The 72,089-nt window shown below is 35.7% G+C and overlaps 2 protein-coding genes and 1 long non-coding RNA gene across 3 annotated transcripts; all 3 read left to right on the top strand.

The window, feature by feature from the left end:
- The first annotated feature begins 40,604 nt into the window (after window positions 1–40,604).
- Window positions 40,605–50,978, top strand: LOC140168075 (uncharacterized). The gene is made up of 5 exons (XM_072191378.1): window positions 40,605–40,739; window positions 41,728–41,772; window positions 42,611–42,726; window positions 46,868–47,128; window positions 48,845–50,978. The coding sequence occupies exons 2-5, from the start codon at window positions 41,755–41,757 to the stop codon at window positions 49,011–49,013; spliced, it is 564 nt and encodes a 187-aa protein (XP_072047479.1). The 5' UTR covers window positions 40,605–40,739; window positions 41,728–41,754; the 3' UTR covers window positions 49,014–50,978.
- Window positions 50,979–52,860: 1,882 nt separating this feature from the next.
- Window positions 52,861–57,840, top strand: LOC140167211 (uncharacterized). The gene is made up of 5 exons (XR_011861003.1): window positions 52,861–52,958; window positions 53,482–53,526; window positions 54,733–54,814; window positions 55,214–55,462; window positions 56,425–57,840. It is a non-coding gene; the product is annotated as an uncharacterized lncRNA (long non-coding RNA).
- An 8,402-nt stretch (window positions 57,841–66,242) lies between these two features.
- On the top strand, window positions 66,243–71,190 carry LOC140168693 (uncharacterized). Its single transcript, XM_072192103.1, has 4 exons — window positions 66,243–66,263; window positions 68,499–68,599; window positions 70,263–70,508; window positions 71,022–71,190. The coding sequence occupies exons 1-4, from the start codon at window positions 66,243–66,245 to the stop codon at window positions 71,188–71,190; spliced, it is 537 nt and encodes a 178-aa protein (XP_072048204.1).
- The last annotated feature ends 899 nt before the right edge of the window (window positions 71,191–72,089 follow it).

The following is a 72,089-nucleotide window of genomic DNA, read 5'->3' as shown; positions in this document are numbered from 1 at the left end:
AAAAATAGATCTTCGCTATATATGGGCAAGTTGTTGTTTTTGTGACATTTGACCCCTTGCAAAATTAATCAAGCAAACATCCTTGCTCACAAATATCGATTTTATTTTTCTGAAAAAATGTAAAAAATGCTCATTTTTGGTCAAAAATCCTGATTTTTTCATAAATTTCGAGGAAATTGGACATGAGTGAGTATTATTTCTTCCAAATATATTTCTTAACAGATTGACACCAAATATGACTAAAAACAATATTGCTGTACGAAAATATGACCATTTAAAATAATATATTCGACTGACCAAAGTTACCCCTGCTGACCGAAGTTACCCCATTTTACGGTAGCTATCTACTGCTGATATTGGTATTAATGAAGTAGATATCTACTGCTGATATTGGTATTGATGAACTAGCTATCTACTGCTGATATTGGTATTGATGAACTAGCTATCTACTGCTGATATTAGTATTGATGAACTAGCTATCTACTGCTGATATACAGTAGCTATCTCCTGCTGATATTGGTATTGATGAACTAGCTATCTACTGCTGATATTGGTATTGATGAACTAGCTCTCTACTCCTGATATTGGTATTGATGAAGTAGCTATCTACTGCTGAATTGGTATTGATGAGCTAGCTTTCTACTGCTGACACTGGTGTTGATGAACTAGCTCTCTACTGCTGATATTGGCATTTATGAAGTAGCTATCTACTGCTGATATTGGTGTTGATGAAGTAGCTATCTACTGCTGATATTGGTGTTGATGAAGTAGTCATCTACTGCTGATATTGGTGTTGATGAAGTAGCTATCTACTACTGATATTGGTGTTGATGAAGTAGCTATCTACTGCTGATATTGGTGTTGATGAAGTAGCTATCTACTGCTGATATTGGTGTTGATGAAGTAGCTATCTACTACTGATATTGGTGTTGATGAAGTAGCTATCTACTGCTGATATTGGTGTTGATGAAGTAGCTATCTACTGCTGATATCAGTATTGATGAACTGGCTATCTACTGCTGATATTGGTATTGATGAATTAGCTATTTACTGCTGATAATGGTATTGATGAAGTAGCTATCTACTGCTGATATTGGTGTTGATGAAGTAGCTATCTACTGCTGATACTGGTGTTGATGAAGTAGCTATCTACTGCTGATATTAGTATTGATGAACTGGCTATCTACTGCTGATATTGGTATTGATGAATTAGCTATTTACTGCTGATAATGGTATTGATGAAGTAGCTATCTACTGCTGATATTGGTGTTGATGAAGTAGCTATCTACTGCTGATACTGGTGTTGATGAAGTAGTCATCTACTGCTGATATTGGTGTTGATGAACTAGCTATCTACTGCTGATATTGGTGTTGATGAAGTAGTCATCTACTGCTGATATTGGCATTGATGAAGTAGCTATCTACTGCTGATATTGGTATTGATGAAGTAGCTATCTACTGCTGATATTGGTATTAATGAAGTAGATATCTACTGCTGATATTGGTATTGATGAACTAGCTATCTACTGCTGATATTGGTATTGATGAACTAGCTATCTACTGCTGATATTAGTATTGATGAACTAGCTATCTACTGCTGATATACAGTAGCTATCTCCTGCTGATATTGGTATTGATGAACTAGCTATCTACTGCTGATATTGGTATTGATGAACTAGCTCTCTACTCCTGATATTGGTATTGATGAAGTAGCTATCTACTGCTGAATTGGTATTGATGAGCTAGCTTTCTACTGCTGACACTGGTGTTGATGAACTAGCTCTCTACTGCTGATATTGGCATTTATGAAGTAGCTATCTACTGCTGATATTGGTGTTGATGAAGTAGCTATCTACTGCTGATATTGGTGTTGATGAAGTAGTCATCTACTGCTGATATTGGTGTTGATGAAGTAGCTATCTACTACTGATATTGGTGTTGATGAAGTAACTATCTACTGCTGATATTGGTGTTGATGAAGTAGCTATCTACTGCTGATATTGGTGTTGATGAAGTAGCTATCTACTACTGATATTGGTGTTGATAAAGTAGCTATCTACTGCTGATATTGGTGTTGATGAAGTAGCTATCTACTGCTGATATCAGTATTGATGAACTGGCTATCTACTGCTGATATTGGTATTGATGAATTAGCTATTTACTGCTGATAATGGTATTGATGAAGTAGCTATCTACTGCTGATATTGGTGTTGATGAACTGGCTATCTACTGCTGATATTGGTATTGATGAATTAGCTATTTACTGCTGATAATGGTATTGATGAAGTAGCTATCTACTGCTGATATTGGTGTTGATGAAGTAGCTATCTACTGCTGATACTGGTGTTGATGAAGTAGTCATCTACTGCTGATATTGGTGTTGATGAACTAGCTATCTACTGCTGATATTGGTGTTGATGAAGTAGTCATCTACTGCTGATATTGGCATTGATGAAGTAGCTATCTACTGCTGATATTGGTATTGATGAAGTAGCTATCTACTGCTGATATTGGTATTAATGAAGACGGACGTTTTCGGTTTTCTTTTAAATATAATTTGTCGATATTTGGGAAAAGAAAATGTTGAAGGATAATATCCTTATTATGTTTTCGATAGTCAATCCTTTGTAAGCGACTTCACAACACGTTACGGCCCTCAGCGGATATCTTAAAGTCCCTTTGAATATACCAGAAAAGATTCTTCTCAACGTTCCTGAATATATATGGAATGGTTGTTTACTGCCAATACCAGCATTGATAAACTAGCGATATGAAGTATCTGTCTACTGTTGATGTGAATGTGGATGAAATACGAACTCGTATCTCTGCACGCCGGAAATTTGCTCCACAAATTGTTAGCTTTGAACACAAAGGCAACTTAAAAATGCTACTGTAGCTTTACCGTTATTGCTTTTTCTCATGTTCGTGTCTACAATCAAAGATTTCAGAAAAGCGCACTTACGTACCAATCAATATATAAATGAAAATTGAATAAAGCGATGCTTGAGTATTCAACTCATTGAATTACTACCACAATTAAAGATAATCGAAATTTTCATTAAGCTTTTTTATGATCATTTTATGCGATTCAATCTACAAGTTAATAACCTTTGAATCATTTATAAACCCTGAGATAACTTGTTTCTCAATATATGCTCTGCGTGCTAGCCGGTTTAGCCATAGGCTTGAACATAAAAAGTCCAAGTTTTGAGATATTTTCTCAAAATATCAAAAGCTATCTTAAGAACCACTGAACCAATACTAGGCTTGTTTGTACTCATTTTAATGCATTTTCATGCTGATTCTAAATATAATCATTAAAATTTACAATCCTGAAATTTTTGAATTAAAAAAAATGGCTGCAGTTGATACCCGCGTGAAGAGAGTTAAGTTAGAATTAAGACCAGTGACTTAAGACCAAGACTAATCTATTTAATGTATCCACGCGTTTACCGACTCTCCTCCCTAAGGACTGACCTCACAGCTGGATCAATTAAATCTCAATTAAATACAACGCGCTCGGCCATTTATTTAATCTTTCAAAAATGATGCATTTTCCCCGTGAAATATCAAATTGTATTTCAACAACCACTGAACCAATACTAAGCATGTTTGTACTCATTTGAATATATTTTTCATGCTGAAATCAAATATGGTCATGCAATTTTAAAATTATGCATTTTTTTCAATTTTTAATAATAAATATTATTACACAATATAGGCGCACAATATCCGCGTGTTATGGACTAAAACGACTTATAGTGGTCAATGAACCGAAAATGTGGCCGGAGTTTACGGACGTATAAAAGCCACTCCTGGCGTATTGCCCCCTAGTGATCCAAAAATCGTGATAGCAATAAAGCAGATTATTAAAAGGTGTTCGTGAAGAGTTATATTGTCATATTTTTGCTGGTCATTTTGAACAAGAATTACCTTTCAAAAACCTATTATAATTGTAGCTAGAGGGGTGTGTGTGGGTAGTGCGTATGTGTATAGAGAAGGGTGAAATATGGGTTTTCTGCCAATTACGAGATTTCAACATCGTATCACTGGGGAAAGTTAGTCAGTTTTTGGTTCTTGTATAATTTTTAAAAAATGGGTTTTTTTCATATTATTATGTTACTTTCATTAAAAAAAAGACGCTGCTCGTTTGCAAACGTTAGTTTATTTATATAAACATTAAATATTGTATATTGTAATTGGTTCATATCTTATATTAAAGAAACACATTGACTGACATAAATAGGGATGCGGGAAAGATACAAAGCATTTTTTCTGCATTACGATTTTACCACAATTACAAGAATGCATACCCACAACAGTCCCACACACATCCCACACCAGCCCCACACACACCCCACACTAGCGCCCTACACTTCCCACATTCACCCAGCTCCCCTCCCCCCCCCCCACTAATTTCCCAGCGAACACCAACGTTTTTGACATTATTCGCAACAAAAGGTTAGAAAAGGTTGCCGAAAACATGTTTTTATATCGGGTTTTATATAAAGGGCATATAAAGGATATAGAACGTTTTCATAACATTTAAAAACATGTTTGTAAAACTTACTGTATAATATTCTAACATAACGTTATTTTATTTAATTGTTGACGAAATATTTGGCAATAAAATGTTTGTCAAAAATATTTTACAACAATATTTTTAACATTTTGTTGTAGTGTGTTTCATACAAAACGTTTTAAAAACGTTTTCATGACATTTATATAACCCGGCATTTTAATGTTATTATAACTTTTTTACCAAAACCAAAACCCAAAAAAAATATCCTGTTTAAAACTTGTAAAAAGTGTTTTTGTTTGCTGGGTTAGACTTTCCTTGTCCCGGACTTCCTTGCAAAAAATATCTTGAGTAAATTGCTATATTCTATTAAACTATTCAAGCGCAACATACTCGCATACACATACTCCCCTACTGTATAAAGAGACCATAACATCGAGACAATATCCGACATCAACGTAGATTTTCCTTGTCACGGATTTCCGTGCAAAAATATTTTTCGCGTGTTTATACGTCTGCATGCAATACCCATGCATCATGCACAATGCTATACAAAACAAAAACAGCCCTAACATGCGCATCCCTATCATGTAATTCAAAAATTTCGATATATTACTGAAAATTTCCATTTGGTGAACCTTAAATGACAATGAACCTTAAATTTATATTATATTATATTATATTATATTATATTATATTATACTATAATATATTATATTATATTATATTATATTATATAATTATGTCATATTTATATTATATTATATTATATTATATTATATTATATTATATTATATTAGGCTATATTATATTAGGCCAAGTAAAATAAAAAACATGTTTCACGTCCGAGTTTTTGAAAAAAAGGAGGAAGAGGGGACTTTTTATTTTTTATTTTTTATCGCAAAATCAGTGTAAATACCTGTAATTAGAGCTGTTTTAGCGTATATAATAATGCCTGGGAAAAGGAGGAGGCCTCTTTTTATTTCTTGTTTTGAGATATAGGCCCCCTCTAACTGTCACAAAACCTTATAAAAGTGTGTCTTGTATATTAGCAAGGCTATATAAAGCATGCCTACTTCCTAGACATATTTTTTGAAAAGTTATAACTGAATTTCAAAAAATAAAAAATAAAATTGAAGAAACCTCAAAAAGGAAGCAGGAGGGACGTGAAACATGTTTATTTTTTATTTGGCCTTATATTATTTTATATTATATTATATTATATTATATTTATATTATATATTATATTGTTATTTATTTATTTCTTTATTCATTATTTTTTTATTTTTTCATTTATTTTTTATTTTTTAATATTTTGCTCGTTAACCTCCTCTGAAATTCATTGTATTCTGTTAAAATAGCTTTATCTCCGAAGTGGCGCCGCTGATAATATATAAAAAAAAACATCATCAGATATAACGTGTAATTTGAGTCTAGTCATCTTTTAAAACACAAAAAAAAAATATCGCGATTTCATTGTGAGTTTAAAGATCACAAAAAACAGATTCTGGAATTTAATTACACAAAGCTTCGCATACTATCACAAAATAGATGTGAAATACAGATATTAATCTCTGTTGCTAGTACCATCATAATTTAATTTTACATTCATCTCATAATCTTTCAAATCTGGTATAAATTCAGTAGTTACTAGTTTAATAGGTGAAGAAGTCACACGCGAAACAGAAATGAAATTATTCTACGTAGTTTATAAATTAGATTAAGACCCATGCGTTATTAATCACATTGAGTAAAGGAGGTGACACAACGTTTAAGCTTTTAACATTTTAAAACCTGCTTAATTTGACTTCAAGAGCACATGTAATTTAGTAGATTTGCACATTTAAATTCTCTCGGCGCCTGTATTTGATTTCTACCGATAAGACGAGGTTTTAAACTAAATGTTCAAAGACATTTGACGGTATCTAAATTATGATCATTTTTGAATGGTACATTAGGTACACTCTTAACCTTATAGGTACAAAGAATCCTATTGTTGGGTCTGCGGCTCTTAAGAAAGTCCTTAAATATATAAAATTCAGTGGTTTCATTCTTAAGAGATTTTGAGTCAGAATAGCCTCATCTCTCATTGCTCAGTTCGATAGCTTTAATAACACACTGTTGTGTTACAATTGGACCTAACATTGTGATGTACGAGTTTCGATACCATATTCCTACAGGTTATTCTCTGAGCGTATATCCTAATGGGGGTTAAAGAACTGCGCATGGTGAGATACGAGTGTAATGAAAATTGCCTGCTGTATGTAAGCGAAGTATTGCAGTCTACTGAATAGAGAGCACAAGTAATTTACGCATGTTAACAGGTTCGTGTAACGAGTTAGCTGTTTAGCTACAAGCAAAACGCAATTACATGGTCCCAAAATGTTTGGGGCGCATCTATTTTTAACCTTCTGTAGGACGATTGGGAAGTCATGACAACATTACAAAAATATCTTATTTTGTCGGTCACCAGAATGGTTTAAATCGTAAATTAAAAATGCGTGTATCGAGTCCCTTTAAATATCATTTCAAAACATGCTGTAATAATATTGTTTGTTGGTTTATTTTGTTTCATCACCGACTTTTCGGCCTCTGCAATAGCTTTTCTCTTGCTGTTTCTAGCTCTACCTTTTTGTTTGTTTTGTTTGTTTGTTTGTGGTTGATGTTTTTTGTTATCTCTTTCACTATGTCACTGTGCAAATGTAAAATTTATTATAATTTTAAAATAATGTTTACAATATATTTACATTATATTATATTATATTATATTATATTATTTTATTTTATATTATATTATATTATATTATATTATATTATATTATATTATATTATATTATATTATATTATAGACCCTATTATTAAATTTTCTCAATCAAAAAAGTAATCCTTGCATTCAATTCGTGTCATTACGTACAGTCCATTGCCTCCACAGTCGAGCCATGTGACAGGACATGCCATTGTTGTCAGGCTTTGGTCATCTCCATTTATACGGTTTTATAGTTCCCATATTTAGGTTGTTACAGTATAAAGTAATTAAAGGAAGCAAAAAGCCACATTTCCAAGCTTTTAGACTTTTGAACTCGCAGAGCGTGGGTAAAAGAGTTAGGAATCCATTAATTTATAGCCCATGGACCACGTGTGTCTAAATCTTTAACATCTTACCTACATTCATGCTATTCTCCAAATAGTGCATCCGTATTTGCTGCAAAATCCTATGAATAAACATCCACATTATAAAAATGAGCAGCGAGCAAAATTAAAGAAAACATTTGTTTTAACATGGTCTACCGCATAAGGACAACGATGCTAGTTAATTGAAGATGATAAAGCCATGAATATTTAATATTGTACTCAGCGTTTACTGTTTACAACTTAAGCAATGCAAAAGACTCAAAAGCTGTTCTTATCATGGTGATGAAATATTCATTAAGTTAATGAATATTTAAAACAATAATATGTATTCTAGAAATTAATTGAACTTGACGATACAGCAACCGTCGTTTTAATCCAATGAGAAATTAAAAATTTAGAAACTGTTCTTTTGTTTCTGTGTGTTTAATGTACCTTGATTCGAGCATAATATTTGTGTTGCTCTACCGTTGAGCAAATAATGGGTGAATATACAAGTGAAAGTCTATTTGCTCGGCTGATTTATATGATAATCGCTATAGATTGGAGGAAAATTCACAGATTGATTTCAGACCTTCCCGTCATGCAGTGCGAAAATAGCCTGCGATACATTAAAGCAGCAATATTTTTAAATATTCGATTTATGGATGGTGGAATAATAATGTCCCACCCCTCCCATCCACTCACCTACACGTGCGCGGTCACATAATGAGACAATGCCGTTGTGACAATAGCTGATATCAGCGTAGTTTTTCCTTGTCACGGATTTCCGTGCAAAAATATCTTACGATATATTTACACAAGCAATACAATAGCAAAACACACTATACACACACATGCGGGATAAGCTTATGGGACTTGTGAAACAAAGGCTGCGAAGCGAAATATATTGCTAAATATTTCTATTTGGGTACAAAAATGACACATTTAAAGAAAATTAGGAACTAAAATTGTATGGCATGCTAAAAGTAACGGGGAAGGCAATTATTTTTTGGCATATATCAGAGAATAAATAACCTACACTACAAAAACTATAACTGTAGAAATACGTCCAAGACTAAAGATGTTTCAAGTTTTGATGGTCTTAAATTTGTGTTCTTTAGACACTTTTTGCAGTATATTTTGGCTACCTCTATAATAATTCGCTTCAATGAAGGATTTTTTACGGGTCAAAAATGACGAGGCAAACAAAAAAAGAGTAAGACGTTTTAAGCAAGCGAAAGTAACTGCATGCGCGGGAGGTATATACGTAATATTTGGTACGTCCTTCGGGAACATTTGGCAATTACAGTTGACATCATACACCCCCTATGGAAGACTTGACCTTAATCTTCCACTTCAGTCTGCAGCATACAAATTCATTCCTTATTATGTAACTATTTTCTTATTAGAAAAATTCTTTCTTACTATACTTGTAGAATCTTTGCCATTTTCGTTTATAAAATACGGGATAAGACGGCGTAGGTAAACACACATAAGTCAATGTGCTCCACAACAGCAACTTGGAAGCTTATCGTCACCATGAGTCATTTTTTAAACATCCTTCCCCTACATAGCCACTGCGTACACACTTGACACATCTTCAAATACTTTTATGTCGGTATATGAGATTGCAAATAATTAATTCAGTTTTGTTCTGAAAATTCTTCTTCTAAAGAATGATACGTTCTATTAATTTTGAAATTAATTTGACTTTTTCCCTTGGACTAATGTAAATTCACTGCTTTCAATATTTTATGAGAATGATTCTATCTCAAAGTACATGTGCAACCCGCCCATACGTTCTTCATCTGATCATTCTTGTCTGATATGCAGCAGACCTAACACAAAATTAGGAGACAATCATTTTCCAACATTACACCTCTTCTGTGGAACGCTCTATTATCTAAACATCTAAAAAGATTTTCCAGACATCAAAATGTTTAAGACAAATTTAAAACACACATCTCTTTAATTTTCAAAATGCTGATTTACTGTATTCAAATGTTGATATTATAATTATGATTATGTTCTTAATGTTTCTTTTAATTGCTCATATCCTGGTTATCTGTAAAGGCTCTGTTGTATTGCATTATGTTACATTACGTTATGTTACGTCAAGTTTTGTTCATTATTAAGTTACGTTACGTTACGTTATGTTTATTTCGTTCTCAGTTTTCGCCATAGAAGTGACGTAATAATCGGATTAACTGTCATAGCAATAGATGAATACAATTTTTTAATATATCTCCCTGCACTACAAGCAGGTTGCACAATCACCTGTGTCTGTCTGCACTCATAGATTGAATACAATACCACTCTTTTCAAAGACACTAATCTTACAGGTGCGTGTGATCTTTGATATCTATGGTTCAATGCATAGGTACCGCGTGAACGTTGTAGTGCAGGGCGATATATTCAAAATTGTATTCATCTATTGCTATGGTAGTTATTCCGATTAATTACGTCACTTCTACGGCGAATAGCATGCATTAAAATAAACTAAACCATAAAAATGCACGCCTTAATGCAAATCTTACTGCCGAAATGCATTGTGGTCTAGCATTAATAGTTCCTCGGGTAAAGATTGTAGCTAAAGCTAAGCATACCACCCCTCTGTTCATTCGGTTACAATGCTTGGCTGCAACTGGAAAGCGCACTTTAGGGAAATCAATTTCTGCGGAATTAAGTGCACGTTTTTGCTTATCAGTCCCTCGCAGGCTTGTAGCTTGTAGCCAAAAGGTGATCGCATGCAACAGTCTTTGAATAAGCCATTTTATTCATCCCAGTGTTCAACCTTGCAGTGATTTCAATTTTCTGCTGACCATTTTAAGATGATTAGATTAAGGGGTTAGTAATGCATAGTAAATGTGGTGGATTCTGGGAGAAAACCTGGCATAAAAGGTGGCATTATCTTCTTGATGGTGTTAAGAGACGCATCTGAATTCTCTAATGTGCTGCAGGTGGATGGATGCGATTGAAGTGGTATCGAATGTTGAGGAGTCTGATGGTTACATTTACTTTGATGATTTACATCGAGTTTGAAGACTGAGCACTAGTGATTTTGATATATACTCTCATCACATCATCACATTGGATGTTGCTTTATAATCTTTCAATGGACTACTTTATTCTGATCATCATACATTTGCTATTGTTTTATCTGGATGTGTGTAGAATTTGAACAGGTGTTATTACTCCCGCCGGATTTTGAAGACTGAACACAACTCGTGCTTTTGATATACTCGAAGTACTCTCTTCACATTGGATGTTGGGACACTGCTTTATACTTTAATGTGATCATCACACCTTTGCTATTGCTTAATCTGGCTTTTGTGTGTATAATTTGAAAACTTGTTATTACTAGCGCCGGAATTTGAAGACTGAATATATCTACTGCTGATATCGGTATTGATGAAGTATTATCTACTGTTGATATCGGTATTGATGAAGTATTATCTACTGCTGACATCGGTATTGATGGAGTAGCTATCTACTGCTGATATCGGTATTGATGAAGTAGTTATCTACTGCTGATATCGGTATTGATGAAGTAGCTATCTACTGCTGATAAGACTGAATACTACTCATGAATTTGATATACTCTCGTCACATCTGAAGTTTGATTACTATTCGGAGGCTGAACAGTATTTTGTATTTATTTTATGGACTATGTGCACATTCGTTCATCACACATGCCATTCTGAACATTCTAAACACTGTACTCGTGTGTGTAGAATTTGAAGACTAAACACTACTTAAAGGTACTCGCCATCTGAGATCTGAAGTTTGAACACTCGCATTTTAATGCTTTGACACTGTTATCTCTTTGATGGACTACTCTCGTTGATCATCACACATTGGCCATTTGTTCAGTTGTTGGAGTTTATGGCGTTTATCGGTTGCCAAGGCGATTCACGCCAATACATCGGTCATTGTTAAATCAGGGCACTACTCATCTATAATCTGAAGACGGGTGGACACTGCTCATACACAATCATGAATTGAAGATTTGAAGATTATACGGTACTTGTGTTTAAAGATACGCTTCTTCACATCTCAAGTTTGAAAACTACTCGTATTTTGATATTTGAACGATACGTCCTATACTATCGGTGACCAACTTACTTGATACAACAACATTGCTATTGTTTGGTATCTGAACACTTCTCTATATACGATCTGAAGATTCTGTATACTACTATTGTCTTATAAACAATAATACTTTCGTCGCGTTTGAGGTTTAAACACGAGTCACATGTGATGTTTAAAAGGTGCTTGATTGGTTCCTAAATATGACTACTGCAATATCTGTTGACTTTGTGGCGTAGCTTATAAAGTGTAAACTTCAATTGTTCATCATAATTCATCTCGTCGTTGTGGTTTTATGCTCTGCTCATAATTGAAATTGTTTCCAACCAAAGATTATTCAAGTACGCTATTCGTGTCTATGAATACTGATTGAATTCAAATTTAAACATTCTATGTATATTGATGAATGCCTACCACATTTGAAGGGGAATTATGCGATAAACTCTCTTCGTATTCACAACGTCTCCAATAACTGATTTTACTTTGTTTTCGTATTTTGATATCAATTCAATACCAATGCTTGTAAGCTACTGTTTTCAATTTGCAACCCAAAAGATGTCTTTTACAGTCGCTCTCACACTATGGACCTTCTTCATTTGGTCAATGGCGAACATCGCGGAAGCCGTGCCTACTTCTGTTCAAGTAACAATACCCGTCAATCCCGTCCAGACGGGTGCCATACTGTCACTACTTTGTCGAGTCGGGAACTTGAAGTCGGACCAACAGGTCCAAATAATAAACAGACAGATCAGTGGATCGGTTAAGTGGTTATCTTCGGGTAACACTATTTCAGATCTGGACGACGATAGAACATTCCTTGCCGTTCGTCAAATGGATGACTCCGTGGTGTACTTTTTATCTATAATCAACGCTGTTAAGGAAGATGCGGGCGACTACTCGTGCCGTGTTATAGGTGTAGGAGAAACAGCCGAGGTAGTTACCGATACTGTGCGCATTGACGTTGCCTACTTCCCCGGTGATTCCTACCCAGTCTGTTCGCATTCTGATTCATTGGATGTTATTGAAGGGACCGTGGTTCGATTCCAATGTATGACTGAGTTAACAGCACCCCCTGTTGACATGAATTGGAGACAAACTCGTGATGAAATACCTAAGTTAGTCGGTCGGATTGCAAGACTAAACGGCGAACAAGTGTCCGAGTTGTCTTTTCGCGCTACGTCAACTTATGACGGTGCTGTGTTTTTGTGTGAGATAAGTAGTACAATGTTTCCAGACGAGTTGAAGTCATGTCATGTTGGACCCCTGAGAGTCATATCAAACAAACAGAATGGAAATACGCAATACCCAGCACCAAATTCAAAAACAGACATGCCGTTAATTATCCCTAATCCATCTCTTCAACCGACTAATCTGACGCTCCAATGTCGCGATATTTGTGAGTCTGTATCATCGAGTGAATTCAATTGGATCATCGCGACAGTGGTAACTGTTTTAATAGCTATTATATTCCTTGTTTTTACAGTGACATTGTTGATTAGATATTGTCATGTTGCACATTCAATTAATATGGATAGTCACAGGAGATTACAAAGGTTTCCACAGGAATATATTTATACAGAAGTGGAAGGAAGGAAAGAACTGGAGAAGATCTACATGTCGCTTGATAGACAGAATTCAAGAAAGTATCAGCTAAATTAACTATTTGAACATTACTGAAACTATAATTACTGTCACCTATTAATGTGTTGTTCAATATGTTGTCCAGGATAACAGTTAATATAATAGTTGAAATGTTTCAACATTAAAATATTTATATGAAAACATAATTATATTTTGTTACAGGAGGACGAAATAAATAAATAGATTTTGTACGGTTTGGTGATTGATTACAAAATTGAGAATCGGGACCAAATTATCTCATTTTGGTTCTATTAAAAAAACTTTATGATCAATCGAACTATAAATCCGGTATATTTGTCATTCGCCGTCAAAATTCTTTCAGTTCGCACCTTCGCACGCATCTCATGCCTTGCTTTTTAACGCGCTTCTCAAGGCGTATCATGTCGGCGAGGGCGAAAGGATTGTGATGGCGATTGAATGTACTTTTCTACAGTACACTCTAAATTTCAAGGATTTAAAATAACTGTGAAATGAAACAAAAATATAGACAAAGTAAGGGAATAAAACTTAAGTAAATTTGACTATAAGAATACACTGCAAGAAACAATAAAACCATAATATTTAGTGTGATACAGAATTGGGTTTTTTCAGCAGAATGCCGTATCCGAATTTAAATAGAGTTTGGAACAAAATCTAAACATACTTATTTGTATTAAAAATGTGTATATGATAAAAACTTGTTTTTAATAAAGCAGCTGTTGTGATGTAAACAGACCATGAGTGTACTATTATTAATGTGTCCATTGTCTTATGAGCAGCTCAGTGGTAGAGCACTCGCCAAGTAAGTTGGAGGACCGGGGCTCAGTCCACATTCTATCTCAAAATGTTGAACAAATATTATTACCATTATACAATCGGTCTAAATATAGGCTACATAGTTCAATTTATTAAATAAACAACAACCCAACAATTGGTTTAAGGGTTGGGGTATGAACGTTTGGACAGTATTTATTGTGGGACATTAGAGCACATCAGACATATCGAATTACATTCTGAATACGAAGAATGTCATTCTGATATCAAATAATTTTGATTTTTGAAATTCGCAATGTAATACACATTTTATGGCAAATCATTAAAATTGATATTTTTGATATTTAACAGTACTCAAGTAAACTTTATAAATCTGATGATTTATACTTAACGTGTATGTAGGTGGGATGAAAAGCCGACGATCAATTGAAAATTTTGACCTTTCGTATTGAAGATATGGATTTTTTCCCAAAACACCAAAAAAGTAGGTCTTTTGGGGAAAAATATCCATATCTTCAATATGAAAGGTCAAAATTTTCAATTGACCGTCGGCTTTTCCTCCCTGCTACATACGCTTTAAGAATATATCATTAGATTTATCAAATTTACTTCGAGGACTGTTATATATAAAAAAAATTGAAAAATATCAAATTTTAATAATTTGTCATAAAATTTGTATTATATCGTGATTTTCAAAAATGAAAATTATTTGATATCAGAAAGACATGCTTCGTATTCAGAATGCAATTCGATACGTCTGAGGTGCTCTCATGTTCCATAAAAATACTGTCGAAACGCTCAAAACGCTCATTCCAGATCCCTTAAATTATTCTTAAAGCATGCAAAATCATTTTGAGTTTTGCAAATTATCCAACAGTTGGGTACATTTTATCCAGTCGCAGTTTGATATTATGGTCTCTCTAAATGTAAAAGAGTGAATTTCCACTCTTTCAAGGAGTTGAACGAAAGACAACACATTTTTGAGTGGAAAACACTCTAAAATGGTAGGTAGTACATTTTCTTTTGGCGATATTCACTCTTTTGAGAGTATACAGACTACTTTTTTTTAATCCTTTTATAGAGTGAAATTTTCCACACAAACAGCGGTTGTCCACCATCACTCTCTCACTCATTTTTCCACTCTTTCCACTCGGTGTACACTCGGTGTACATTTGGTTCTAACTTATACCCATAGATCTTCATTTGCATATTTTACATTATTAATTGACCCTAATCGAAATAATAACCACGTGATCATAACCCTAACCTTAGACCAATATCAGTATGTATACCCTAGCCCTCCCTAACTTGGAAGCTCTAGACAGTCACCCTCGTATGTAGGCCCTACTCTTTAAGATATTTTACTCAACTTGAGTACAAAGGTCACAACTCAACAAAATGAGTAAAAATTTACTCAAATTGAGGAAATAATACCCATTATTATGTTTTGATGAATCCAAGCGTGTGACAATATTGGATTCAAAACATAATAATGATAAAAATTGATGCTTTACGCCCAATATTTATTGGTCTCGCTATGAGTTTTAAAATATTGGACTCGACGAGTCCAATATTTTTAAAACTCATAGCTCGACCAATAAATATGGGCTCAATCGATACAATTTTATATCAACATTGAGCTCCTATTGATAAATAGTAGGCCCTACCCAACATTTAGGGCATTATTTATTAGTATGAGCTCAATGTTGGGTATTATTTACTCAATTTGGGTGTTTTTTTACTAAATTTGTTGATTTGTGACACTTTTACTCAACTTTAGTAAGTATTTTTAAGAGTGTAAGAATCGTTCATTTGTTACAATCTGAAATATGTTTCATACATTTATTTGATATAATAACGAGTTTTAGTTAAGTTGCTGAGTGGATGCACTATGTATACTCTCTTGATGAAAAAAGAGTAAAACTCACTCTCGAGAAGAGTGAAATCACTCCTAAAAGAGTGCAATCACTCCTAAAGGAGTGAAAACCACTCCTAAAAGAGTAAAAACTACTCTTTCAAGGAATGATGTAAAGGACATGTCCCTTATGATGCTTATAACATACCTTAAAGGGGGACTCCGGCAATCATAACATTATGCCTTATATGTTAGAAAAATAATTATCAAGCACGAATCACATTGTTATATTTAAAACAAACTCATATTGACCATAAAAACGAATAAAAACAGTCGGCTCTCAACACGCGATATTCAAAATTCCCGCGCCGAAATTGTCTCAGTGCAATGACGTAATGGTTATTTGTGTTCAATTGTCGTCAGCCTTCATTGTATTACTGGGACGTCATTGCACTCGACGCCCGGGAATTTTGAATATCGCGTGTTGAGAAACGGATGTTTTTATGGTCACTATGAGTTTGTTTTAAATAAAACCATGTGATTCGTGCTTGATAATTATTTTTCTAACATATAAGGAGTAATGTTGTGATTGCCGGAGACTTCCTTTAAGAAAGATTGTCATGGTAGTGATGACTGAGCAAAGAACAGTTTATTGTACAACAACCGTGCGAGACACATGGCAACAGCACTCTGCGCACGACATACAAATAATGCAACCACTCGGCTTTTTATTTAACACTCGTAAGTATTCAAGTGATTCATCTGAAACGTCACAATTTAGTTCGAACAAACAAACAACAAACAATCCTCACACAAACATACAGATCGAGATGTACTGTTTTCATCTATAGTATTGACATCCAACATATCTAAAGAGCATTGATTCTGGTATCAAACTGTCATCGGAGATCCAATTTAAATGTCATAAATGGTATGCCTGGTGCTAAATAGAAAACATTAGAAGATAAGATCATAGGAGGATTCTTAACACCACCCGTAAGCAATGACTTAGAAATAGATAAGTAACTGTTGCACCTTAATGCAGATTAAATGATACAGATCATTTTTATCAGCTTAAGTCGGAGAGGAGGGAACGATGATATCTGACATCTCAGTACTGATGGCAAAATTCTACCGGGAGTAAAGTTAAATGCCTCATTAACCGTCTTGGGCGATTGCGCTATTCCAGTTGAAATCCATACACTCCCTATGGAAGACATTACCTTAATCTCCCACAAAGGGATCTACCAGAATGGGTATCGCCATTTGAGGTCATGTCTTTCTTCGAGGGTGTATGGATTTCAACTGGAATAGCCCATTGCATGCTCTTACCAAATGGTCCAGTTATGTATGTTTTTTTTACTGGTGTGATTGTGCTTTCGGAATAGGGTAATAGTTTAGGGATACGTTAAGGATAAAGATATTAGTTAAGGTCAAGCGTTTATTGCTTCCATGTTTGTGTTTGTTTGTTTGTTTGTTGGGATGATTGTTTGTTTTTATAATTATGTCCGTTCCCAGGAAGAAAATTCAGCTATAGTAGCGAATCGAATTCGCTGTCGTAGTGTACATTAGAATATGACCGTTGCTAGGTCAACTGGATCACTCTTTCTTTGTTACGAACCACGGATCGAAATGATCACAACACAAAGCCTATGGCATATCAAAATTCGGAACAGGTGCATGAGCACAGGCTTGGAGCAGTAACCAATGGTTACTAACGTGCACTACGACAGCGAATTCTTAAAATACTGGTCAGGTTAAGGGCTGGGGTATGAACGTTTGGACAGTATTTATTTTGGGACATTAGAGCACATCAGACATATCGAATTGCATTCTGAATACGAAGAATGTCCTTCTGATATCAAATAATTTTGATTTTTGAAATTCGCAATTTAATACACATTTTATGGCAAATCATTAAAAATTGATATTTTTGATATTTAAGTAAACTTTATAAATCTGATGATTTATACTTAAAGTGTATGTAGGTGGGATGAAATGCCGACGATCAATTGAAAATTTTGACCTTTCGTATTGAAGATATGGATTTTTTTCCCCAAAACATCAAAAAAATTAGGTCTTTTTGGGAAAAAATCAATATCTTCAATATGAAAGGTCAAAAATTTCAATTGACCGTCGGCTTTTCCTCCTGCTACATACACTTTAAGAATATATCATTAGATTTATATAATTTACTTCGAGGACTGTTATATATCAAAAATTTGAAAAATATCAAATTTTTATAATTTGTCATAAAATTTGTATTATATTGTGATTTTCAAAAATGAAAATTATTTGATATCAGAAAGACATGCTCCGTATTCAGAATGCAATTCGATAGGTCTGAGGTGCTCTCATGTCCCACAAAAATACTGTCGAAACGCAATAAACGCTCATTTTAGACCCTTAAACAAATCAAAAGCTTTAGTGATTTGTTATTTTGTCGGATCAGATTTAGGCTAAATGCTCTGCGTGCTAGCCGTGGGATTCAGAATAAAAAGCCCAAGATTTAAGATATTTTCTCAAATATCAAGAGCTATCTCAAGAATCACTGAACCAATACTGGGCTTGTTTGTACTCAATTAGTGCATTTTTTATGCTGATTTCAAATATGGTCATGAAAATGTACAAATCCCACACCCCTGTGTGTGGTGGTGTGGGAAAGGGTAAGGTAGGGTTAAATGAGAGTGGAGCAAGATCATACACTCTTATTTCGCCAATTAAAAAAGTCTTAAACAATCTTAATCAATCTTAAACTCGTGTTAGTTACGTGGTCCTCTCGTCGAAATATTGGTTAAGGGCCCTTAATTTTCTTGTTGTTTAAGGCTCAAATCAATAGTTGGTTAAAACTTTTAACCAATAAATGCATATAGCACTTTAACCAGCTTCAAGTTTAAGTGCTTAACCAACTAGGTTGTTTAAGGTCTTTTAATCAATATTTGCTTAATAACTCTAAACAGATAATGATTTATATGTTCTATTTTATCTAAGGATTGTTTAAGAAATACAACTGCTTAATCAATGGTTGTATTGGATTTAATTATGATTGGGACTTTCTTTCTTTCTTATTTTAACATTTTATACTGAAACATAATTCATGATAGATTTGAAGTCATCAGATCTTGGTCAACTGTGAGATTCGTTCAAAAATACAATTTCATGCATAAAGTTTTTTTTTATCAGTTCAACCCGCTATGAATCCGGGCAATGTATCCGAGTAAAAAATTAAAATCTAGTAAGCCTTTCTCTCTCGCATGCATTACGATACAATGCTAAAATACAATACATCAACGCTAATAAATTCACACACTCGATACGGTATCCAGCATACCGATACTTCAATGCATCTCGTCTACATTGTAAGCTATTGTGCGTATGCCCAAAACTGAACATCGCGGTACACACATTGGTGATATACATGTACCGTGCACGTAGAACAGTACAGTACAGTATCGCTAGAATGTCAATCCCAATGACGTTGTTAAATCTAGCAAATGAACGCATCAATATCCATCATTTATGTCTCAATGATGTCTATGCATAACTTATCAAACGAATCTCGAGTTTGGTGCAACCTGATTGACTCAAACCTACCTATTTGAACGAAGTTTCAGGATACCATAAGCAGAACGACCAGCATTCACTCGTGGCCGCCATTTGCTTTTGTCATTTTAAACAATAATTGGTTAAAATTCCGTGGCGCGAGATGTATCGTTAAACAGGTAAAGTACAATTCCACTAAACATTACACAGTTTAACGCCTTTTAACGTAACAAAAAATAACCACCTTTATACGCTCGAGTTTAACAGTCTTTTAACATACGTTAAACTTTGCAGATTAAGCGCAAAATCACGCCTTTGAACATTAATTGTTTAAAAATCTTAAACTTTTTTTTCTTATACTTGGCGACTGTTAACTGCCGGAACAAGAGTGTAGCTGATATATGCAGCATTCACGCAGATAGAATCAAACACATCAGGTTAACAATAACACAATTGTTTAGAATTAAATTTTCTACAAACAATAGATAATAGCTATAATATAATTATTCCTAGCAAACCCAAACAGTTTTAAAGAAAACGTTTATATGTCAGGTTAAGGGTATACAACAGGTATAAAACGTTTTAATAACGTTTTTGGAAAAAAACCGTTTTGACCAAAACCAAACATGTTTTGCCTGTTTTAACATTTAATTGCGTGTTTGCTGAGTTGCTTATTTGGATAAAAACCTACGAAATTGACGGCTGTAGTACAATTCTGTCACTGCTTGTTATATAGTAATTGCAAGCACGAGATTGAAATATAAAGATTCTTCTTTATACAAACACACACGGGCAATATCTTTTATCAAGTATAAACTCGTCGAAAGGAGCGATTCGTCTCGTGCGTCTTATTGCACGCATGAATCTCCTTCCCGTAATGTAAGTTGCCACGGCCGAATGATAAAAAGTACATGACACGAGAATTTTATTAGATTTACTTTGCACATCTTTAATAATACAGCATATCAGGATAGTGATACGAGAGTCTTTGTCAATTTAAGCATTTTTTTAAATCACTGTGCATCAATGATTGTATTGATTATATTTGTTTTAATAACGTTTTCATTAAAATTAAAATTTACAATCATGAATATGTGAAGTTCTATTGTTTTACTTGTATTTTGTCACATATATCTGAAATGCCCTATAGTTCGATCCATAACAATTAAGTATAACCTTTACACCCGTATATTACCCCTGGACAGAGAACCACCAAACTTGAACTAAAATGTGCGATATTTTTCTGCCCTCATCTCGAACAACTCTGCAGACAAAAAAAATTGACGATTCAATGAACCCGGAAAATCTATAAATATAATCAAACAAGAAATAAAAAACAATCTTTACTGACCAAGCAGTCGGAACAACAGACCCAATTCTATGGAATTCGCTAAATAAAAAAGTTAAAGAAGCCAACTCATCATTGTCTGTTGTTTTGCTTGTTTATTTTTTTTCTGTTTTATATAATATGGTATCAATTACTGGCCTTTTTGGCATTCGACTATCCCTCCATAATCGTTTCGTTTATTCTTTCTTTGTAGCAATATATTAATAAGTATTTTGCCTGTTTGTTGTTTTTTTCGGTTTTTTATTATGGAAATGAAGTTGAATTAAATTTGAATTAAGATATCATGATCGTATCCTTCATAGTCGGAATCATCTAACAGTTGCTAAGCGAAAGTCAATTGTACTTTTTAATGTCATCAACAAACATGCTTTTAAATATTTAATTTTTAGCATGCGTTTTGTTTATGAATATATTCATTGAAAACCTTGTGTTTTAAATATTTGATTTTTCTACAAACGTGACAAAACATGTTCTTGTGTCTGTTGTAAACATTATTAAATTATCATCGTATTTTTATTAGTTAGATGGCAGATTAGCTAGAAAGTGTACAATACTTTATCGGTGGTAGATTTTAGAAACCCAAACAAAATAACAACAAAACTACTTATCAGCATCCTTATCAACAAACTATATTAGCAATAGACAAAATGATTAATTCATACTAATATCAGCATTCAGTTGTTTTATTACTTTTTCTTTTTGCGTATACAACAAAGCGCAGTTATTACTATATCAGTGTGAATATCTATTATTACATATACGCTATACTCCATTAATACCAATCAATTAGAAGCAGATAGTTTGTTGATATATATTAGCTAAAGATAATTTATTAAATTTCAGCGATAAATTATTACTTCATCAAATCCAAAATAAGCAGTAAATAGCTACTTCAACAGCATCAATGTCAAGGGAGAACGTGGCGCAATGGTTAGGGTACTTGCCTTTAGTGCATGAGGTCCCGGGTTCGATTCCCGGCGGTGGCGATTATTGACTTGGAAAAAAAAAGTCTGAAATTAATTGGCAACTTCTGTAGATTAATTTCAGACATCCGCTCTCCCATGGTTCATTTAGAATTGGGTAAATGAATCATGAAAGTACTCCGTCCTTCGGAGGGGACGTTAAGCCGTCGGTCCCATGTACAGAGAGCCATACCTGTACATGTATCTCGCAGCCAGTTTCGAAAAGAGTAGGGTGTTAACCCCTGACTGTTCCCAACCCGTCCCAGTGTTCAAATGGACCCCAATGGAAATAAGCTTCAATAGAGGCTTTCTTGGGTTATCCAGGGTTGTCAAAACCCGAAAAAAAAAAAAAAAAAAACAGTAGATAGCTGCTTCATCAATACCAATATCAGCAGTAGATATAGCTACTTCATCACTACCAATATCAGCAGTAGATAGCTACTTCATCAATACCAATATCAGCAGCAGACTTCATCAATACCAATATCAGCATTAGATAGCTACTTCATCAATACCAATATCAGCAGTATATCGCTACTTCATCAATATCAGCAGTAGATAGCTACTTCATCAATACCAATATCAGCATTAGATAGCTACTTCATCAATATCAGCAGTGGATAGCTATTTCATCAATACCAATATCAGCAGTAGATATAGCTACTTCATCACTACCAATATCAGCAGTAGATCGCTACTTCATCAATACCAATATCAGCAGCAGACTTCGTCAATACCAATATCAGCATTAGATAGCTACTTCATCAATACCAATATCAGCAGTATATCGCTACTTCATCAATACCAATATTAGCAGTAGATAGCTACTTCATCAATACCAATATCAGCAGTAGATAGCTACTTCATCAATACCAATATCAGCAGTAGATAGCTACTTCATCAATACCAATATCAGCAGTAGATAGCTACTTCATCAATACCAATATCAGCAGTAGATAGCTACTTCATCAATATCAGCAGTAGATAGCTACTTCATCAATACCAATATCAGCAGTAGATAGCTACTTCATCAATACCAATATCAGCAGTAGATAGCTACTTCATCAATACCAATATCAGCAGTAGATAGCTACTTCATCAATACCAATATCAGCAGTAGATAGCTACTTCATCAATACCAATATCAGCAGTAGATAGCTACTTCATCAATACCAATATCAGCAGTAGATAGCTACTTCATCAATACCGATATCAGCAGTAGATAGCTACTTCATCAATACTGATATCAGCAGTAGATAGCTACTTCATCAATACCAATATCAGCAGTAGATAGCTACTTCATCAATACCAATATCAGAGTAGATAGCTGCTTCATCAATACCAATATCAGCAGTAGATAGCTACTTCATCAATACCAATATCAGCAGTAGATAGCTACTTCATCAATACCAATATCAGCAGTAGATAGCTACTTCATCAATACCAATATCAGCAGTAGATAGCTACTTCATCAATACCAATATCAGCAGTAGATAGCTACTTCATCAATACCAATATCAGCAGTAGATAGCTACTTCATCAATACCAATATCAGCAGTAGATAGCTACTTCATCAATACTGATATCAGCAGTAGATAGCTACTTCATCAATACCAATATCAGAAGTAGATAGTTACTTCATCAATACCAATATCAGCAGTAGATAGCTACTTCATCAATACCAATATCAGTAGTGGATAGCTACTTCATCAATACTTATATCAGAAGTAGAGAGCTACTTCATCAATACCAATATCAGAAGTAGATAGCTATTTCATCAATTCCAGTATCAGTAGTAGATAGCTGCTTCAACAATACTGATATCAGAAGTAGATAGCTAATTTACCAATACCAATATCAGCTGTAGATAGCTAGTTCATCAATACCAATATCGGCAGTAGATGGCTACTTCGTCTATACCAATATCAGCAGTAGATAGGGATAAAGTTTTGTATGAAAACACATAACAACAACATTTTAAAAATATGTTGTCAAATTGTTTATATTGTAAAATATTTTTTGCAAACAATTTTTAGCCAAATATTTCGTCAACACTTAAATAACATCGTGTATAAAATAGTGTCTTGGCGTGCTCTTTCAGACATATCTTGGCAATAAAAATGTCTTAAACAATAGAAAACATTAACAAATATTTGGCTGAAGACGCATACCAAGACACATAGGCCAATTGAGACACGTCTGAGACACGTCTTCAGCAAAGACGTGTCATGGTAGCAGTCACAAACCCAAGACATGTCTAAAGATTGGCTTTAATAGACACGTCTTACTTGCATGTAGACATTTTGTGCGAGACTTGTGTGGAGACATCACTTTGTGAGACGTGTCTTGCATAGAGACGTGTCTGGAGACATGTCTCAAAACTGGCTACACAGGACATGTCTTAGCTTGTACCTTCAGCCACTGAATATTTTTAATGTTTTCTATTGTTTAAGACATGTTTATTGCCAAGACATATCTTAAAGAGCACGTCAAGACACTATTTTTACAGTGTATAAGAATATTTTGCAGTAAGTTGTCATAATAAAATGTTTTGAAATGTTATGAAAATGTTTTATACCTTTATATACCCTTTATATAAAGAGTATATACATTTAAACGTTTTCTGGCAACCTTTTCTAACCTTTTGCAAATAATATCGAAAAAGGTTTGTGTTTGCTGGGTTGTATAATGTGCCATACTTGGTTGCCCATGGTGATAAGGACAGGAACAATATAAACAAAATAGATCCGGGATCCCAAACAATACGTCTGGTGTAGGAGGATTCAAGTTTATGAATCACAAGTTTCATTCAAGGACGTTACTTCAGGTGGACAGGTTCTTTTGTTCTATCAAGAATACGTGCCAAAATGGAAATTCCCAGTTTATTCTGTCTGTCAGGGACCCGGGTGTTTGTTCCATCTATCACTCTTACTCCCCGGATTTAGCCTCCTTCGAATAAGCCCTTTCAAAATTAGTATTAACCCTGTTCTATCAATCCCATGATAATAAAGTCTGCACAAAAAGTAACTCAGCTGTTATAAATACGCCTATAGATTCAGAATTAATAATTGTTTTCACAATATTTCAACATAGAGAGAAGGATGATTTATTTACACGCATATTTTGATACCCCCGTTCGTTAAATGTCGTTCAATATTAACAGCACAGTAGTGCTTTTATAGAAAAATACCCGAATTTAAAATTTGCCGTTTACAGCGATAATGCCAGCACTGTAAACACGTATAGCCCGCCATTATCTTCGCGCTTAGGGGAGAGCGGGGAGTGTTCGCCCTATGGGCAGGTTCGCCCACCCCTTGTTTCTCAGCACTACGGCTATCGGGGGATTTGGTGATGGCAAAATTAGGTGACATAGGTCATTATAAACTTCTCATATTAGCTACGCGGCATAGGGACGTGTTCATCGAACTGCAGCCAAAACAAAAAAATTACACCAAAACGTAATTTTATGTTGCATTAATAATGTTGTATTTTCATTGATACATAAATACAGATGGTTTTAATGGAAATCTGTGTTGGGAACATATGGGATTTCTCAAAGATTTAATGCAGTTATAAACTCCTTATTCGATTTGTATTTTGCATACCCTGAAGAAAATACAAAAATGTGCACAATGGGGCACGTTCGCCCCTTTGAGGATGGGGCTTGTTCGCCCTATATCTTCCTCGGGCGGACTTACCCCAAACTGGAGGGCGGACCTGCCCCATCAGCGTATTATGCAAAATATTGATAATATACCATTAAACAAGGTAAAACTACTGAAAAGCATGTTTTTTAAAGTTATGTGGTATCAGTAGTACTCATACCACCGTTTATGTCCTAATCCATAATCTCCCCGAAGTTGTAAACATGATACGTTTAAGCTCACTTTGGACCCCTACATTTTACCATGACCCGACCCTTTCAACAAATTTAGTGACTCCTCAGAAGAGAATGAATGCTCTGTATACTCTTGCTAAATGTTTGCATTGAATATGTTATTGTTATGCAATGTTTAAAGCTTTTTTGGAGATTAGGGTGAACTTACCCCACCATATGGGCGAACCTGCCCCAATATGGGGCAAGTTCGCCACTTTGCAAAACTTTTTTGTTTGCGCTATCCTGTTGCTATTGTAAGGCCTATAGTTCTGGGATTGTGGCCGTGTATAGCTAAGACATAGGGCTTTCACATTGGCTATTCAGGTCATCCCTAACCTTAAAATTGACATCGCTAGGCTGGTCAGAAAAAAATAGGGCGAACACTCCCCGCTCTCCCCTACTACAAATCAATATATCATGTAGGCCTACATGTATATTGTACTTATCAACACATGGCACTTCTGGCACTGAGCAGCCCGCTGGCACAGTGACCGTGTCCAAGTTCATGCTGAAATGGTGTAGGCCTACACAATAAAAAATACCTTAATGCTCTGTGTGCTCGCCACACAGGTTTCAACATAAAAAATCTTTTTGAGATATTTTCTCAAAATATCCAAAGCTATCTTAAGGGATCTAAAATGAGCGTTTATTGTGTTTCGACAGTATTTTTTTGTGGGACATGAGAGCACCTCAGACCTATCGAATTGCATTCTGAATACGAAGCATGTCTTTCTGATATCAAATAATTTTCATTTTTGAAATTCACGATATAATACAAATTTTATGACAAATTATTAAAATTTGATATTTTTCAAATTTTTGATATATATTAGTCCTCGAAATAAATTTTATAAATCTAATGATATATTCTTAAAGTGTATGTAGCTGGGAGGAAAAGCCGACGATCAATTGAAAATTTTGACCTTTTATATTGAAGATATGGATTTTTTCCCAAAAGATCTATTTTTTGTTGGTGTTTTGGGAAAAAAATCCATATCTTCAATACGAAAGGTCAAAATTTTCGATTGATCGTTTCGATTTATAAAAGTTTACTTCAAGTACTGTTAAATATCAAAAATATCAATTTTAATGATTTGCCATAAAATGTGTATTACATTGCGAATTTCAAAAATCAAAATTATTTGATATCAGAAGGACATTCTTCGTATTCAGAATGCAATTCGATATGTCTGATGTGCTCTAATGTCCCACAATAAATACTGTCCAAACGTTCATACCCCTTCCCTTAAGAACTACTGAATATAATACTAGACTTATGTGTACTCATGTTGATGCATTTTTCATGCTGATTCCAAGTATGGTCATGAAAATATTACAATTCTAACATTTTTGAATTTTTAAAATAACATTTGAAAGTTGTCGTCTGCAATCGACACCGGCATGGAGAGAGTTAGGGTGTGGTCAAGACCATTTCTGGCGTAATCCCTTGTTGAATGTACAAATAAAGGATTAATATGAAGCAACTACCCGATTGTTTTAAAATGAGTCCCACAATTGTTACAAAACAGGATTATTTAGGCTTGCGAAATATTGTCAGATATTACGTGTGCCAAAATTGCCTCAAAAGAACAGGAAAATGAGGCTAAGCATGGGTGCGCGGGTCGAATATTTCTCATTCATTGCTCAACCACAATATACTTTTATTATGTGTCATTGTGTTGTGTTACCAGGGAACTCTGATTTATGATTTATTTTGTTATTAACTTAAATATTTTACTAACTTGCCTATTTATTAGTGCAAAGTACAAACATAAGGGACATTGTAATTAGACGTATACCTGCCCTGGAATGTTTATTTATAACATTATATTTTAAATGGATTATGTAGCGATTTGCCGAACCAGAACACCCGAAAAATTCATACAATTTCTGATTTGTGCTTTTTGGAACAAGTATATATGTGTTAATGAAGCAGTCAAGTGGTAAACGTGAAAACAACCTGATGAACACACAAATCGGCATCAAAATGAAAATAAAATAAACGTATTCAGATAATGCTTGCTATCTACTGTAGATAGCATTCAGATAATGCTTGCTATCTACTGTTGATATATAGCATTCAGACAATGTCTGCTATCTACTGTAGCTAGCATTCAGACAAGTCTACTATCTACTGTAGACATTATTCAAACAAAACCTGTTATCGACTGTAGATAGCATTCAGACTATTAGTAGGCCTAGTAGTTGTAGTAGTACATATCAATTTGTAAGCGCTCTTTGGCAAAGTCGTAGTTCATTGAATTTACAACCGTATGACAAAACAGGCGAAAATAGTAACTTTTTGCACAAGATTGTCAATTTAAAGAGAATTGGCCATTGCTCATTCAAGTGACGCTAGTGTATGGATAATATAAGTGTAATGTTTCATTTAATGGCGTAAAATTTGAAAAATATTGTAAGGAACACTTGAGGTTTTGACTTTTAATACCTAAATTTTGGTCAAAGTAGTGGCTGTAGCCTGTAGCCAGTAACCAATACCTGCTACCTATCAGGGATTCATACTTTTACTGATATATACTGTAGAAAGCTATCAGGCAACACCCTCTATCTACTAGCATTCAGGCAATACCTGTTATCTACCGTAGATGGCATTCAAACTATACGGGGTATATCATTTAGACGATACCTGCTATCGCAGATAATTCTATATCTATAATGTAGATAGCATTCAGACAATAGCTATATTGTCGATATTATCTAGATAATGACGGATATTTACTGTAGATAGTATTCAGACAATGACTGCTATCTACTATAGATATCATTCAGACAATACCTGCTATCTACTGTAGATAGCATTCAGACAATACCTGCTATCTACTGTAGATAGCATTCAGACAATGACTGCTATCTACTGTAGATAGCATTCAGGCAATACCTGCTATCTACTGTAGATAGCATTCAGACAATACCTGCTATCTACTATAGATAGCATTCAGACAATGACTGCTAGCAACTGTAGATAGCATTCAGACAATACCTGCTATCTACTGTAGATAGCATTCAGACAATACCTGCTATCTACTGTAGATAGCATTCAGACAATACCTGCTATCTACTATAGATAACATTCAGACAATGACTGCTATCTACTGTAGATAGCATTCAGACAATACCTGCTATCTACTGTAGATAGAATTCAGACAATACCTGCTATCTACTGTAGATAGCATTCAGACAATACCTGCTATCTACTATAGATAGCATTCAGACAATGACTGCTATCTACTGTAGATAGCATTCAGACAATACCTGCTATCTACTATAGGTAGCATTCAGACAATGACTGCTATCTACTGTAGATAGCATTCAGATAATGTCTGCTATCTACTGTAGATAGCAGTCAGACAATGACTGCTATCTACTGTAGATAGCATTCAGACAATGACTGCTATCTACTGTAGATAGCATTCAGATAATGCCTGCTATCTACTGTAGATAACATTCAGATAATGCCTGCTATCTACTGTAGATAGCATTCAGATAATGTCTGCTATCTACTGTAGATAGCAGTCAGACAATGACTGCTATCTACTGTAGATAGCATTCAGACAATGACTGCTATCTACTGTAGATAGCATTCAGATAATGCCTGCTATCTACTGTAGATAACATTCAGATAATGCCTGCTATCTACTGTAGATAGCATTCAGACAATGACTGCTATCTATTGTATATAGCATTCAGACAATGACTGCTATCTACGGTAGATAGCAGTCAGAAAATGTCTGCTATCTACTGTAGATAGCAGTCAGACAATGACTGCTATCTACTGTAGATAGCATTCAGACAATGACTGCTATTTACTGTAGATAGCATTCAGATAATGCCTGCTATCTACTGTAGATAACATTCAGATAATGCCTGCTATCTACTGTAGATAGCATTCAGACAATGACTGCTATCTATTGTATATAGCATTCAGACAATAACTGCTATCTACCGTAGATAGCATTCATTCAATGCTTATTATGTACCATAGATCGGCATTCAGTCAATGTCTGCTAATTACGGTAGATAGTATTCGTGCAGCACCTGCTATCTACAGTAGATAGCACACAGACAATATACAAATACTCATTATTTAGAGGCAAAATAAGGCGAACTATTTCTCCCGAGGTACTGGCTTTAGCCTACCCAGTAACCAATACCTGCTATCTATCACGGATTCAGACAATAACTGATATACACTGTAGAAAGCTCTCATGCAACAACCTCTATCTACTAGAAATAGCATTCAGGCAATACCTGTTATCTACCGTAGATGGCATTCAAACTATCTATGGGATATATCATTTAGACGATACCTGCTAGCTACCGTAGATAATTTAGCCAATAATTGCTATCTATAATGTAGATAGCATTCAGACAATAGCTACATAATGTCGATATTATCTAGATAATGACGGATATCTACTGTAGATAGCATACAGACAATGACTGCTATCTACTGTAGATAACATTCAGACAATGACTGCTATCTACTGTAGATAGCATTCAGACAATACCTGCTATCTACTGTAGATAGCATTCAGACAATACCTGCTATCTACTGTAGATAGCATTCAGACAATGACTGCTATGTAGAGCATTCAGACATGACTGCTATCTATTGTATATAGCATTCAGACAATAACTGCTATCTACCGTAGATAGCATTCATTCAATGCTTATTATGTACCATAGATCGGCATTCAGTCAATGTCTGCTAATTACGGTAGATAGTATTCGTGCAGCACCTGCTATCTACAGTAGATAGCACACAGACAATATACAAATACTCATTATTTAGAGGCAAAATAAGGCGAACTATTTCTCCCGAGGTACTGGCTTTAGCCTACCCAGTAACCAATACCTGCTATCTATCACGGATTCAGACAATAACTGATATACACTGTAGAAAGCTCTCATGCAACAACCTCTATCTACTAGAAATAGCATTCAGGCAATACCTGTTATCTACCGTAGATGGCATTCAAACTATCTATGGGATATATCATTTAGACGATACCTGCTAGCTACCGTAGATAATTTAGCCAATAACTGCTATCTATAATGTAGATAGCATTCAGACAGTAGCTACATAATGTCGATATTATCTAGATAATGACGGATATCTACTTTACACTGTAAATACAGTGTTTAGACCTTAAACACAAAATCTAAACACCGATCTCGTCCCCATTTTGTAACGTTTAGGTCAATTTTATGTTTAGGGCACTCCTGTTTAGAGTTTAAACATGTTTAGATTGACAATCATTTAGGTTTGAAACAGTAAAATGTGTTTAGCCTTATGATGCGTTTAGATTGATTTGTGTTTTGGATTTAAACATGTTTACATGCTGTGCATTTTGTATCTTCAGTCAAAATGGAAAATCCTTTCATTAATTTGCTCGGAAAAGAATGGTCATTTATGGAAGAGGTATGGAGTGAGACAAGCAGAGTATTTGGGGAAGATGTTGGAGAGGTATTGAAAGGTAAGACGGCTTATTTATTGTTATTTTCATGATTTCATATGATCGCACACGTACCCGGGACTCGCCATTACATGATTATGATCATGATGATTAAGCTTAACAAATAACAATCATCTTAATCTTCGCTGTTGCGTTCAGCCTGTCCGAGAATTAAATCGTCACACAATACTGACGTAATTCCTACATTGTCCAAAAGCATCCAAAATGCTAACAACATGCTAACAACATGCTAACATGCCAGATGATTGTTATTTGTTAAGCTTAATCACCATGTAATGGTGAGTCCCGGGTACGTGTGCGTGCATATGAAATCATGAAAATAACAATAAATAAGCCGTCTTACCTTTCAATACCTCTCCAACATCTTCCCCAAATACTCTGCTTGTCTCTCGTCATATTCTTCCATAGATGACCATTCTTTTCCGAGCAAATTAATGAAAGGATTGTCCATTTTGATTGAAGATACAAAATGCGTATTGCTTCCTTCTCGGCTACGGCACAAAAGATCGAATTTTGTCAAAATCGTCTGCGAGCTGCGTCTGATTGACCAATCGAAATTGTTCTTTTATGTCACGTGGGACAAAACCGCGCTATTTAAAACATGGACGTGTTTAAATCCTAAACATGTAACTGGAAGTGTTACTCTTCGAAGCGGGTGTCCTACAGTTTGACGAGCATCTTTTGAATAGGCGTCAAAACTGTAAACATGTTTTCTACTAAACGTTTAGCTATTTTGTGTTTACATTTTTTTCATGTATTCACGATGCATTTAAATCCTAAACATGTAACTGGAAGTATCAAACTTCGAAACACGTAAATATTTACCAACTGTTTAGAACTTCAAATGTTTGCAATCTAAACATGTAGAGGAAAGATGTATCACAGATTTAAACACAAAAAATACTTGTGCTTAGACTTGTTTAGTTTACTTGCAAGTGTTTAAATCCTAAGCACTGTATTTACAGTGTAGATAGCATACAGACAATGACTGCTATCTACTGTAGATAGCATTCAGACAATACCTGCTATCTACTGTAGATAGCATTCAGACAATACCTGCTATCTACTGTAGATAGCATTCAGACAATAACTGCTATCTACTGTAGATAGCATTCAGACAATGACTGCTATCTACTGTAGATAGCATTCAGACAATACCTGCTATCTACTGTAGATAGCATTCAGACAATACCTGCTATCTACTGTAGATAGCATTCAGACAATGACTGCTATCTACTGTAGATAGCATTCAGACAATACCTGCTATCTACTGTAGATAGCATTCAGACAATACCTGCTATCTACTGTAGATAGCATTCAGACAATACCTGCTATCTACTGTAGATAGCATTCAGACAATGACTGCTATCTACTGTAGGTAGCATTCAGACAATGACTGCTATCTACTGCCAAACCAAAGCTTCTGAGGGTGATAATAACAACAATACAGGGGATACAGGTCAGAATCTTAGTGATAATGATAATGACAATGAGACAACTGATCAAAGTAATGGTTGTAATAGCAACGAGAGTGGTGTTACAGATAATAGTGATGCTACGAGCTTCATAAAATCACATTTTATTTGTTGGAATATCAATGGTATGTCATCAAATATTGGCGATTATGATTTTGAAGCATTTCTGCAAACGTTTGACTTTTTATGCTTTGTTGAAACATGGGCATCAATAATCAATGAATTTGATATTACAGGTTTCGACCAGGTTAGCACTATTCGAAAGAAAGCAAACAATGCAATTAGGAATTCAGGTGGAATATCATTTTATTACAGAGCTAACTTGGATATTGCTGTAGAAAAATTATCTAGTAGCTCAGATAATATCCTCTGGGTCAAAATATCATCAAATGATGGTATTGCTTTAATTGTGTGTATTGTTTACAGGTCACCTCATAACTCCCCATTTACTATTAATGAAGATATTTATGACATTCTCGAATCTGAATACTCTAATTACCAGTCTCGTTTCAGTGAATTCAAGTTCATTATAGTCGGTGATGTTAATGGTAGAACAGGTAATGAGGACGACTTTATTGAAGGAGATGAATGCCCTGATGGTTGGCTCCCAGAGACATATGAAGAGGATGAAGAAATGTGTAAGAGAAAAAATTCTGACAGCACAATCAACAGTTTTGGTAAAGATTTGTTAAATTTTGCAAAGGAACTGGCTTCAGAATTGTGAATGGAAGAATTAATAGCCAAGCTTCCGGATTATTCACTTTTATTAGTCATCAAGGCAAGAGTGTCGTCGATTATTTACTTACCAAACCAACTATTTTCCCGCTTATTACTGATGTTGCCATTTACAACAGAATTGAGTCAGATCATATGCCCATTGTATTTAACATGCATTTTGAGAACCATTTGGACAATGAGAATGTTAACATTTCAGATAAAGAAGATGATGATGAAGCAGGCACCACCATGAATAACTTATTGAAGCGCTTTGTTTGGAATACCAATTGCCTGCATTCATTTATGAAAAGATGGAAACATCCAGACTTCATCAACATGAATAACAGGTTTAGAAAGGTTTTGCGTGAACTTCATATTGATCAGGCAGTTTCAATTCTTAGTGACATGTTCTACTTTGTTGGAAAAAGTATGTTCCGACAACAAAAGCAAGTTAGAACTACTGCAAAGAAACAAGACAGCTGGTTTGATGCCGAGTGTTTGCAGCTTAAAAATACGGTTCAGCGAAAACTTAACAGGTTTAGATTGAGTCGCTCAGAAGAGGCTTTGTCAGAATATAAGATCATTAAACAGCAGTATAAAATTCTTTTAACGAACAAGAAATATTTATTCAGGAAAGAGAAGCAACAGGCTCTTCTTGATTTCCTCAACAGTAATGATATCAAAACTTTCTGGGCACAAATAAAGTCACCTCCTAAAAGTGTATCTGATCGTATATCAACCAATCAGTGGCTGCATCATTTTAGAAATCTTTTTACCCAGAGAAAGATGATGCCAGTGATGATGATATTGAAATCATCGAAAGTGAGTGTCCTCCTGATAACCACTCCGAGGAGGCCAATAAAAGTGACACCGAATGGGATACGTTTCTTAACACTGAAGTAACTGAGGATGAGGTAGCTAAATCTGTGAACTCTTTGAAACAGGGCAAAGCGACTGGTATTGATGGCATACCTGCTGAATTTCTTAAACATTCGCCAAAAGTCTTGCTCGATATGCTTGTAAGTTTATTCAATGCAATATTAAGCTCTGGTTGCTTTCCCTTGCAGTGGGCCACTGGGCTGATTGTCCCCATTTTTAAAAAAAAAAGGTAAACGTGATGAGCCCAGTAATTATCGGGGAATATCACTTATTTCAGTTCTATGTAAAGTTTTCTCGGGAGTTCTCCTGAATAGATTGAACTTCTGGGCAGACGCAGTGAATTTCTTTTGCCAAGAACAAGCTGGTTTTAGAAAAGGTTATCGCACAACAGATAATGTTTTTATTATGTATACAGTAATTAATAGATACTTGTCATAAAAAGGTCGATTATATATTGCTTTCGTAGATTTTCGTAAAGCTTTTGATTCTGTGAATCACCAACTGCTCATTTCTAAACTAAAAGATGCTGGAATTACAGGTAACATCCTTGAAGTGTTGCGTCCCATGTATATGCAATTAAATGCACATGTTAAAACTCCTAATGGAGTCACAAATTCTTTTCCTTGTTTATCAGGTGTTCAGCAAGGGTCTGTATTATCACCATTTCTTTTTAATTTGTTCCTCAACAGCTTGAGTCAACAGCTGAATTCTTCTGACATCCAGGAAATCCAACTTGGCGACGCATATATAAACCACTTACTCTATGCTGATGATCTAGCACTGATCAGTGATACAGTATTTGGACTGCAACGACAAATAAATATTCTTGCTAACTACTGTAAAGTATGGGGTCTAACAGTCAATACTGAGAAAACAAAAATCATTGTTTTTCGTCGTGGTGGTGTATTAAAGAGATATGAAAAATGGTATTATTTAGACGAGCAAATAGACACTGTTAATTCATTTAAGTACTTAGGAGTTACATTCAGTTCGTCTGGATCATGGATCAAATCACAAGAGTATTTAAGTGTACAGGCTAAGAAAGCCCTTTTTAGTGTTAAAAGCATTGCCAGTAAATTTGGTCGCCTACCTCCTGATGTAATGTGCAAAATTTTTGATACTAAAATTGCCCCAATTATGTTTTATGGCTGCGAATTATGGGGAACAGATGAATCAATGTTAATTGAAAGAGTACATTTAAGTTTCTGCAGGTACCTACTCAACATACCAAAAACAACTTCTAGTGATGGTGTGCGAGGTGAATTGGGCAGATATCCTTTGTTTATTCAAACTCTGATGAGAGTTATCAAGTATTGGCTATATATTCTTGAATTAAGTCATAATAGAACATTATTTCAGTGTTATAAATTTCAGTACAACAAAGCCGAACGTGGCCAGGAGTGTTGGGCACTAGCTGTCAAAAACATTTTGTTTTCTAGAGGATTTGGTCACGTTTGGATTGCACAAGGTGTTGCCAATAAAAATGTTTTTATTTCACTTTTTAAGCAACGTTGTACAGACATAGAACTACAACGTTTTGATGAGTCTATGCGTACTAATTCCAAGTTAAAATATTATTCAATCTTTAAGACTGATATCATATGTGAAAAGTAAAATTTAATGCATGTAAGAAGAGAGATAAATACTTTCGTCAGTAGATGTATACATTAATATTGTTTATGTAATTTACAATGTATTTTAGGGCCGGAGGCCTTTATATACTGAATAAATTTCCCTCATTTGAGGGAATTGAATTGAATTGATACTGTATATAGCATTCAGACAATACCTGCTATCTACTGTAGATAGCATTCAGACAATGACTGCTATCTACTGTAGATAGCATTCAGACAATGACTGCTATCTACTGTAGATAGCATACAGACAATGACTGCTATCTACTGCAGATAGCATTCAGACAATGACTGCTATCTACAGTAGAATACATTCAGACAATGACTGCTATCTACTGTAGATAGCAGTCATTGTCTGACTGCTATCTACTGTATATAGCAGTCAGACAATGACTGCTATCTACTGTAGATAGCATTCAGACAATGACTGCTATCTACTGTAGATAGCATTCAGACAATGACTGCTATCTACTGTAGATAGCATTCATATAATGCCTGCTATCTACTGTAGATAACATTCAGATAATGCCTGCTATCTACTGTAGATAGCATTCAGACAATGACTGCTATCTACTGTAGATAGCATTCAGATAATGCCTGATATCTACTGTAGATAACATTCAGATAATGCCTGCTATCTACTGTAGATAGCATTCAGACATGACTGCTATCTATTGTATATAGCATTCAGACAATAACTGCTATCTACCGTAGATAGCATTCATTCAATGCTTATTATGTACCATAGATCGGCATTCAGTCAATGTCTGCTAATTACGGTAGATAGTATTCGTGCAGCACCTGCTATCTACAGTAGATAGCACACAGACAATATACAAATACTCATTATTTAGAGGCAAAATAAGGCGAACTATTTCTCCCGAGGTACTGGCTTTAGCCTACCCAGTAACCAATACCTGCTATCTATCACGGATTCAGACAATAACTGATATACACTGTAGAAAGCTCTCATGCAACAACCTCTATCTACTAGAAATAGCATTCAGGCAATACCTGTTATCTACCGTAGATGGCATTCAAACTATCTATGGGATATATCATTTAGACAATACCTGCTAGCTACCGTAGATAATTTAGCCAATAATTGATATCTATAATGTAGATAGCATTCAGACAATAGCTACATAATGTCGATATTATCTAGATAATGACGGATATCTACTGTAGATAGCATACAGACAATGACTGCTATCTACTGTAGATAACATTCAGACAATGACTGCTATCTACTGTAGATAGCATTCAGACAATACCTGCTATCTACTGTAGATAGCATTCAGACAATACCTGCTATCTACTGTAGATAGCATTCAGACAATGACTGCTATCTACTGTAGATAGCATTCAGACAATGACTGCTATCTACTGTAGATAGCATACAGACAATGACTGCTATCTACTGTAGATAGCATTCAGACAATGACTGCTATCTACTGTAGATAGCATTCAGACAATGACTGCTATCTACTGTAGATAGCATGCAGACAATAACTGCTATCTACTGTAGATAGCAGTCAGACAATGACTGCTATCTACTGTAGATAACATTCAGACAATGACTGCCATGATCTACTGTAGATAGCATTCAGACAATGACTGCTATCTACTGTAGATAACATTCAGGCAATACCTGCTATCTACTGTAGATAACATTCAGACAATGACTGCCATGATCTACTGTAGATAGCATTCAGACAATGACTGCTATCTACTGTAGATAGCATTCAGACAATACCTGCTATCTACTGTAGATATCATTCAGACAATGAATGCTTTCTACTGTAGATAGCATTCAGACAATACCTGCTATCTACTTTAGATAGCATTCAGACAATGACTGCTATCTACTGTAGATAGCATTCAGACAATGACTGCTATCTACTGTAGATAGCATTCAGACAATGACTGCTATCTACTGTAGATAGCATTCAGACAATGACTGCTATCTATTGTAGATAACATTCAGACAATGACTGCCATGATCTACTGTAGATAGCATTCAGACAATGACTGCTATCTACTGTAGATAGCATTTAGACAATACCTGCTATCTACTGTAGATATCATTCAGACAATGAATGCTTTCTACTGTAGATAGCATTCAGACAATACCTGCTATCTACTGCAGATAGCATTCAGACAATATACAAATACTCATTATTTAGAGGCAAAATAAGGCGAACTATTTCTCCCGAGGTACTGGCTTTAGCCTACCCAGTAACCAATACCTGCTATCTATCACGGATTCAGACAATAACTGATATACACTGTAGAAAGCTCTCATGCAACAACCTCTATCTACTAGAAATAGCATTCAGGCAATACCTGTTATCTACCGTAGATGGCATTCAAACTATCTATGGGATATATCATTTAGACGATACCTGCTAGCTACCGTAGATAATTTAGCCAATAACTGCTATCTATAATGTAGATAGCATTCAGACAATAGCTACATAATGTCGATATTATCTAGATAATGACGGATATCTACTATAGATAGCATACAGACAATGACTGCTATCTACTGTAGATAACATTCAGACAATGACTGCTATCTACTGTAGATAGCATTCAGATAATACCTGCTATCTACTGTAGATAGCATTCAGATAATACCTGCTATCTACTGTAGATAGCATTCAGACAATGACTGCTATCTACTGTAGATAGCATTCAGACAATGACTGCTATCTACTGTAGATAGCATACAGACAATGACTGCTATCTACTGTAGATAGCATTCAGACAATGACTGCTATCTACTGTAGATAGCATTCAGACAATGACTGCTATCTACTGTAGATAGCATTCAGACAATACCTGCTATCTACTGTAGATAGCATTCAGACAATGACTGCTATCTACTGTAGATAGCATACAGACAATGACTGCTATCTACTGTAGATAGCATTCAGACAATGACTGCTATCTACTGTATATAGCATTCAGACAATGACTGCTATCTACTGTAGATAGCATTCAGATAATGCCTGTTATCTACTGTATATAGCATTCAGACAATGACTGCTATCTACTTTAGATAGCATTCAGACAATGACTGCTATCTACTGTAGATAGCAGTCAGACAATGACTGCTATCTACTGTAGATAGCATTCAGACAATGACTGCTATCTACTTTAGATAGCATTCAGACAATGACTGCTATCTACTGTAGATAGCATTCAGACAATGACTGCTATCTACTGTTGATAGCATTCAGACAATGACTGTTATCTACTGTAGAATACATTCAGACAATGACTGCTATCTACTGTAGATAGCAGTCATCAGACAATGACTGCTATCTACTGTAGATAGCATTCAGACAATGACTGCTATCTACTTTAGATAGCATTCAGACAATGACTGCTATCTACTGTAGATAGCATTCAGACAATGACTGCTATCTACTGTAGATAGCATTCAGACAATGACTGCTATCTACTGTAGATAGCATTCAGACAATGACTGCTATCTACTGTAGATAACATTCAGACAATGACTGCCATGATCTACTGTAGATAGCATTCAGACAATGACTGCTATCTACTGTAGATAGCATTCAGACAATACCTGCTATCTACTGTAGATATCATTCAGACAATGAATGCTTTCTACTGTAGATAGCATTCAGACAATACATGCTATCTACTGCAGATAGCATTCAGACAATGACTGCTATCTACTGTAGATAGCATTCAGACATGAATGTTATCTACTGTAGATAGCATTCAGACAATAACTGCTATCTAATGTAGATAACATTCAGACATGAATGCTATCTACTGTAGATAGCATTCAGACAATAACTGCTATCTACTGTTGATATCATCTAGATAATGACGGATATCTACTGTAGATAGCATCCATACAATACAAGCTATCTACCGTAGACAGCATCCATACAATACTTGCTATCTACAGAAGATAACATTAAGACATTACTCTGTTAAAATTGTCTGAAAATTCTTGACGATCATTGCAGGTGCTTTCCTGTTTGCCATTTGCAATTTGTTTTAAATAGATTGTCCAGCAATCCATAAAGTGGAACATGACCACACTACAATGCATGGGTTTTACATAAATGAGGCAAAGGTCGTGTTGCCAACTTATGACCGAACATACTTTAGTCGTTAAAGATCATTTAGAAAAAGATGGACCATTTCTTTGGATAGAGTGTATGGGATAACAAAGGTTAATGGATGGGGTCATATTCCACCTTATACTGAACACATACTATAGCTATATTTTATTTTGTTTTAATCTGAATGCTGATAAATTTGGTTAAGTATATAAATAACCAATTACCCATTTAAATCCGCAACAATGTTACAGGCATACGTGTACATACGTGAAACGGACGTCGCGTGTCCTGATAACTGACTTCATAATTATTTCGCTTCCAATATTTTCCACTCCAGTACACAATTAGTTCAACATTTTTCAAAGTAAAATAATAACCTCACCTGTTAACATGCTTTTACTCTATAGTGTGAGTTAAAAGCAAAAGTGTAAAGGCAAACACAACCATCTTCCAAATCCGGGTTCCAACATACCAGATAGTTGAAGTAATGCATTGTTGTTTCGAGATCAAAACATGACATCAATAATTATTATTAAGATTATTTTTATTGGTTACATGCACCAACGCTCAAATTTTGATAGTCATTATTTGAATCCGAAAATGTATAAAAGCAGCGCATCGCACCAGCAACTTGTTAGTTTTCTGGTAACTTGCAAACTTCGCTTATAAACTTGAACCACGGAAAGACCATCTTTGCTCTATTCCTTTAGCGATCGTAAATCTGTACAGGTAAGTGTCATTGCACTATTTATCTGTTTTCATGTTGTTTGCTGTTTTTTGTTGTTGATTTTTTTTTTTTTTTTTTAATCATTGGGACAACATTCTCAGTGACCATTGGTGACCAGGTTTTTGCCATCTCGGAACGCCGAGCCAGGGTTTTACCGCAGGTGTAAAAGACTTGGTTTTAACCGCGGTGTTACCACTTGCCAATGACACCTTTTTGACATTTTTTTTATCTATAACAAAAATGATTAAGTAACAAAATAACATTTTTCCGTTTAATATTTTCAAGAAAGATTTTCGTAAAGCAATACCGTAAGGCAAGAATTTTGTAATTATAAACTCAAATTCAGACATTAAAGGCTTGGATTTAACGATTAGCGATCCCAGAGTCAAGTCATTAAAAATTGTCATTAGGTATTTTTGAAATGAAACATTTTGGCAAACATCAAGGAAAACAGCAATATTGAAGCCTCATTCAAATACATGTAGCCAATTTCTCTACTTTATATTAGTAGAGATGTGTCTTTAAATGTCTTGTTTTGTCTTTAATACGTGGCTTTCAGCGTATAATCTACCAGGCTATGTTACCGTATAGCATCCTATATGCTACTAACCAAAGTTAAAAAGAAATCAAGTTGGATGCGTCTTAAGATTTTCCAAATGAGCAAATCGCTGAATAAAACTCGAAACTTTAAACTTGATAAGTTTATGTGTAGGCCTATTATACTGCTCCATAGACAATGTGTTGTAATTTCGTTCTGGTATACCAAAACTCAGATTTCACGATATCTTTGCTAAACGAATTAATCTGCAAGAAACATTTTGTACATAAACATTATGTAGCCAGAGGTTTCCAGTGATATAAAAATCTCAACTTTTTTGAGAAAAGTGGGGGGATGATGCTGTGGATCACGAAATGCGCTTTTAAGCGTAATTATATTATTAAATCAAATAAAATTGAGAGAATCATTAATTATTATCACCTTTTTTTCAGAATAATATTTTGCAGCAAATCAAGAAAATGGGCATAAGACCAATCGTAAGTATTTAACTAATAGATATCATTATAGCCTAGAGTCTTTTCTCGGTAAACAGAAAATGTTTTCGGCATTATTCGCAAAAGGTCAGAAGGGTTACCAGAAAAAGATTAAAATGCCGGGTTATTTTTACCAAAACCAAAACCCAAAATATAACCCGTTTAAAACGTCTTAAAAACGTTTTGTGTTTGCTGGTTTGCTTATCGATGTTGTTATTTCTATTTGGCCGTGCTCCCTCCGTAACCAACATGTTAACTATCTATATAATATAAGCATTTTAGGTTCCTATAGCTACTTTCAATGGAATGTATTTAAGTTGGAACAAAGTTGGGTCTAAAAATATTCAGCACTTTAACGGTTTAAAAAATCTTTCCTGTGTGGCTTTTCATCGTTTTTTTAAACTTGGTCCCATTTACATTGACACATGCTAATCATATCATGCACGTATCTTCCAAAGTTGACACTGTCAGGTTACATTGCAGGGCTTATTTGCTCATCTTTTGTTTATTTCGTCTGGAAATAAGCCAAATTTTTATCTGCAAGTTATAACCCTCGTTATGTTTTAAGAAGCACCGTTATCATAACCCGTACCCGTCATACCTTTTTGTCCTCCTTTATTTTTCCTTTCCGTATTATCATTTATCTATAAAGAATAAAAATAAACATAAAAATCTTTTTTAAAAAAACCCGCATTATGAGTAAGTAGACTTCGCGTAAATAAACATGGCTCTTCATTGCTATTCGTTATTTATATCTTTTTTTAAACTTTAGAAAACTCGACCGAGTTTTTTAATTTGACTCACGACTCGTGTCTTTTACCAATTTTCGCTTATATCATAGGTTATGTGTTTCACGGCACTGGCTGTGTGTTTGCTCATTATAAATCATGGACATGCTCAGGACATACCTTTTGCAGATGTTGCACCAGAGGGTGCCCAAGTTTGCCGATTTTGGAGGTAAGCATATAAACTGAAATTGAAACTAGAGCGGTTACCACACCATAGCTGAACCATGAGGCTTTGGCAGTATATTGTGGTATACCACTGTCACGGAAGTGGGGTGTGTCATACCTTCTTGGGATTTCGAGATATGAAAAGGACCCAAAAAAGGAATATTGACTCGAGTCTTATGAGGAGTGTCACCCCCAGGTAAGGAAATTATTATTTTATTATATTCTTGACCTTGTTCCCTTTCATTTGAAACCACTTGGGGGAGGGGTCATACCTTCTTGGCATTTTAAGATATGAAAAGGACCCACAACATGTAGATTTACCCAGGTCTTTTGAGGAGTGTCACCATGGCAGGGAAATTATTTTGTTCTTTTTATATTCTTTATTTGTTTTCTCTTTCATTTGATACCACTCATGAGTTCGTTCATACATTTTGGGTATTTCGAAAAGGACCCAAAATATGAATATTGACCTGAATCTTATATGAGGAGTGTCCCGATAATTTTAATACATTCTTTACTTCTTTCTCTTTCATTTGACACCACTCGGGTGATCATATCTTCTTGGCATTTCGAGATATGAAAAGGACCCAAAATATGAATATTGACCCAGGTCTTATGAGGAGTGTCACCCCCGGTAGGGAAAACATTTTTATTATATGCTTTACTTTGTACTCTTTCATTTGACATCACTCGGGGAGGTCATACCTTCGTGGCATTTTGAGATATGAAAAGGACCCACAAGAATATTGACCCGTATCTTCTGATGAGTGTCACCCCCGGGTGGGGAAACATTTTTATTTTATTCTTTAATCTTATATCTTTCATTTGACACCACTCGTGGGGTCATGACCTTCGTGTCATTTCGAGATATGTCCATTTCAGACCAAAAGGTTAATCAGTAAGTAATTACCATTTAATGGTTCAGCAAAAATAATATCCAGTCGTATTATGCTCAAATCGGTAACAAAGTAAGTTGGATAGAATTAGTGGCTGTCATTTTATTCAGATTTCTCTCTTGAGCCCTTGGGTTTCAAATATTTGTTGTTTTTTACATTTTTACACCACAAGTTTATTTATTATACCTTTTCACGTTTTGTTTAATGTTTGTCTAGTTTTAAAAATGTGGACCAAATTTGACTTAAGTTGGAAGAAATTTGATATGTAAAACGAAAGTTTTAATTTTCCCAAATTCTGATGCCTAAGTTTGGTCCCTTCCTTGCTTCATAATATATTTCAGATACTGTCCGTTTTGTAAATAAGGTAAAAATTTTATTATTTTATTTATTTATTTATTTATTATTTTCGATTTTTATTATCTAAATCAATATATTATTGAAAAATAACACTTTGATGTTTTGCAAAAGTTCATTTTGCAAAAGTTCAAATCTTGCTTGATTTATTGATGTTAATGAGTTATATACGTTTTACAAAAGTGTTGTTGTTTCAGCCCTCTTTACAACATAGCTCAAGAACAACAGTACCTACAAAAGTATATCTGTGATATTTGAAGTCTTTTACACACTCACAATGAAATGATCAATGTAATTTTGCCAAAGCTCACTGCCATTCGCAAGATGCTGTGAACTACCAAATTGCAGCAGTTTAAAATAGTTGGTATCCTTAAATGTTATGATCTCTTTGATGTTGTGGATAGTCTTTATAGCTTCGAAGGCGAGAGAGCGAGAGCGAAGCCCGAGCGAGAAGAGGGCAAAACCCGACAGCGACCCTTCTTCCCCTTAATTTCCTTTTTTGGTAATTATTTGCAAAAAACGAGACTTCATCATTAGGCAAAAAAATGTTTGGTTGCCCTCAACCGACCGACCCAAAAAATTGGAAATCTTGGGTCGGGGTTTTTTCTTCGTTTTTTTAGAAGAAACCTTAAATTTGGACAGAATCAAGGACTTTTATATTTGTTATTCACTCATTTATTTATTAAATGCATATTTGATTGAAAACAAGAAGTATTTCCATGTAAATCCAGTCCAAAAACACACACTTTTTTCAACCATAAAATGATCAAGCATATGTCAATAGATCGACCTACCGACCCTCCAAATTTTTGTCTCGGAAGGGCAACCAAACAATTTATTTTTATGCCTTATCGTTGTACAGATCATCACCGTGCATTGACGATGACGTATTCTTGTTTTTTACCATGGATTTCAGGAATTTCCGAAATTAATGGTATAGCATTAAGCTGTCAAGTTATAGGTGCATTGGTATTTGGCGATGTGAGTTTGGGCCCCGGTGCGGTTCCTGTTTTTGTTCTGGTGAAATAATTGAGCTAAAAAGAAGCGCAGTGATTTATAGTGCGCCACGAACAGGCACAACGCCTAGACGTTGATCCACAAGCCTCAGCACACTTTACAGGTAACTTGAAATTCCTCTGGACAATAACTACATTGTGACGGTTATCCGTACAAGAACTCGGGGAGCAGATGTGATGGTTTATTGTGGTATGTATAGGGTGTGCGATTTTTTGCTGCAAGTCCCTGATTGTTGTTTAATGGTTTAGGTCCTATGGTGTGGCTTGGGCCACAGTGTTCATCGAATTCCTGTAAAGTGTTTCTGAGGCTTGTGGCTTTATGACTCGTCACCCGCAAGACATAGTGGCGTATCACGAAAATGGCCATTTTGAGATAATTGCATCTGAAGTTTTAACCGTTTGTCATACATTGCCTCGATTAAAATGTCCCCTTTTCTTGAATGGATATGAAAATATAAATATTTAAGTTACATTTAATGTATAAAATACATTGTTGTCATTCACCAATTAATTGTAATTAGTCATTAAACTTATACGACAGTATGTCAAATTTTTTGAAAAATTATTCTCCATTCAAAATTGACATACGACACGTGATACGCCAATATGTCTAATAATAGTTGAATTTATATCCATATTGGCCACACAGCCGCGATATATACCAAAATAGTGGTGTATGTCAAATGTTTGCGACATAGTGGCGTATGTCACTGATACGCCATTATGTCGTCCAAAACAAAGGGAATGTTGTACACAATAATTCCATTAAGGGGGTACTACACCCCTGGCCAATTGTGTGCCTATTTTTGCATTTTTCTCACAAATTATAGCGCATTGGTGACAATTATGATATGCATGTTGTAGGGGCAAGGACTACAACTATTGCTCTGAAAATTCAGCAACTCAAGGCAAGTAGTTATTGATTTAATGATCAAATACTGGGTTTCCCTCATTTTTGACTGTAACTCCACAACTGTTGTCTGTGCCGAAATAACATTTCAAGTGCAGTAGTTGTAGTCCTTGCCCCTATAATATTCATATCTTACTTGTCATCAATGCGCTATAATTTTTGAGAAAAATGCAAAAATAGGCACAAAATTGGACAGGGGTGTAGTACCCCCCTTAAGTGAGAAACGCCAAACCTAATTAGTGATAATACTTTATTAATTAATGACATGCATGTCTTGAAAGTTTGTCAGAATGTAGAGCTTTATACATAGATCATGAAACTGATCTTATCTCATTTTGTCAAAAATGGCTGATACGCCACTATGTCTTGGGGCGACGGACTGTTTAGCGCACAATTGTAAATCACTGTGGTGGGCACACACCACTAAATATTCGTCCCATTGAAATACACGGGAAAATACAAGAAAGTAAGTTTGTTTTTCTACCCCATGTAACAACATTTTTAATATTTTGATCAAACCAATGTCTTAAATAAAGATTAAACTTTTATTTAAATTTAATTTTTTGGGACACTGAGTTAAGACAAACTTGAGAGATACGAACTCCTGAACAGCGCCATCCCGAATTTCAGCCGACACGCTCGCCTCCTTACCAGTTCCGGCCATGATATTGTTCCGAGGGCCTATTACCCATGCACATTCGATTCAGAACATTTTCTGAACAGATATGTAATGTTGAGCTCCTATTCTATCTTATTTATCAAAACAACCAAGAGTCACTCAAATTTGGTTCCCTCGGGACGCCGATATATTTCGCATAGGTGCTATTTTTTACCGGAACTATGAAGGGTTACACCAAATGCGGAAGGATTTAGTGTTGTGCACCCTGGTGGAGAATCTGGTTACGCCAGTGTAACCATGGTTACTGGAATCAAGTAAACAACGTGTTTTGTACCTATTTTTGTTCGCAGTGATGATGAAGTCAGTGAAATTGGAAGAAATGAAGGAATTCTTTTCAGCACAACGCCCGTGGCATCGGCACCTGATGCGGCACCTGAAGCGGCACCTGACCGGAAAAAAAGAAATTATAACACAGGGTGTGCAAAAACTTGCGATTTCGTCCCACTCAATACTATCAAAGGTGCTGATGTTATTACTGGCCAGGGGTGCGGTAACGGAGTGGCAATTAATGGACGAACTATCCATCAAATGATCTACGCTTGTATTTGCAGGTACGTAATTATCACGAGTAGGCCCTACACATAAGCAAACTGTTAGCATGTACGAGTAATTATACGGACGGCCCTTTAAGGGCTCGGTCACCCACCTTTGCACGGTATTTTTTGTGGGACCTGAGAGAACATCAGACGCACCAAATTGGAATCTTAAAAACGAGGAATGTCCTTCTGATAAATTCGATTTTTTTTTTAAATTCCCGATATAATACCATTTTTGTGGTAAATTATTAAAAATGGAAATTGTTGATATTTTTGATATTTAACAGTCCTCGAAGTAAACTTTATAAACCTAATGATATGTACTTAAAGTGTATGTAGCTGGGATGAAAAGCTGACCATCATTTATAAATTTTGACCTTTCGAATTGATGATATACACAAAGTTTCCTAATATATTTACAATGTGTGTAGGCCTTTTATGATTTTTTAATGATTTTTTATACGATTGTAATGTACTTTAATGAGCTAAAATAACCTGCAAAAATCATGACCTTGTAGATGCTGTATTTGTTACAAAATCTGAGATTTTTAGTAAAATATCGGGGTCCTGCATCTTAGGGCGGAAAAGATGGACATTTCAGTTAAATCAACCCATTTTGGATGATCTTCCATAGCTCTCATCATTCTCATCGGGACAACATTAGGCCTATCAATTACCGGGACAACGAGTCCGTTACGCGCCTATGCAGCTTTTGTGGGTCCACATCCTCTAACACACAGGGCATCAATCCGAAGTTGATAGTGGTGGGGACCAGGGTCGGATTTAGCTATTTGGGGGCCCTGGGCCAGGTCAAAATATGAAGGCCCGTAACTCACCATATTTTGGTCTCAAACATGGTGTTTTCGGGCTAAACAGGAACAAGCACAGGGCAATTTTTGGGCCTCCAAATGGTGGGGGCCCGGGCCCGGGCCCATCTGGTCCAATGGTAAATCCGGCACTGCAGTTACTGTCCGTTTTCCTATACACAATACACAGTGCTCTCACCATTGACGCGTGACCTCTGCAAATAGTGTATGTTAGAAGTAGAGGTAATTGCCTAGTTAACGTCACTGTGTGGAAAATAACCGGCCAATATTTAAAGTACTCTTCTGAAATTCTAGAAGATACAGTTTTGTAACATGTCCTAAATTTTTAGCTAATTTAGATGTTTGGAAATATTCGCACTTTGGTGTTTTAGGAAGGATATGTAAACGACAGATAACACCAAAAATATGAAGAAATTATTTCCAAACCGTGTTACGGTCCACAGCCATTATGTTTCTCATTTTCAAGAATGCTGGTTAACAATATGCACACTATTGTCTCATTTCGTGAACAAAGGCCTACCTAGCATTGTTACCTTGCGTTTGCTTCGTAATCGTTCACCCAACTGAAACTATAATACCAGCTCATTGCACAGGTAAAACAGAAACATGTGTAGTGTGGATTTAACCAGAGAAGATCTGATGTAACATAGTTGAGCTGTTTGCAATGAGTGTTATCTTGGTTTAATAGCTTTTGATGGGGTTTAAGTCCTGCAAAGGTCGCGGTGAATTCTACTGTAGACATGACTGCATCATGCGACTTACGAACAGTGACATTTTATAAAACTGAGCAGCGGTATTTTTGTGCTAGGTGTATGTTGATTATCGGACCCTTAGTTGGACCCTAATTTTAAGACCCTCCCTAAATAACAACACTGTTTCTTCATTTTCATTTCGTTTCCTACAGAAACCCGTGGAGTGCGTGTGTGAGCTGTGATTGGCGGTATCGGTGTTTGCAGGAAAATACCTCACATAGAATATTGGTCGAATGTAGTTCCTGCCCGGGGGGTTATGATGTCATTTCATTCCAGCTACCGACTGTGTGCAACTGCAGGAACTACCAGTGGAGAGGTTAGGGGGCACGTGCCCTGGGCGCCGTCTTATATGGGGATCCAAATCACCCTAGTTTCAAAGAAATTTGGTCAACAATTCAAATTTTGTGTGTAGGCCTACTGATATAATATGTTGCCAAAAATTGCGATTTGCTTTTTTCCTTTTGACTGGTTGTATGAAAATGAACCAAATTTGGCCACATAGAAGTATGATATATATTGCTACAAAAAGCATTCAAAATTTTAAGCTTATAGGCTGGGGGTTTACTCATATAATTCTAATAGTCTATGTTAAAAATGCGATAATAAACGATAACGATGAAGTCTCGTTTTTTTTAACAATTACCAACAAGGTGAATTAAGGGGGGAAAAGGATCGATGTCGGACTTTGCCCTCTTCTCGCTTGGTTACAAAGACGATTAGAAAAGGGTCTTTTTTTCAAAATTTTCAAATGCATAACCAGAAATTAGTTATTGTACAAGTCTGCGCTTGATTGCCACAGCATCACCATAAAAACGCATGTTTTGGCCCTTTATTTCCAAAAATTGGTCAAATATTTAAAGTTGACTTTAATTGTCTGTTTGTTATAATATGCTATATTTCATTGTCCAAACATGATAATATTTTTTAATCCAAAAAAAAAAATTAGTGTTGTATTTTTCAAGAATCGGGAATAGGTTTTCAAATACGTTTTTGGCCCCAGTACTAATCTGTTGCATATTATATATAATATGCAACAAATTAGTTTCTGAATTTGAAAGACAATTATTAGAAATAGTACGAATAACACACCTGCACCAGAATGTGTTACTGCATGTAAGCCTTTGTAGAACAATTTGCACATGAGTCAGCTTAGTTTTAGTGTATAAAGACATTGGGCTTGAGTCAGTTGCAATTTGCTATCCTCCTTCTCTGTGGAAGAAGTTTAAGGTGATACTACACCCTTTGATGAATTTGTGACTATTTTTGTATTTTTCTCAAAAAATAATAACACACTGGTAACAAAAGTTATGTATATTATAGGGGCAAGGAATCCAGTTACTACACTGGAATTTCAGTGACTCAAGTCAAGCGGTACGTTATTTATGATAAGAAAAGTGGTACCGCGTAGAATGTACCTCATTTGTCTGGAATCACTGATATTTCAGTGAAGTAATTGGATTCCTTGCCCATATACATAACTTTTGTTACCAGTGTGTAGTTATTTTTTGAGAAAAACGCAAAATTAGTAAAATTTATCAGGGTGTGTAGTACCACCTTAATTCCACAGTTTTTCAAATGGAAGATTCATTTAACCTAAGTTGCGACTCCTCGTAAAATTAGCCAATTTTACCATTTAAGATTTTAAGAAGAATTATGTAACAATAGGTGGGAAGTGATTTTGAATTATGTGTATAAGATTGGTGATATAAACATTAGGTGTCATCTCTAATTAGACCAGCAGCGTTAGCGTAGACAACCAGAATTTTATGTGACGGGGCAACGCCAAATTTCCGTCCCCATTCCACTCCAATTAAACCAGTAGCGTAGCCAGAATTTTAGTCAGTGGTAAAGCCAAATTTTCTTCCCCATTTGTCAAATTTTTTGTCACATTTTTAGTCAGTTTAAGGACACTTTATCTTTGCCGTCCCCATTTTATCCCTAAAATTTGACTGTGGGGCAGTCCCGCCCGGCTCGCCCTCCTGGCTATACGCCCCTGCATTAGACAACATCTTTAATTTGCGAGCTACGTTATATATATTATGCGAGTTACGTTCTAATATACTCGATAAATGTTTTAAAAGTTCTTATTCAAAACCCATGCGATATAATTGCTCGATACATATAAAAAGTACAATTTATTTTTTGCTTAAATAGTTTTGTGTGTTTATATTGTGTACATATTATATTTTTGTTTATTTCATGTGAACGCACCGTCGGGTAGATGAGTCCCGCTGATGTAAAAGTGTTAGTTCTAATAAATAGATAAATATAATAATAACAAACATAGGAATAGCTGTTTGACTGTTTTATATTTTGTGAGTGTGACCCGAAAGTATATGCAGCCATGCCCGGGCAGTCATGGTTCCTGGTTAAGGCGGGTTAGAGGGAAGCATGACCTAGTATTGTTTGCACTCAAATATTGAGACAAATCAAGCTGACACACAAGAGGAATAGTATGGGTTCTATAAAGAAGATCACAAGGCTTGATATAAGGGGTGTCATTTCCGCCCATGTGCGTGATTTTTCTCGGGGAGGGGAAAACGCACAAATTTTCCATTTTAATATAGGTCTATTATTGCTCATATAAATGCGTTTAATGGCGTCCTTGATTAATTTCCTATATAAAATCAATGTATTGAATATTAAGAAGTACACCGCAGTTTTTAGTTAAATAACTAAAACTGGACATTAATGATCCTACTCGCCTCAAACAAATCACTTGGTTTGAAAGTCCCAAGTCTGGTAATGAGGTTATAGGTCCCTAATTGAAAAAATAAAGAACACCGTGGTCACGGAATAAATAGTAATAACCTCATTAGCATACTTGGGACTTTCAAACAAAACACCTATCGCTCCCCACAACAATGTTTACCGGTATGGGCGGCCACATGGGTCAAAAGGGGTTATACAATTCTGATAGGGGTCTAACACAGAAAGAAGTGTATTAATCCAAAAAGGGTAGTGGCGTAGCCAGGGGCAAAGGCGGGCAGCTGCCTCCAAGGAGAAGTCTTCCCCCCCGCTTAGGAGAAGTCTTTCCCCTCTTGCCCCCCCCCCCCCCGTGACGATGGTTTTTCGTCAAAGTTCCCCCACCCCCATCTAAAGCTGCCTCCCCGGTTTGCCCACCCTGTGCTACTGAAAATGGGTCTAAAACCTAGAAAGGGGTCTAAACCCAAATCCAAAAACGGGTCTAAAACTGAGGAAGGGTCCATACTCCATTCTGGGCTTAGACCCATTTCTGAATTGTATACCCTTTTTGACTCATGTGGCCACTCATACACAGGTTAGTCGTGTATGAAACCACAGATAATGGTGCGTGTCCCGCTGACCCACTTCATATATATTATTTTACTTTACATAGTTTCCACTCCAGTACACAATTTGCTCAAATTAAAAATAGATAAAGTCACCTGTACTTTGACTTGACTCTCTATGCTATGCAATAATTATGAGCCCGTGGGATTAACATTTTCAAATGGCGTGTCGAATATTTGTTGTACCCCTCTCGGCCTGCAAAAAGCCCTCTTTACATCATAACTCAAGAACCACATGAACTACAAAAGTATATCTTTGATATTTGAACTCTTCTACACACTGACCTTTCGTATTAAAGATATGGATTTTTGTCCCAAAAAGACCCTTTTTTTGGTGTTTTGGGGGAAAATCCATATCTTCATTACGAAAGGTCAAAATTTTCAATTGATCGCCGGCTTTTCATCCCACCTACATACACTTCAAGTATAAATCATCAGATTTATAAAGTTTACTTCGAGTACTGTTAAATATCAAAAATATCAATTTTAATGATTTGCCATAAAATGTGTATTACATTGCGAATTTCAAAAAATCAAAATTATTTGATATCAGAAGGACATTCTTCGTATTCAGAATGCAATTCGATATGTCTGATGTGCTCTAATGTCCCACAAAAATACCGTCCAAACGTTCATACCCCATCCCTTAAAGCAAAAGTGTACAATGCAAACAATGCTCTCTTCGGGTTCCGGTTCTATGATGCGGTATTGTTTCGAGATCCAATGCATGACATCAATAATTATTATTATTAAAATTATTTTTATTGGTTACATGCACCAATTACGCTCAAATTTTGTTATAGTCATTGAATCCGAACATGAAAATGTATAAATCCAGCTCATCGCTCCGGCAACTTGTTAGTTCTCTGGTAACCTGCAAACTGCGCATAAAAACTTGACACGGAAAGGCCATCTGCACTATTCCTCCAGCGACGTATGACATGCAAGTCTACAGGTAAGTGTCATATATATACCTATTTTCAGATTTTTTGCTGGTTTTTGTTTTTAAGGGGTCTTTTAATGCCCCCCCCCCCCCTATCCGGGACGCTTAATTTCTTTCTGCAACCATAATGGGCCGCAATATATATCACTAACCGAAGAGTCCGAGGCAATTATTGTTAGGTTTAGGGTTAGTGTAGGGTTAGGGTAAGGGATAGGGTTCAGGATTAGGATTAGGGTTAGGGTTAGTGTAGGGTTAGGGTAAGGGATAGGGTTCAGGATTAGGGTTAGGGTTAGGGTTAGTGTAGGGTTAGGGTAAGGGATAGGGTTCAGGATTAGGATTAGGGTTAGGGTTAGTGTAGGGTTAGGGTAAGGGATAGGGTTCAGGATTAGGGTTAGGGTTAGTGTAGATCCCACACCATTCCTCATCAGTCTGGTGTGTCAGATTTATTTGCCTCAATATTTGAGTGCAAATACATGCTCACAACCGACCCGCCTTAAGCGCAATAAGCATTAATTATTATCACCATTTTTTTCAGAATAATATTTTGCAGCAAATCAAGAAAATGGGCATAATAACAATCGTAAGTATATCGAACTAAAAATATTAGCCTAGAGCTTTTTCCCAGTAGACAGAAAATGGTTTTGACATTATTCATAAAAGGTTAGAAAGGTTACCAAAAAGGTTTAGGCCTAAATGTCGGGTTATAAAGGGTATATAAAGAGTATAAAACGAATTTCTAACATTCAAAACATTTCTTTAAAACTTACTGCAAAATATTCCAACATAATGTTATTTAAGTGTTATCGAAATATTTCACAAAAACTGTTTGCAAAAAATACTGTACAATAACATTTTGATATAGCCTATACAAAACGTTTTAAAGCATTTTCATGACCTTTAGCAGAACCAACCCGACATTTATTAAAACGTTTTTACCAAAACCCAAAATAAAACCCGTTTAAAACGTCTTAAAACGTTTTGGACGTGATGATAACAATTTAGAACATTGGCCACTCGATATTTTTCTAATTATAATAATCAAACAGAACTTGTGAAGTATAAATTCATTTTATTATTTTCCTCTTTTCCCCTTATTTTTTTGCGTAAAATCATGAAATTCTGAGGCATATTCGATACTCGCATTGTTTAGGTATATAGCAATTGACATTTGTACTTCAGTTGTGTAATGCTGTGTAGTTTTGAACACTCGAAAGTCACGAAAGTATACTTTTAAAAATCGCATTCCATCTTCATTTTTGAAACTGCCCTGGGCTTTGAGACATATAGCATTTTTTATTAGCCTAAAGATTTATGAATACAGGGTGTTTCATAAAAAAATACCGGATGAATGAATTTGGACATAAGTCGCGAAATAAGTATCAGAACTTAAAAGTTAAAAAAAAAAAGTGTGTAGGTCATCTTATTATGCATCTGATAAGCTAATTTTATTTGATTCGGTTGACTGATTGCGAAGAAATGAGCGATTACATAACGCAAGCGTCAATTCACTTTATTCCAACAACGAAGATTAGAATAAAAAGATATTTCAAATGCAACACAATGCGCACACCTTCCTCGAGTCAGTAAAGTAATATTAAATTTGTTGATTTTCTCAAAAACGGTTGATTTTTGCAGGAATCTGTTATGCTAGTTGGATTCCTTGCATCATTTCCTTTCTGAAACTCTATACTTTTATATAGGCCTATTTCTCATCTTTTTTAAAACTCGATCGAGTTTTTAATTTGACTCACGACTCGTGTCTTTTACAAAATTTCGCTTATCAAAGGTTATGTGTTTCACGGCACTGGGGCGTGTTTGCTCGTTAATCATGGATATGCTCAGGACGACCCGGTTTGCCGCCAATGGAGGTAAGCATATATATTGAAATTTAAAAATCCAGTCGTATATAATAATGGTGTGGCTTGGGCCACTGTCTTCATCGAATCCCTGTAAAGTGGGCTGAGGCTTGTGGCTTGCCTTTATGACTGCGTAGCGCACAATTCGCCAGCGAAGTGTTACGTGTAATCCGATTATCACCATGTCAACTGGATCACGCTTTTGATTTGTTCACCACGATCGAAATGATCGCAAAAAAAAGTCTATGGCATGTACTGCCAATTCCAAAAGGTGCGTGATTCAATTACCAAGGAGTTATGTATCCACTTCGCTGGCGAATTGTAAATCACTGCGGTGATGAGAATCTGGTTACGCCACTGTAACCATGGTTACTGGAATCAAACGTGTTTTGTACCTATTCTTGCTTGCAGTGATGATGAAGTCAGTGAAATTGGAGGAAATGAAGGAATTATTTTCAGGACAAGGCCCGAAGCACATGAAGCGGCACCTGAACGGAAAAAAAGGAAAAGCAGTGAAACAGGATGTGCAAAAACTTGCGATTACATCTCAGTCAACACTATCCATGGTGCCAATAGTACTACTGGTCTGGGGTGTGGTTTCCCCGGGATGATAGTTAATGGACAAACTCTCCACCAAATGGTCTACGCTTGCTTTTGCACGTACGTATGATCATGAGTGCACATAACAGCATGTACTTTACCATTGTATACGATTAATTATACGGACAGACCTTTAAGACCTTTAAAGGGCTCAGTCACCCATTTAAGGGTTCAGTCACGGTATTTTTGTGGGACCTGAGAGAACATTAGACACTTATGATATAAAATCATTTCAATTATTTGAAATTCGCGATATAATACAATTTTTATGAAAAATTGTTAAAAATTGAAATGGTTGAAATTTTTGATATTTAAGGGCATATATATTGCTCGGACAACATCATATCATTGGCAAGCTAATATTATGACAATGTATGGACAATGAAAATGACTCCTTTTTGAGAAAATAAGTCATTTAAAATTGATATTCCGCAAAACTAACTGTAACTATAAGCGGTGAGTTCCTTCGAACGAGACAGATTTGACCCAGAAACTACAGTGATGTCACGATATGAATATTGCCATCTTTGAGAGAATGGACTGTCAACACGCTCAATGCACAGAACGTATAGGGCCTACTTTTTTATTATCAGAAAAAAAATCAGAATCAAGTATTACAAATTTAATGGTTTTGACACATGGATAAAATCATACCGCTTCTTTATTATTAGTAAATTGTGATATTACAATTCATACGTAGGCCTATATCAACTTGATGAGAAATACTTGGACTAAAATAAAAAAAAATTAAAAATTAGATCAATTTCACCGCACGAGCTTAGAATTTGAGCAATATTGTATTTATTATACAAATAACGAATTTCCATGGCTGTTGTTGTCCCTTCCCAATTTCTCGTGTACAAGGTCGCGCATTAGGCATCATGACATCACATGATCACTATCTTCATAATAGTGTACGTCATCAGTCTGCAGCATTGGAAATCTATTTCGCTTAAGACCCTCCCTTAAGCGACAGTAACCTAACAACACTTTGTTTCTTCATTTCATTTTGTTCCCTGCAGTGACCTGTATAGTGAGTGTGTGGACTGTGACTACGACTGCGGCTGGCAGTATAAGTGTTTGCAGGAAGATACCTTACATAGAGTATTGGTCACAAATAATTCGTTGCCGGCGGGTTATAATGTCGTTCCATTCGCGTTACCGACTGTGTGCACCTGCAGAAGCATGTATTGGCCGCAGCAGTAGTCTTTGCAGATTAGCAGTGAAGGGCGGTCGTGATTTATTAATGGCCTTTGTCTTTATTTATCTTATTTATTTTATATCCTCTGAACTTCGTAGATAGTGCAAGCTATTCTTTCCCTGAATCCCTTTTACGAAAATTGGAGCAACTTTAATTTTGGACCCCTGTGTATCATGCAATCAGCCTTGGACCTTTTGAGTATCATAAATTCGTGGCTATATATGGCCTACATGTATGTAATGTTACATTTCTTTGGTCCGGAAAAATTATTTTATATGCTCAAAAACATGTTTTGAGTGAATTCGGAGCGTGATAATTTGTTTACCCCTGTCCTATTTCAGGGTTCTTTTTTAGGGTATTATACCAGTTCGCCCGAGATATTCGTAGGCCTATATTTTATCGTTATCAATGTATCTCCTATTAGACAATATTTTTAAAGTTTTATTTTTAAGTTCTATACTCGATAAATGTTTAAGTTTTGTTGTTGAGGCATGGATATAACAAACAATCTTGCATGTTATGCCCATAAATACTTAATTAAAGTTCTTATCCATATACCCATTAATTTATTGCCAGTTTGTCTGAGCTTCATTTCTTTAATTATTATATATTTTATCAGGCATGAATCCTCTGGATCCTCGCATTTAATATTGAATGTCTCATATTGACTGATGTCCTGCTAGGGCACAGCAGATAGGCCGCCCTCTCTAATTATTTTTATTTAAATAGTTTTGTTTGTATCGTGTACATATTGTATTTTGTTTAAAGGAAGTCTCCAGCAATCACAACATTAAGCCTTATGTTAAGAAAAAATAATTATCAAGCACGAATCACGTGTTTTTTGGTTTTTTTAAACTCCTATTGACCATAAAAAAAACGAATAAAAACAGTCGTCTCTCAACTCGGATATTCAAAACTCCCGCGCCGAATGACGTCATTCTGTGCTAAAATGTCGTCAGCCTCCATTGCATTACTGGGACGTCATTGTCATTGCATTAGACAATTTCGTCGCCCGGGAATTTTGAATATCGCGTGTTTTTAAGGTCAATATGAGTTTGTTTAAAATATAATGGAATTCGTGCTCGAAAATAATTTTCCGAGCATATAACAATTGTGATTGCCGGAGACTTTCCTTCAACATGTTCAACTATTTTATGTGAACGTACCGTCGCGACGACGGTACGGTGCGTTCGCGTCGGGTAGACGAGTGCCGCTAGTGTAAAAAGCGTTAGTTCAAATAAATGATAATAGTAATAACAAGAATAAAGGATAGATGTTTGCCTATTTTATATTTTGTGAATGTGATCCGTGCAGCCATGCTAGGGCAGCCATGGTTCCTGGTTAAGGCGGGTAGGAGAAGAACATACAGGAGAGATGGTATGGGTTCTATCAAGGAGATCACAAGGCTTGAAATCTTTCGGTTTGATATATAGGGTCCACAACGTATAAGTTTCCACCTAAATACTTTTTAAAATAAATCGAAAAATATTTTACAAAATGCAAACGTGTAAAAAGGTATGGGTAGTCGTATTTGTTTTACACATATGGACCAAATTATAGCATCACATGTCATTGCGTTCAGTCACAATGGTTCTAGAAACCGTTTTAAACTGTGTTAAAAGTTGCATCTGAGTCCATAGAAGTCAACTCCTCAAACAATACAGCAGGCCAGATCTACAGGGTGAGTCAAAAAAGTGCAATAGAGCAAAGAATCGATATTTATGTAAGAACCAAGTTGAACTTTCCCATTATTGAAAGTTTCTATAAATGCCACACTCAATTGTCACCTTCTGTGAAAAAATGAAGTGAATCACAACTACCGTTTAATTTTTATGAGTCCTTTTGCTGCGATATCCAATTTCATTATTTGTCCACGAGATACCATGTATTTTGAATGAGAGCACACAATGCACGATAAAGGCATCAGCTCTGAAACTTACTTAACTCAAGTAAGGTTGAATTTTGCATTATTTTATTTTTTTTCTGTTCAAATAAAATTTCTAACATTATTTTAAGTCCTTCATAACTCACTCGACTCCAACTTTAATTCCAATATGTCCAACTTACTTGATATTTTGTAATTCTCTAAAACTTCAATTTTGCGTGCATTTCATTTCGACATTTGAAAAACCCGCCTATAATTTTGTATGGTTTTGATAGAGAATAAACATCTTTAAAGTAAAGGTAAAATGAAAATAACAACAAATAATGTTTCTTTTACTTATTAAGTGTTATTAAGTGTTATTGCCCTTAGTCTTGTTTAAAACAAGACTAAGGGCAATAACACTTTGGGTGCTCTATTTTATTTTAATGCCTTAAAGGTTAAGGAAATGACAGTTGTTCCAAATCTTCCTTACACAGAGTGAGCTGACATTCAAATTGTAGATGTCTCTTGGACAAACATTAAAATTGGGTATCGCTATAAAATGTGTCATAAAAACAAAACGGTAAATGCTAATTCCATAATTTTTTCACACAAGGTCACTAATGGATATATCATTTATAAAATGTTTTAAAACCTAAAAGTTTCAACTCGGTTCTTAAATAAAAATGGATTCTTTTCTCTATTGCACTTTTTTGACTCACCCTGTATTTATGTGTTTGTTAAAGAAAACCTGACTGCTATAGACTCAGGTGCAACTTTTAAAACGGCCTCTTTTACCATTGTGACTGAACGCAATGACATGTGACGCTATAAATTGGTCCACATGTGTAAAGCAAATAGCATATCTTTTTACTTTTCTACATTTCGTAAAATATTTTTTGACTTATTCTAAAAAGTATTAGGGGGAACTTATAAGTTGTGGATCGTATATTATTGTACTTAACTCAAGAACCGCATGACCTTACCAAATATAAATGCAATTATTGGTTTCCTTGGCACAATGACTGTTATCTACTGTAGATAGCATCCAGACAATACCTGCTATCTACTGCAGATAGCATCCAGACAATACCTGTTATCTACTGCAGATAGCATCCAGACAATACCTGCTATCTACTGCAGATAGCATCCAGACAATACCTGCTATCTACTGCAGATATAGCATCCAGACAATACCTGTTATCTACTGCAGATAGCATCCAGACAATACCTGCTATCTACTGCAGATAGCATCCAGACAATACCTGCTATCTACTGCAGATATAGCATCCAGACAATAACTGCTATCTACTGCAGATAGCATCCAGACAATACCTGCTATCTACTGCAGATAGCATCAAGACAGTACCTGATATCTACTGCAGATAGCATCCAGACAATACCTGCTATCTACTGCAGATAGCATCCAGACAATACCTGCTATCTATACTGCAGATAGCATCCAGACAATACCTGCTATCTACTGCAGATAGCATCCAGACAATACCTGCTATCTACTGCAGATAGCATCCGGACAATACCTGCTATCTACTGCAGATAGCATCCAGACAATACCTGCTATCTACTGTAGATAGCATCCAGACAATACCTGCTACCACAGATAGCATCTTACTACACCTGCTATCTAAGCACTTATCTAAACACTTAGTCTGTTTACTTATAACACTTTTTAAACACTTTGCAGTGTTTACGTAGTCAAGGTTTTGCCATTTGCACTGTAAGCCTATCTTAAGGGGTCGGTTACCCACTTTTGCAGAGTATTTTTGTGGGATCTGAGAGCACATCAGACATCAGACCCATAAAAATACGTGAAAACGTCGCTATCCGCACCCTTAACAAATCTGAATGTTGATGAATTTTAGGTTAAATTTTACCCAATGACCCATTTAAATCGGCACACCTAAACAAAATTGCAGTGTCCTGATAAACTGATTTCACAATTGGGATTTCCAGTTCAAATTATAAACCTTATGCATGGAAGACATAGCGTGTGAATGGATTTCAATTTGAATAGCCCAATTATTTCCCCTACGATATTTACCACTCCAGTACACAATATTGTTTGTTCAAATTCAAATTATAAAATCAACTGCACGTTTTGACTCTATAATGCAAGTTAAAGCAAAAGTGTAAAATATAAACAAAACACTCTTCCAAGTCCGGGTTCTAGCATACCAAACAGTTGATGTAAATATGCATTATTGTTTTGAGATCAAAACATGACATCAATAATTATTATTAAAATGATTTTTATTGGTTACAACAACGGTCAAATTTTGTTGGTCATTTATTTGAAAACTAGCATGAAAATGTATAAAAGCAGCCCATCGCACCAGCAACTCGTTAGTTTTTTCGTGAACCTGCAAACTGCGCACATAACTTGAACCACGGAAAGACCATCTTTGCTCTATTCCTTCAGCGACGTCTAACACGCACGTCTATAATACAGGTAAGTGCCATTGCATCTGCATATTTTCAGATTTTTAGCTGGTTTTTGGTTTAAGGTCTTTTTAAATGCTCTTCTCCCTCTATCCGGGAACACATTGGCAATGTATTCCCGGATACATTGGTGACCAGGTTTTTGCCCCTCGTATAACGCCGAGCCAATTAGGTTTTTGTTGCAGGTGGAAAAAACATGGTTTTTATCACGTTTTTCCACTTAGCAAAAACGCCTTTTTGTCAGTTGTTTTAAGAGATGGGGTATGAACGTTTGGACAGTATTTATTTTGGGACATTAGAGCACATCAGACATATCGAATTGCATTCTGAATACGAAGAATGTCCTTCTGATATCAAATTGATTTTTTGAAATTCGCAATGTAATACACATTTTATGGCAAATGATTAAAAATTGATATTTTTGATATTTAACAGTAATCGAAGTAAACTTTATAAATCTGATGATTTGTACTTAAAGTGTATGTAGGTGGGATGAAAAGCCGACGATCAATTGAAAATTTTAACCTTTCGTATTGAAGATATGGATTTTTTTCCCAAAACACCAAAAAAATTTGGGGAAAAAATCCATATCTTCAATATGAAAGGTCAAAATTTTCAATTGATCGTCGGCTTTTACTCCCATCTACATACACTTTAAGAATATATCATTAGATTTATAAAAATTTACTTCGAGGACTGTTATATTATCAAAAATGTGAAAAAAATATCAAAATTTTAATAATTTGTGATAAAATTTGTGTTATATAGTGAATTTCAAAACATGAAAATTATTTGATATCAGAAAGACATTCTTCGTATTCAGAATGCAATTCGATATGTCTGATGTGCTCTCATATCCCACAAAAAATACTGTCGAAACGCTCAAAACGCTCATTCCAGATCCCTTAATCTTGTAAAACAAATTCAGAAATGAATGGCATGAATTTTCATTGCGCATCATATCAAATTTAAACGGTATTTTTTTATGTTCAAATCGAATCAAAGTTGTGCTTTACTGTTTAGGCCCTACATAGTTATGAGCTTAAATTCCTTTTTAATGATTGACTGACTACATATTGAGCTTCTTCTAATTTTGTCAAGTTATGTCAGTTTTTGCCACTTTGCTGGCAAAAACCGAACCCTGACTGAGGCTGATAGTTATAAAGTATTATCTTGATACTCTAAATGGGCTATTCCAGTTGAAATCCATACTCCCCCTATGGAAGAAATGACCTTAATGTCACAGACGGGTGTAGACTTCAAATGGAGTCACTCGTACGTGCAGGTAACCCCATTTGAAATTCACACTCCCTGTGTGTCATGTCTGAGTGGGTCCTTCTCAGATCCGCTCTCAGGCCTAAGTAGATTTTATCGAAGATATCCACTTTAATGACAAGTTTGATAGGAACAACATTTTACCAGTTTCCATCATTTATAGCTAAATAAACTGCAGTAAACTTCTTATCTTATATAGTAATGAGTCAAGGAAGCCAATAATCCCATTTATATTTCCATAGATTTTTTGGTTCTTGAGTTTAGAACTTTAGGCCCATAAAAACAAAAACAAAATTGGACGTTCCTCCTTCCCAAAAAAAAACTTACTTATGGGGGCGGAAATGACAACTCTTATAATCAAGCATTGGGATTTCCTATATATTATGGTCCTGACCCATGTCACACAGTGTCATCGCCCCTATATCTTCATGGTAGAAATCGCCATGGTAGATTGAATCCACAGCCACTCATGGCAATTTTCTTCCGACCTTTGATATGAGACACAGTAGCCAAGTGACCTGACTAAGGCTACTGACAATAGCCGGGGTAATTGATTTCTCGCTGTGTGAGTAAGCTTGTATACGACATTGCGGTCAATGGTCATACTGCCTCCACTGTAGTGAGTGCAGCTATAAGCCTGCGCGCTGTAGTTCATACAGGACCAACGCAATATAAAATTAGAATTTTGTTCAGATTTTGAGTTCAAGACGCATGGCCTTTCCTCAAAGCGCAAACTAACGACTATCATGTCTGTTCAACACGTATTTTCAAGTGTATCAGACCACATCTGGTTTCTTGAGACAAAATCATTTATTCGTCTGATATCAAAATCGTGCATAGCAATTCACGTGTATCGATCCCATGTATTTATTTTAGTATCTCTGCTGCATCAAATAATTATTAGCCAGGCGATGTCGGTGTGTGTCATCTCTCTTATGTGTCAAATTTATTTGTCTCAATATTTGAGTGCAAACACTACTAGGTCATGCTACCCTCCGACCTGCCTAAGTGCAATTGTACTTTTAAATAATTAATTATAATTGAGAGTGGCGTTAAGGGTAGACGAGGTATTGTTGGTCGAAGCAACCTAAAAATCGATTTTCATTATCTAGATCAATATATTATTAAAAAATAACACCTTGATGTTTTGCAAAAGTTCATTCTGCAAATCATATACTTTGCAAACTTGCTTAAATTATTGTTGCTAATGAGTTATGTACGTTTTACAAAAGTGTTGTTGTTTCAGCCCTCTTTACAACGTAACTCAAGAACCGCAGCACCTATAAAAGTATATCTGTGATATTTTAATTCTTCTACACACTCGCTATGAATTGAGCAATACAGTTTTTGCCAAAGCTCACTACCATTCGTAAGATGCTGTGAACTACCAAATCACAACAGTTTAAAATCTATAATTAATAACCTTAAGTCAACAATTGAATAATTAATATAACTTTTTTTTTTTTTTAATACTTTGTTGCAAATCAAGAAAATGGGCATAAGAACAATCGTAAGTATATCAAACTAAACTATAGCGATAGCTTACAGTCTCTTACTTATATTGTTGTTATTGTTGTTGTTGTTGTTGTTGTTGCTGTTGTTGTTGTTGTGGTTTCCATTTGGCCATTCTCCCTCCCTGGGGTAGGGGACGATGCAAGGTGCGTTCACGCCCCATTTACCCGCAACTCTCGCAATGTGCGTCTAAATGTTATTGTTTTATACCCTGTATCTTCTTGGTCACTGAATTGTGTGCAGCTTGATGTTCTGCATTTCAGCATGACACCCATTTTACACATAATGTTTACACAACGCAAAATACGTCCAATGCCATGATTGTGTCAAATATTTGACCCCATTTCTGTGTCAAAAATTTACACAATTCTTGAGTAAAATGGTTACCACTCTTGAAATGTGTAAAGTTTACCCAAAAATGCGGTTCACAGGGAACAACCAAATTTATTTTGTAAAACCTTACTCAACTAATTGTGTAAAACCTTACATAGCTAATTGTGTAAAATTACTCAATAATGGGGTAAAGTTTTACCTTTTCAAAATTGTGTAAAGTTTACCCACAAAATTTGGTTGTTCCCTGTGAACCGTGCTGATTTGTATTTTTTTTACCATTATTGTGTAGTGTAGTTGCTTATATCTCATATCGTTTAAAATGTGCCTACAAACTCTTTCATTAATAACTAGCGGGAGACCCGCGCTTCGCGCGGGTCCCCGCTAGTTGAGTAAACGGGAGCGGTTAGTAAACGGGAGTGATTAGTAAACATGGTGAACGGTGATGATAATCATGGTGTCTTGGTGTAGATTATTCATACAGTATAGTAAATGATCATGTTAGCGTAGCTTGATAATCATAATGTTAGTTAGCTCCTGTCATATTAAAAAAGCTACATTTTAAGTGAATATCCATACCTGTGTTAATGTTGTTACTCACTCAATCCCTCAGATTTCTTTTGAAACAGCTCGTGACTAAATGGTTGATTTTAACTTTATCCCAACAAACATAAAACATTAATGTTAGAAGAGGTTGCTCGAAAACGTTTCAATTTCGGGTTATAATGGTACAAAACTAAAGTGGGCTCACCCACGCCCCTAACATTTAATCTTTTCGGGCTATACTGAACAGTTGAACGACTCTGTTGGCTACATTTTAACATTCCCTCTGAAATGTGAAATTTTCTGCAAATCTGTCACCCAATGACCCCCCTTTTCATCAGCTTAGGCCTACACCCAATGATCCCCCGAGTGGCTTCAAGGCCTTTGCTTTGACCAAGTTTCCAATTCTGAGGGGACACAGCCGGCTGCACGGCGCGCGACACAATGGTGCTTCGTGGCATTCAAAAAGGTGGCGGCAAAACTTTGAGTGTGCCCCCCCCCCCTCCCAATTCCTGGATCCGCCACTGTCTCAGAGAAGCAGTCAGTCACATACACACCCAGACAAACAAGAACCTAGACCTATGACTTTGGTTCGCGCAGTGAAGTCAACACTGCATAGCAACAATTTTGACAAGGACGCAACTCGGACGCAAACAAGCTGACACAATCGCGTCTACGGAACATGTTGCATTTAACGCGGGCGATAACGGCGCAGTAAACACGCAAACGAGCGCGTCAGAATGTAAGCGATATTTCTCCTCGCCTAGTAACCCCGTCAATCCGTCAATATCACCTTGGATACGGGGCTTCACCTCCCGCTGTGTTAAGGGATGGGCAGTTATAGGTCTAGGTTGGTATGTCTATGCATACACATACATATGCCCATAGACATACCACCTAGACCTATGACTGCCCATCCCTTACCACAGCGGGAGGTGAAGCCCGGTATCCAAGGTGATATTGACGGATTGACGGGGTTACTAGGCGCGGAGAAATATCGCATACATGTCTGACGCGGTCGTTTGCGCGATTGCTGTGCCGTCAAATGCAACATGTTCCATAGACGCGAACATGTCTGCTTGTTTGCGTCCGGGTTGCGTCTTTGTCAAAATTGTTGCTATGCAGTGTTCACTTCACTACGCGAACCAAAGTCACTGGTCTAGGTTCTCGTTTGTCTGGGCATATGCCTACGCGCGGTAAGCCAACATTAAGTGCGTCTATACCATGCGCCGCCATGCGCGAATGACGCGTACGCGCAGGTGCGTGACTCACCACTTACCGCGCGTGTTGGACGCCGCTTGCATTTGACGCATTTGCTGTCATGCCTGACCCATAAGGTTATTGACCTCAACGGCCTAGCAACCGACCAATTTTTTTGTTATTTCCATAGTGATTGAATAGTTTTGCAAAAATGAACGTCAGATGGTTTAATGGCAATATGTACCCGATCGATCTACGAAAAAATCAGAGCTGAAAGTGAAAGCATCTCGGAGCCTGCTTCTGGACAAGATTTAGCGACTTCCTTTTATTTATATAGATGTGCGATATCAATAAAGAATATAGATTCTTATTTGTTTTCCACAATATGTTAGTTTTCACTGATCACAGTACACCATTGGGCATTAGCCTTTTCGAGATATGGCAGACACAATAGGATGGCGCTGTACCTGCACCAAGTGGGTAAAGTCTTTTGAATTTGCCGGGTTTACCCAGATTGAAGACTGCCCTCCTTTTTTGTACGCCCTATACTTCGAAAAAGCTAATTAGAATCTATATAAATAAAAGGAAGTCGCTAAATCTTGTGCGCGAATAGACTCAGAGATGATTTCACTTTCAGCTCTGATTTATTGGTACATTGATCGGGTACATATTGCCATTAAACCATCTGAGGTTCATTTTTGCAAAATTGGTGGTAACTAAGAGAATAACATAAAAAACTGTCGTGTTGCTATGCAAAATCGATCGCAGTGGCATTGTGGGTAATAAGGACAGTGTGAACCGCGTAATAATATTTCCATTAAAAAACCATACGCAGAGCAACATTGCCCCGTTTTCTGCCAACTGCGAGGTGGCCAAGAAATGATTCAGGCTATCTAGATGCACAACAGCGCATAATTTAATAATGATCTTACGAGCTTTTCGTCCCTACGCAGATTTACGCGCCCCATTTACCGCCACTGCATCAAGGTTGGCAGCCAAGAAATTAAGGCTACGACGCGTGAATCAGGTCTTGGCGTCATCACTAAGGTAAATAACGTAGGAAACAGTGGTCTGGTAGTCTAGAGTGGTGATAGTGCCTGCGTGGAGACCCGGGGTGCAGACAGTCAGTGTACAATTTCATTATTTATTCTAGGCCTATGAATCGTCCGGAGATTGAGGAATATATACGGGAAATGCATTGCACTTTATTTGGTTGAAAACGGTCAACAAATATGGTTAAAACCGGAATTTTTTTCCCGGGCCTTTTTATTGTCAAAACTCAGTGGTAGCGCGTACCGTAACTAACTGGCAGCGCGTTGGTGTTAGTGCGTTGGCGTACAAGGGATGTGACTCTCACGCACGGGTCGCATATGCATAGGCCAACTTTCCGTGCCAGAGAAATAGAAAAGAAAAGAAAGTAGGACAAAACTGAAAAGGTAGGCCTACTATGGATGGGTTATGGGTACAGGGTTGTGGATTAGAGTAAATAAATAAATAAATCTATATAAATAAAAGGAAGACGCATATGCATAGGCCAACTTTCCGTACCAGAAAAGAAAAGAAAGTAGGACAAAAAGGGGTAATGGGTTTGGTTAAGAGATTACCAAAATGATAAAAATCGTAAGGATACGGGAGGCAGGAAGGAACCTAAAAATGAAAGAATAAATAAATAAATAAATAATTCATGAAAAAGGAAGCTAAAATAATGAGAACAGAATTAAATACAAACGGGAAATCACAAGCTATAACTTATAAGCAGGAAATATGAAAAATGGGAACAAAATAATAGAAAAAAAACCTGAAGCTAAAAGGACAAATCTAAGTAAGGGTAGATTTATAAAATAATGCATATGAACGGGTTTCAATAAATAAATAACATGGGAACGGAAAATCACAAGCTAAGCAGCATATATCTATTGGAACAAAATAGATTTATGTAGAAGAAACTGAAAAGAAAGAAAGAATAAAATGAATAAAAAAAGAAAAGAAAGGGAAGACAAAAAAGATACGGGTATTATACAGGTTACTAAATGAAACGGGAGCAAAATAAAGAAGGAAAGAAAGAAACTAATCAGGAAACGTAAGAAAAAAAAGCTAAAATTAAAAACTAATCAGAAAATATAAGAAAAATGAAGCCAAAATAATGAAAACAGAATTAAATATATTAACATAAATAACGGGAAATCACAAGCTAAGCAGCATAAAAAAAAAGCTAAAAGGGAAACGTAATAAAGGACAGATTTAGAAAATAATGAGAATGCGGTTAGGCCTAAATAAATAAATAACATGGAAACGGAAAATCCCAAGCTAAATAGCAATTTTTTAATGGGAACAAACTAGACCCATGTAGAAGAAACTGAAAAGAAAGAAAGAAAGAAGCTAAATGGAAATGCAAGAAGGAACAGGTTTAGAAAAATAAAATTTACCTTTTCAATGATTCTACCTTTTCAGTAATTCCTCCTGTTTTAGTGATCGCTCCCATTTACTCATCTAGCGGGGACCCGCGCGAAGCGCGGGTATCCCGCTAGTTATATAAAAAAGAGTATGTAGTAGAGTATACCTATGAGCAGGCCTATGAGCAAATCACACTTTATGGCTTTAATTTTTTTTTTTTGAGGTTCCCCTAATTGATTTCAATGTAAGTCGGGTAAAAAATACTAAGTAGTTTAGTCACGATTCCTGTCTTTTTCACTTTGTGCTTTATATCATAGGTCTTGTGTGTGACAGCACTGGGTATGTGTGAGCTTGTTGATCTTGGACATGCTCGTGCACCAGTTGAATGGCAGCCACGACTGCCGAACTGCGCCTTTCTGTAAGTTCAATTAAGGGGGTACTACACCCATTGATTTTTTTTTTTTGCATTTTTTGCATTTTGTGAAGAAATTACAAAAAAAATTGGACAAAGTGGTATGCAAAATGAAGGGGCAAATCTTCTCGTTTTATTGGTGGCATCGGTATTAATGTAGCTTACATGCTTTTAAAGATAGAACTAATAGAAGCCAAAAGGAGGTACATCACTGATGATTTAAATTCACTTCATTTTGGAAAGCTTACTATCAACGGATTTCGTTAAAATTTTGGTATGTGTTGCTAACACATTAGGGAAATAAAGTTGATATGTAAAATGGGAATAAGTGGTTCCTGATTTCTTTATGACTTCATGAACTTGGTGCTCCACAACTATCAAAAAAGGAATTGGTTAAAATGCTTCTATTTTCAATGTTGAGCTATATTTTGTATTTTTAACTTGCGACATTATTTCACTGAAACTTAATTAAGCCATAGGTAACATGTTACCACAACCATACTACAGCAATGTTGAAAAAAATTGTATTTCTTGTCACCTATACCACCATATTGGGTAGTTTTCCGTAAGCTTAACTTTTGTGATTTTGGTAACTATTTTATATTTATTTGTGAAATCCATCTCAACCAGGCATTCTAAATTGTACTCACCATTTACATCCCAAGGTATATTAGTATATCCACCTTGCACTTCTCGATATATATCCAGTTAAAGACAGAATATAAAAATTATGCCTCATGATATCACAGACTCTCACATGTGTATTCAACATTGATGCTTAAATTTGACCTGAACCAATTGACCTATAACCTGACATACGGTGACCTAATAGCCTTTTCTTCTCCTAACAACACATTATAGTATTAAATTGACTAATGACTATGCATCCATTGTATAAGTGTTTATTTAATTTATTCAGTGTTATATTTTGCATGCACCACTATAGATTTTCTATAGAGAGTATAACAAAGGATTTAATGTATTCTATTCATGTACCCTACTTGAACATGTTGAATAGAATAAATTATAGTTTGTTATGAAACACAGATCTGAGTTACTAGGATACAGTAAACAAAACATATATAGGGCTAAAATGACTTACTAAAATGGTTTAAAAGCATTTTGTATGTAGATATATTTTATAAGTTCAGGACATGAGGTGATGAACATATTTATGTACTTAATAAATTTGCAAGAAAAAAAAGAAGAGGAGTACTGATGAAAATCAGGGTATTATTCCCCCTTAAGGCTGGTCTTAATCCTGGAATTATGGTAACTTTCGGGCCTCATAACTGCTAAATTGTTGGTCTAAAGTATTTGAAAGTATAAATCTTTAGAATGGCAAAATGCTTATTTTTGGCCCAAAATTCAAAACAAGGTGTTTTTGACCCACTTCTTTTTCGTTAAACGTAACAAAAAAATTTGTCCAAATTAGCACGAGATAGCACACTTCAGAAAGGTTATGTCCACTTTTTGCATGGAAGCGAAATCTCCCGCACCCTGGCTTTTTGGAAGATCCGGGCTACGCGCTTGTACAATGTAGAATGCAGAAATTGCCCATGGGAGCTATCAGTTTTCTGTTTTTTACGCCACTGTAACCGTGACTACTGGCTCGGGCTATTGGGACCAAATATAAACCAACTTGTTTTGTACCTATTCTTGCTTGCAGTGATGATGAAGTCAGAGTACTGAAAGGAAATGAAGGAGTTGATTTCAAGACACTTGATGAGATTTATCAGATACCGACAACTGATGATCGGAGTAAAAGAACTCTGATTCCAACAGGATGTGCGAAGACTTGTAGATTCGTCCCAGTCCACACTATCTATGGTGCTGATGTGATTAGTGGAGCATGCGGTGGTGTGCCAGTTTATGGAGAAACTATCTATCAATATGTCTACGCTTGCACATGCATGTATGTATTATTTATAAGTTAATACATGCGTTTCACCATAAACAAGCTTAGACAGTAGAGAGAATCTCTACTGTCTATGGTTTCACTTGTTGGAAGTGAAATTGTACAAAACAATGCACGCGTACTGATGATATGTTGATGCGTCTAATTGCACGAGCCAAGAAGGGGAAGTGCATTAGACGCGAAAGTACTGCGAGTGCTTGTGAAGAGCCGCCGCCGTAGCGGGCGCCCCAAAAAGGCCTGTATGACCAATGTCATTTCATCCACTTTTCTCCTTTCCATATCAAAGTAGGCCTACACATATCAAAGTACTAATTTTTAAAGAAAACCAAAAATATTTTTAAAAAAATGTTTGGCAAAAAACATCAGTAGGCCTATTGACAAAGTTGAAGCCCCATTCAAATACATGTAGCTAATTTCTCCACTTAAAATGATTGAACCTTTATTTTAAGACCCTTCTTAAAGCAACAATAACTACAACAACAAGTTGTTTCTTCATTTTATTTCCTACAGTAACCCTTGGAGTCCTTGTGTGAACTGTGATTCTGGGTATAAGTGTATGCAGGAGACTACCTTGCACCAAGTCGTCTTCAGATGTAGTACGTGTCCGGGGGGTTATAAAGTCATTATTACTCCGCTACCGACTGAGTGCTGCTGCGAGAGACCCTGGTGGTGGTACTAGAGTCTTGGCAGAATGGTAGAAGTGCAGTCATTATTAAATAGAATTTGACTTTATTTATCGTGTACCTCTTTATTTATCGTCTACCTCTTTATTTATCGTCGGAACATCGTCTACCTCGGAACTTTACATCGCAGATAGTGCAAACTATTCTTACCATGAATCCCTTGAAGGAGCGAAACATTTTGCCTAGTTTACGAAAATCGGAGCAACTTTAATTTTGGGCCCCTGTATTCAACATGCAAATTGGTATTGGACACCATCATTTCGAACTATACATGTCATACGAACACGAATGTTATATTTTTGTGATCATTAGGACCCAATAAATATCTTGATATGTTTGTGGATTAAGGGATCTAGAATGAGCGTTTATGGCGTTTCGACAGTATTTTTGTGGGACATGAGAGCACCTCAGACGTATCGAATTGCATTCTGAATACGAAGCATGTCTTTCTGAAATCAAATAATTTTCATATTTTGAAATTCACGATATAATACAAATTTTATGACAAATTATTAAAATTTGATATTTTTCAAATTTTGATATATAACAGTCCTCGAAATAAATTTTATAAATCTAATGATATATTCTTAAAGTGTATGTAGCTGGGAGGAAAAGCCGACGATCAATTGAAAATTTTGACCTTTTATATTGAAGATATGGATTTTTTCCCCAAAAGACCTATTTTGTTTTGGTGTTTTGGGAAAAAAAATCCATATCTTCAATACGAAAGGTCAAAATTTTCAATTGATCGTCGGCATTTCATCCTACCTACATACACTTTAAGTATAAATCATCAGATTTATAAAGTTTACTTCAAGTACTGTTAAATATCAAAAATATCAATTTTAATGATTTGCCATAAAATGTGTATTACATTGCGAATTTCAAAAAATCA

Source organism: Amphiura filiformis, chromosome 13, assembly GCF_039555335.1.
Source record: "Amphiura filiformis chromosome 13, Afil_fr2py, whole genome shotgun sequence".
Classification (NCBI taxonomy): domain Eukaryota; kingdom Metazoa; phylum Echinodermata; class Ophiuroidea; order Amphilepidida; family Amphiuridae; genus Amphiura; species Amphiura filiformis.
This window is presented reverse-complemented; position numbering and strand designations above follow the sequence as displayed.

Coding starts and splice junctions, on each gene's coding strand:
- LOC140168075 (XM_072191378.1), top strand. Junction 42,727..46,867: donor CAAGTTTGCCGATTTTGGAG/GTAAGCATATAA, acceptor TTTTGTTCGCAG/TGATGATGAAGTCAGTGAAA. Junction 47,129..48,844: donor ATCTACGCTTGTATTTGCAG/GTACGTAATTAT, acceptor CGTTTCCTACAG/AAACCCGTGGAGTGCGTGTG.
- LOC140168693 (XM_072192103.1), top strand. CDS start 66,243: ATGGCGCTGTACCTGCACCAA. Junction 66,264..68,498: donor TGGCGCTGTACCTGCACCAA/GTGGGTAAAGTC, acceptor TTTATATCATAG/GTCTTGTGTGTGACAGCACT. Junction 68,600..70,262: donor CTGCCGAACTGCGCCTTTCT/GTAAGTTCAATT, acceptor TCTTGCTTGCAG/TGATGATGAAGTCAGAGTAC.